This window comes from Rhododendron vialii, chromosome 1a (genome assembly GCF_030253575.1).
Source record: "Rhododendron vialii isolate Sample 1 chromosome 1a, ASM3025357v1".
NCBI classification, from domain to species: domain Eukaryota; kingdom Viridiplantae; phylum Streptophyta; class Magnoliopsida; order Ericales; family Ericaceae; genus Rhododendron; species Rhododendron vialii.
This window is the reverse complement of record NC_080557.1, coordinates 19,869,142-19,941,230: the sequence shown is the minus strand read 5'-3', so window position 1 is coordinate 19,941,230 and position 72,089 is coordinate 19,869,142. Positions and strand designations below refer to the sequence as shown.

The following is a 72,089-nucleotide window of genomic DNA, read 5'->3' as shown; positions in this document are numbered from 1 at the left end:
TTCTAACTGCTCAATTTCATTTATCATCAGCCCTAATCCACGTTCAATTTCAATATTATCAGATATCTCCACCGTTTAAGCCCCCTTCTCTTTCTACACTATTTTGTCCATTTTTTGAAAGTATTTTTCCAGTGCCAACCAAACACCGAAAAATAAAAGTATAAAGTTGTTTTCTGAAAAAAATATTTTACATGAAAAACATTTTATACTGTTAAACATTTTACATCGAAACAAACGGAGCCTAAGAGCCATTTGCACCGGGCCAGGGGCATCGGTTCTGTTTGGTTCAATTTTTGACAGACTTTGCAACCAAATTGGTTCATTCCGTTTGGAAATTTTAAAACCAAAACCGGACCAAACAAGTTCGGTTGTGGTCTGATTTGGTTTCTTTGGTTCTGCCTGGTTTACTCAGTTTATTTTAGGGCTGCTCAAAAAATCCGGTGAACCGCGAAACCGGTCTGGACCAAACCGATCCGTACCTTTTAGATTTTGTCTGTGGATTAATGGTCTGGGCACAGATTGAAAAATTAAAAAACCGTGACTAGCGGTTCGGTTCACGAATTTTCACTACGAAACCGTGGATTAACCGAACCGGACCGTGAGATATTTATTTTATATAAATAATATATATATACACATATATATATGTATTTATATAATTAATAGTTAGGAATGTTAACACTTGTTTCCACCAATTTTAGTATTTTAATGTTAAACTGTTGCCGGTTACCGTGCATTGCATTTGGATGGAAGATACAATTCCACCTCTTTGGTGTTATAGTTATTCCGCTTTGATTTTTTTTTTTTTGTTTGGTTTTATGTTATGTACTATAATGATACAATCTACTACTGTTTAGTTTAAATTCTTTTGAATCTGATTTTTGAAATAGGCCTTTGGTAGTTTATGTAATAAATACTTTCTAATAGTATTAAACTTAATTCTGAGTGTAACCTTATTTCATTTTAGTGTGGGATATTTGCTTGAGCTTTATTTTTGCTAAAATTCGTGGACAAAATCGTAACCGATCCACGAGTTACGGATTGGATTGGAACCGGACCGTAGGACTTTTGGTCCGGACACGGATTTCATTTTGTAAAAACCGTGATTAGCTATTTGGTCCTCGGATTCTTAAAAATTTGAACCGAACCGGACCGCGAGCAGCCCTAGTTTATTTGGTTTGAACTAGACCTGGGTAACAGGTCGTGTTCGTGTCGTGTCAATCGGGTTTGTGTCACAAATCACCCAATCCGAACCCGACCCATTTAGAATTCATGTTTCTTGAGTCATGTCATTTTCGTGTTTCGTATCAGAAATACTCAACCCTAACTCGTTATCTTTGTATCCGGTTCGTGTCGTGTTATCGTGTCAGTTGCCCAACTCTACATAAAATTACAAATATACCATATATTATATATATATATATATATGTTCATGTTAATGGGTGACACAGATTAGTAACTGTGTTGGTCGTGTCAATTTCGTATCTCGCGTGTTCAACTCGAATCCGACCCATTTAGAATTCGTGTTCTCGAGTCGTGTCATTTTCGTGTTTCGTGTTAGAAAGGTTCAACCCTAACCCGCTAATTTCGTGTCCGATTCGTATCGTGTTATCGTGTTTCGTATCCGTTGCCTAGCTCTAGTTTGAACAAAGTCCAACGAGTCTACAAGTATTTAACTATACCATTCCAAAAACTTACTTCCTCAATCCCTTTTTAAATGTCTTGCTTTGTAACTTCAACTTATTAAAAAAATATCATCATTACATCTTTCACATTAATTTTTACCTACACTTTCCTTATTTACCCTCTATGGAGACATCATCATTACACTTTTACTTACTAACTTTTTAAATATAATCCACTTTTATGGACAAAATAAAAAATGCAACAACTTTTACCTATTAACTTTACAAAATATACACTTATTAAGAAACAGCCTAAAATGAAATACTAGACTCTGAAAGAGAAGACGGAGGGAGCACTATTTATCCCGTCCATGGACCTAATAAGATTAGAAAACATACAACTTATTTTATAAAAAAAAAACTCCAAACTGATATTCATTTATTGTTCCCTTATATCCAACATCCATCAATCCAAATTTGAAAAAGACTTTTCCTGGGTAATGAAATTACAAAGTTTACCAGGTAATGAGCTTCAAGGATTACTAGGGTCATGGGTCAGGTTTGGTTTTTTACAATTTTCTTTTAACAAATAACCCAAACCAAAACCAAAACCAAAACGTCTTCAATTTTTTTCAAAAATCAAAACCCAAACTACCAGCTCAAGAAAACCAAACCAAACCAATTTTTTTGATCGGGTGTTTCAATTGGTTTGGTTTGACCAGTTTTTATTTCACTTCTAGACCCGGCAAACTGGGACGAAACCATTAACAAGGGGCAATAAAACCCAGAAAACTTGCAGAGATACTAATAAATATCACAAGATTCCCATTTCTTAAAAGTATCGTCAAATAAAGCAGGCACTAAAATCACCAGGTTCTAAAAACCCAATCACAGTCAAAACGTAAAAGTTCATAATAACCAGAACCAAAAACAAACAGGCATAGATGAGTTGTCGTCTCAAGTCCTAAATCATTTCGAAATGTAAGATCCACAGATGGACGTGGCATTTCACTCGTAGATCCAAGAGTGGGCACTGCTCTGCCACTCTGCGACTCCTTCTGGGAACCACAGTGCAATCTCTTTCCTTGCGCTCTCAACTGAATCGCTCCCATGGATGACATTCCTGTAAGCCCACAAGTAATTGATTAGTTTAAGATAATTTTCCGGTTTCTACAAGACTTCGATTCAAGAATCATAGTTCCCAAGGAATAAAAAAAAAAGGAAAGAAAAAAGAATCATAGTTTATTTGTTGTAGAAGAAGAAAACATAGCCATGTTCTTTATGATGGAAACAATATTGGAACATTTAAGAAATAAAACAAGAATAAAAAGCGGGAAGCTACCTGCCAATCTCAACAGCAAAATCTCCTCGGATGGTTCCGGGAGCAGAGTCAGAAGGGTTTGTGGCTCCAATAATCTTACGACCTGTTGTCACCACATTCTTACCCTCCCAAACCATTGCAACAACGGGACCAGAGATGATGTATTCAACCAGACCCTGGAAGAAGGGCTTTGAAGACAAGTCTGCATAGTGCTTTTCAGCAAAAGATTGCTCCACGGACATGAGCTTCAAACCTATATCCAAAACCAAATGCCAAATTACAAATGGCCTGCAGACCAAAATGACTACAAAAAAAGTCATGAACTTTGTGGATTATGATTTAAATTTATCTTGGATCACAGGGGCACGGGGATCCCCCGGAAGCAGCAAGAATAGCAGCAGACAGGATCACGAATTAATGTTGTGTGCATCACGTATTTTTTGAGGAATTTACCAAGGGAAAGCAAATGATAGAGAAACCAAATAATTTAGTTCGATCATTCACTTCATTATCTCCTTATTTTATTTAACTATTCCTTTTCCCTTAACTATATCCTGCCAAAAAATCTATGACCAAATTCAAGGGAATGTGCATATCAAGTGACTTATCACTGCCAAGTGAGCGACGGATTAATCCACTTCTTATCAAAACAAAACGATCAGCACATAACCAATTAATGGCTCTCGTTTAGCAACTAAGCAAAAAAAAATAAAAATCAGCTCGACGGAATGCCAATTAGGCAATTGAACATTTGTATTGCATACTATTCTTGCAAGTGAAATTTGGCAACTGACAGAATATTTCAAAGTTTTCCCAACAAAAACCATTGTTAATTCCAAATTGATGGGTAAGTGTAACAGAAGCTAGCACATCTTAAAGGTAAAAGAATTACCTTTCAAATAGAAACCCTTCTTCTCAAATCTGCTAATAATCTCACCAACCTGAAACATAGTACCATACCATTTAACAAATGACAAATTTACACACTACATTATGCATATTGACTTGCATGTCATTGGTCTTCAACCTCGTAGTAATTATCGATACCGTAACACATAATGAGATCCACAGAAGGCATAATAAAAGACCCACTCAAACAGTATCCAACAAATTCAAAAGCCAAAATTGGTTGTAAGAAAATGAAATCAAAGAAAAATAAAGCTGCATATTGGGAAACTTCCTGGATTTGTTTTAACATGCAAAACTACAGGATAATAATTCCCGAGAAATAAGACCAATGCCCAATTCAAAAGCAAAAAAAACACTCGCATCGGCTTCAGTAAAGTAGATGATTATACTTCTAGACTGTCCATGCAAATGAAAAACTGTAACTCACGTCCGTGACTTTTTCCCCATAACCCAGAAAATGCAATTAAGTCTCTCGAAATCAACACCCAGAAAAGAGTGCAAGATTATGTCGAGGCTTCCGAACATTAAGAAGAGGACCGTATCAAATTTCAATCGTTTTCACATTCAAATGGTACAACTTCGGCACCGGTCATGCATTCAAGTATACGAAATCTAAAACTGAGATTTGATTTGCAAATTTCATTTCCAAGAGAACGGAAAAGAGAAATAACATATATGGTAACAACTCCTGGCTTCTATTTCCACGAAGATTAACGCAAAACCCAATTGAAATGAGAAGAATAAGGTTTCATTGTTTTCAGCAAAACACGTATCTTTACTAGTGTCTACTTTCCAAAGGAGATGGGAAGGAGTGACGGAGGACTTCCTTGCAGTAGAGAATCGGGAATTAACTTCACATACATTTTCCTGGCAACCAAACAGTAGATCTAAACCATCTTAAGCAGCACCCAAAAAAAAGATCAAAAACAGGTACACTTTAAACAGTGGAAGATCCAGATTTCTCTTCTTTTCCATGAACTTTCTAGGCTTCCAAACGGTACAAACACGGCATGAGTCATGAATTCACGTTTACCAAAAAAGAAAAACTAAAACCCAAAAAATTAAACACCTTTTACGATCCTCCCATAGACTAAAAACAAAGATCTACACATCTAATGCACAAAACAAAGCAAAAAAAAAAGGGATTGCAACCAGAACCCAGAAGCTCAAATACCCTTTCTGTTCTTTAGTAGACTACCACAAAGAATTATCTATAACCAATACCAAGGTGGAGATCTGAGGGATTACCAGGCCTCTTTGGACACCATCAGGCTTGATCATGATGAATGTCTGCTCCATCTTGTTCTCGGATCTACTGCTGCTCACTCTCAGTTGCTTTCAAATGGGAAAGCAGTGTGACAGATGAGAAAGAAGGGGTAAAAGCGAGATGGGGTTTATATATGTGTGGTGGGTGGCTGTGAACCAAAACCCTAGTAACACATGGATTTGCCGGAGGAATATCCGTTCCACACGGCACGAAACATAGCGTAAAGTGGAGAAATCTCAGCCCTTCGTCCAACCATTGAAATGTCTTTAGATGACCAAAAAAAATATACTTCCGTATATACGTGGGGCACTGGGGGCAGGGCTGTAAACGAACCGAATCGAGCCGAACCCTGTTAAGTTCGGCTCGGGTTCGTTAAGGTATGAGTTCGGCTCGAGTTCGATTCAATCCTAAATAACTTGGCTCGAGTTCGGCTCGTTAAAATTTTTCAAGGCTCGGGTTTGGCTCGGTTGGGTTCGTTAAGATACTAGTCTGGCTCGAGTTCGGCTCGGGTTCGATTCGAACTTGAACATCTTGGCTCGAGTTTGGCTCGTTAAACTCAAATGAATCGAGCCGAGCCGAATCTAAGCTCGAATTGAGCTCGTCAAAACTCATGTTTGATTCGGCTCAGCTCATTAAACTTAAGCGAACCCAAACTCTCTCATTGATCGTATAGAATTTGGGAGAAAAATAAGTATTGAATTATATATACAACCTTAAAATTTTTTACATTTACAAATAGACCCCTATTTAATTATTAATGTAACGACCCTGATTTTTGGTAAATAAAAATTTCGTTAAATATTTAAATTTTATTTTAATTACTTGGATTTGCTACTAAAAGTTTCTTTTTAATTTTAATAATCCGTCATAATTAGATTTGAGATTTATAAAATTATATATTTTCACGCCGAGCAATCTAGTCATTTTCTAAAGACAAGTATGCTTGTAGAAGCACTTGTATTCTTTTCTAGTGAGTTAAATAAAATCTTTAAATTATATTTCTTGGCTAGAAATCCTACTTGGCAAGTAGAATTAGTTTCCAACCAATTCGTTAGAAAACCCTAATTACCGTTTCAATCTAGTTACAATTTCCTAATCCTAGATGGACCTTTTTGACCGTCTTTGAGCCTTATGAAACCCTCCGAACCCTATTGAACCATTAGACTATAGGAGTAATCATTTTATTCCTATGTTTAGTCATTTCACTTTACCTAGCATCATTACTCACCCTACCTATTGGATAATAAAGGCAAGGGAAAACTTTAACCTTTGGTCCATAATTGTTAGGGAAAATATTATCCCTTGGACAATAGATTTCCATGACTAGTCATATCAAATTATTACCAATATCCATTTACCCCTTGGTCCATAATTGTTAGGGGAATTTTTGTCCCTTGGTTATTAGACCTTTGACTTGCCAATATGCATGACAAGACAAGTCATACAAAGAATCCCATCATTTTGCTTCCAAAAGAAGCAAGACTAGCCATGCATGCATGCACACCTATGTTCTAGTCTTAAAATCCTAGACTTACTTTTCTAGATTTTCTTGGATGTATATAGATACAAGAGAGAGAGAGAGAGAGAGAGAGAGAGAGAGAGAGAGAGAGAGGCCGGATGGAGAGAGTGGGGTGGAGTGTGTGCATGAGTTTTGATTATTTACACAAGCAACATTTATAGCCTTAAGCCTATTTTTTTGACTACATGCCAACCCATTCTAGTCTTCCAAAGTACAAAGCTAGCCCATGATTATATTCTTTCTTGCAAGCAACCTCCCCATAGACTTGACAAGTCCAAAACCCTTCATGATGACCTAAGATTTGGCCTAAAAATGGAAGTGACAAGTCATGGAAGACTTGGCATGCTTTCAAGCTTGATTGGACATGACAATGGAGCAAATCCATGGGAGGAAGGAGAGAAGGGGGGGCCGGCTATAGAGGAGGGAGGAGGAGCTCAAGTGTTGGCTATAAATAGCACCCCATGCCTTCCATTCAACTCACACCTTCACTTCTTGCTCTCACTTCTCTCTAGAAACCATTTCTGTTTTTCCAGGCAGCCTACTGCCCTTCGTAAATCCTCAATTTTCCCCTGCTTAGGCTAGTTTTTAGAACCAACTCCCTTCGAGAAAGTTGTAGAGCACTTCGAAACCTTCAAGTTAGACCCAAGAACCATCCCAATCGGTGAAAAAATGACAAAGATATTGGCATCCGAAGTTCAGTAAAAATCTCGGATTTCCATTTCCAGACAGCATACTGTCTCTGCCTTTATCACCATTTTTCTCCTACCTAAAGTAGTTTCTAGGATCAACTTCCTTCACGAAAGTTGTAGAGCACTTCGAGAGCTTCAACTTCGACCCAAGAACGATCGTATTCGGCCAAATATTGACCAAGTTACTGCCATCCAAAGTTCGGTCCAGATTTGCAAGTTTCACCGCCCGTAGAAAATCTTCCAACTAGCTTATTCGGCCCCGACTAAGTTTCGGATCAAGGTAGATAAATCTCTACTCATTTTCCCTAGTATAACTTTAGTTATTTTGCTTATGATAAGGCAAGTTAAAGTATTAGGAATAAATAGCAAGCTCGTTTTACAAAATCTTGAAATGACATTACGATCATGTAGATTTTCTCTACTCACTTCCCTAAGTATACGTAGAACCCTAATCCAATAACTCTACGTATAGTATAAAATCTACGTTAGAGAGTAGCATGTTCTTGATTCAAAGTATCAATATCGTAGATAAGATTATCTATTGTTTGGTTTCAAGTAAATAAGCTTATCGTTTAAAATGCATGATTGTCAATAAGTTTATCTCACTAATGGAGGTATGAACATGTTGGATAAATGACTTTGTCTTAAATAAACATATGTTGTATTGAATTTCTCAAAAAGTAAGATATAACGATTTTCGAAAGATAAGATTTTAACGCTTGATTTGAAGTATTCATATTTTGATCTTTTCGAGCATGCTTAGCAATATAGAATTGGATGATCTTGTTAGATTACAATGAATGATTTATGGTTGCGTATGTGAAAAGTCCTACCGCGGAGTCTATGCATGAGAACGAGACACAGAAATCGAGAAAATAGAAACATGACACCTAGGGTGTGGTTAACAAGAAAAATGTGTTTCGAAGGAGGAAATATTTTTGAAACTACATAATGACCGATTTTGATGGCATTATGTGAGATGTGTGTGTGAATGTGTGCCAATGGGAACCCGGGACGGCGGAACCATTGTGAGGATACTCGGGAACCCGGAACGGCGGAACCGAGGTTGGGTGTGTGGCTTGGTTATCCGCGGAGAGGAGCCAATGCAAATGTGTGCCAATGGAAACCCGGTGCGGCGGAACCATTGTGAGGATACTCGGGAACCCGGAACGGCGGAACCGAGGTTGGGTGTGTTAAAAACGGATTTTGAAAATGTTGATTTGGTGATGAAAAGTGAAAATGGAGACACGGTCTACGATGAGTTGCGTAGGAGAAACACAGAAAAAACATGGACACCAACGATACTTGAATAGTGAATGTGGATGTGTGATTGTTACTATTCGTCGTATATGATTTACTGTTTGTAAGTTATGAGTTAGTGGGTAGGGTTTACTCTATTGAGCGTTGTAGCTCACGGTATTGCCTTTTTGGTGACCCTGACATATTATATGGGTGGCGACGCCGGTATAATGTGTCAGATTTCTTAGATGAACAGGATAAGATGTACACCGTGGAAGCTTTTGGAGCAGAGGAGCTTGCTAGGATGGAAGAGCAAGCAGAGTAGTATTAGGAACCCTAGTTTCCTTCCTTGTTGAATAAATGTACCTTTTCCTTATGATGTATTTATGATGTAATAATGAGCCAGACTCTCTTTATTATATAATAAATGCCTCATTTAACGTACCCAAAATTGGGGGCGTTACAACTTGGTATCAAAGCTTTAGGTTCAAAACCCCGGCCATGGGTAGAATGGGTAGAACCATAAGATAGTTGTCCGTTGCACAAATGAGAATTGAGTTTAAGTTTACCGTCTCAAATTGGGTGGAATTCTGTCAAAACAATCTTCGGATTGAAGCAAGGCGCGGAATTGGCAGTACAGCCGAGCTGGGAATTCCCGAACAATTGGATGATGACTTAAATCAAGAATCGAATGTGGAACCTAGAAACTCGAAAAAAAAAAAACATTTTTTTTGGTGTTAGTAAACCTTTGCGGCTCGTTTTTGGATAAATATTTTTCACACCTCTTAAACGACGAGAGCGGAACCTAGCACCGAGTGCCGAGCACAACCCCATTAGGCGCGGCAAACCGCACCCCCCCTAACCTTCAAATTTCAACCTCCAAAATTCAAATTTTAAACTTCAAATTTAAATTTCCAATCTTTCCCTCCACCCACCTTTTCGGCCCCCATATATACCCCACCACCACTTCCATTTCATCATCTCCCTCACCATCATAACTCCTCCAAATCTCCATCCTATCCTATCAAACCGAACCGAACCAAGCCGAGCCATGGCAACCCGACGACGAGGATTTCCGGAAGACGCCATATTCCGAGAAATCGAGCGAGCCAAAATAACCATAACAATCCAAACCTTATGGTTGCAACTCTTCGCCCTCATTATATTTTGTGCGGTAGTCACAATAGGCATGCCACGGTGGTTCGCCGTGAATAACCGTCTCAACACCTTCTGGTACGGGACTCTCGTCGTGGCCGTCGCACTCGCCGCAGTCATAAAGGAGTACGAACGTCAGTTGCGCCAAGCTTACAACGAAAGATGGTAGAGAATCTCGAGGATGGGCGAGACCCGAACCCAACGACGCCATTTAGACATATATTAGGCCGATTGTAATCCTTCAGGATGTAGGATGTTAAGGATTAAGATCGAGTTCAACTTGTATTAGGAATCTTGTTCTTTTTATAGTAGAACTCTATGTTTATGTTTGTAATTCTATGCTTATGTTGTATGATGTTCTTATCTATGAAAAACCTGCTTTACTTTTAAAAGAGTACCGTTGCATACTATGTTATTAAGCTACTTTTGACTTTTGAAAGATAGACCATTTGCAAAAGAAAATTTGTTTTAGTAAAAACCCCTTTCAATTTTCCCTCGTAGATAGTTAATACGCGCCACGGATTTGGATACGATAACGGAGGACCCTTTAAAACGCAAAATAGGTCTAACTAAGCTATTGTAACCATTCTTAGCACTGATCAACCCTAGGCCTAAGCAACCGAAACAATAGCCGAATTCAAATTGCATCCTATTCCATTGCTGCTTTGAAAATTGGTTCGCGTTTCAAAATCTCAATGGTCTTTTCTCACCTTATAGCCCTTTCACTAAGAGTAAGAACCTTGCGATTTCGAGTTACGCGCCGTTTGGAAACTAGATTGTGAATAACTCCCTTCTAACACTAAAAAAAAAAATGGAGGACCACGAGAGCAAGTCAAGATGCCAGCACCAACGGTAAAGCCACCACCGCAAGCAACAAGGGCGACATTGATGCAGAAGTTAAAAGAGCATCCCAACGCAACGTCTGAAGCCAACAAGATTAACCATTATTCCCAAATCTTCCATTCTAACCACTAACACCATGAGATTCCTTAGAATCGTAAACCGACAAAGGAAGGCGAAAAACTGTTCGAGGGCTGCGGACGCTAACCACCTATACCGGACGCAAACCGGGAACACTAAGGTCGAAGAGTTCGTTCAGATCAGGAATGCTCAAAGGGAATGACAATTACTTCCGCCGGTTAAATTTTGATAGGGAGCATATATCAATCGGCTAGTCATATCCGTACCGTCTCCTAACTACATTGCTTCTCTCAAATCTCTAGTTGAAACCAACATATCCTTGTGAAGGAAACCCTCATTGCTTCAAGTAATGAAATCATCCATTTTAACTCTTTACGACACTTATTGACAAGAGTGGCGTAATCCTGGGTATCTTTTGTGACCTAACCTTATTGGCTAGCGATTCAACTCGGTAGCGCCTTCTATGGTGTTACTGATCCTAACCGTTATCACTTGTTGGATAACATTTCCCTATTCCTTGAATTTCTCGTAACTCTTGATATTGACTCTTGAGTTTTGAACCTTGAGAATCATAGCAACCATTATCTGCCGATACAACTTTTTCTAACACTTTCAATAATGATCGGTAATGCCATAACTGAGATTTACTGATTGGTCCATTCAATCATTGATAATTGTTCCACCTCGTCTGTAATCAATAAATTCATATCATCTCTTGATGATATTCAAATCATTTCGGAAAAACTCCTTGTTTCATTCTTATGGTACGATTCTTCAAATTTGTTTGAAACTAATCTCCTTAGGAGATGGGTACCTTTCCTTGAACTAACTAGGTATCATCAATTCCTTATCAAAAGCTTGCGCTACTTGAGGGCAGCTTAACTCAGTCATTCCCGTCCCGACATCTTGGATTATCTTGGATTTATAAAATTTTGTTTTCAAGATAGCCGTACCTCTGAAATTATTGCCAGAAGTTGATGCCGCCCAGGTTTATTTTCCCGTGACTGCATAGGTTCTTTCAATGCCTTTGCTAATAATATCCGAGTTTGTAGAATATAGTAGGACATGCTTGCAGATGTTCGATTTCCCCTGAATGAGGATGGAGTACTTACGCTTTACGAGAATGGAGTGATTCTGCCCAAGCGATCCGTTGTTTCCTAGTTTAGAAATGGGTTTAATATCGTTAGGTGGGAAGCATGTTGATTTGATAGGGACGTGATAAGAAAATGCTTGTGGGATACGAGTCCGCATGATGATTTGGTAGAAGTTTTGCATTTGGCATTGGTATCTACGATGGAAACTTCATCAAAGGCGTACTACGAGGCAAATTGTTCAACGACTGAAGCAACTTCAACCCCGTCTTGTTAAGCAAGTGATGAGGCTTAATTTGATTAACAAAACATGCAGAAGATTGTGAGAGATGCTTGAAACGCTGTCGTCTTACTTCGAGATACTTCTAGGACCTGCCGGAACCTTAGACAGTAGCCATGTGATGCCAGCGTTTTGTGGGTTGCCAGAGTATTCGAATCTTGATTAGATCGCTGATTGGCTTAAAACATACCTATAGGGTCCTTCCTGATTTTGTAGGGGCATTTCTTTCATTCCTTGACATCACCCCTCTCCGTTCAGTCATAAGTTGAAATCCTAATTTTCGAGCCTGATCAACACTGCAAGGGTACCTATACCCATGTAGCGAATTCTATCCTCTTCCAATCAAGAATCTACCCTTGGAATCGGAAGGTTTTCCTAAACTATTTATCACTGCATACCTAGAAACTGAACCCATAGGATCGCTGTTGAACCTGTTATCACTTCAGGAGGAAGAATAGCTGTCAACCTAGTCTATGAAGGTTACGTGATGGAGATATCCTCAAATGACGAAGGTGATCACCTCAATATCACGCTATTGGTGGTGACCTGCTCCTATTTTAAGGGGGATAGACGATGATTCCAAGATCGGTAAACGACGAGATCTGATCCATAGCCACGCACCAATTTCGAGGACGAAATTATTTTAAGGGGGATAGTTTGTAACGACCCTGATTTTTGGTAAATAAAAATTTCGTTAAATATTTAAATTTTATTTTAATTACTTGGATTTGCTACTAAAAGTTTCTTTTTAATTTTAATAATCCGTCATAATTAGATTTGAGATTTATAAAATTATATATTTTCACGCCGAGCAATCTAGTCATTTTCTAAAGACAAGTATGCTTGTAGAAGCACTTGTATTCTTTTCTAGTGAGTTAAATAAAATCTTTAAATTATATTTCTTGGCTAGAAATCCTACTTGGCAAGTAGAATTAGTTTCCAACCAATTCGTTAGAAAACCCTAATTACCGTTTCAATCTAGTTACAATTTCCTAATCCTAGATGGACCTTTTTGACCGTCTTTGAGCCTTATGAAACCCTCCGAACCCTATTGAACCATTAGACTATAGGAGTAATCATTTTATTCCTATGTTTAGTCATTTCACTTTACCTAGCATCATTACTCACCCTACCTATTGGATAATAAAGGCAAGGGAAAACTTTAACCTTTGGTCCATAATTGTTAGGGAAAATATTATCCCTTGGACAATAGATTTCCATGACTAGTCATATCAAATTATTACCAATATCCATTTACCCCTTGGTCCATAATTGTTAGGGGAATTTTTGTCCCTTGGTTATTAGACCTTTGACTTGCCAATATGCATGACAAGACAAGTCATACAAAGAATCCCATCATTTTGCTTCCAAAAGAAGCAAGACTAGCCATGCATGCATGCACACCTATGTTCTAGTCTTAAAATCCTAGACTTACTTTTCTAGATTTTCTTGGATGTATATAGATACAAGAGAGAGAGAGAGAGAGAGAGAGAGAGAGAGAGAGAGAGAGAGAGAGAGGCCGGATGGAGAGAGTGGGGTGGAGTGTGTGCATGAGTTTTGATTATTTACACAAGCAACATTTATAGCCTTAAGCCTATTTTTTTGACTACATGCCAACCCATTCTAGTCTTCCAAAGTACAAAGCTAGCCCATGATTATATTCTTTCTTGCAAGCAACCTCCCCATAGACTTGACAAGTCCAAAACCCTTCATGATGACCTAAGATTTGGCCTAAAAATGGAAGTGACAAGTCATGGAAGACTTGGCATGCTTTCAAGCTTGATTGGACATGACAATGGAGCAAATCCATGGGAGGAAGGAGAGAAGGGGGGGCCGGCTATAGAGGAGGGAGGAGGAGCTCAAGTGTTGGCTATAAATAGCACCCCATGCCTTCCATTCAACTCACACCTTCACTTCTTGCTCTCACTTCTCTCTAGAAACCATTTCTGTTTTTCCAGGCAGCCTACTGCCCTTCGTAAATCCTCAATTTTCCCCTGCTTAGGCTAGTTTTTAGAACCAATTCCCTTCGAGAAAGTTGTAGAGCACTTCGAAACCTTCAAGTTAGACCCAAGAACCATCCCAATCGGTGAAAAAATGACAAAGATATTGGCATCCGAAGTTCAGTAAAAATCTCGGATTTCCATTTCCAGACAGCATACTGTCTCTGCCTTTATCACCATTTTTCTCCTACCTAACGTAGTTTCTAGGATCAACTTCCTTCACGAAAGTTGTAGAGCACTTCGAGAGCTTCAACTTCGACCCAAGAACGATCGTATTCGGCCAAATATTGACCAAGTTACTGCCATCCAAAGTTCGGTCCAGATTTGCAAGTTTCACCGCCCGTAGAAAATCTTCCAACTAGCTTATTCGGCCCCGACTAAGTTTCGGATCAAGGTAGATAAATCTCTACTCATCTTCCCTAGTATAACTTTAGTTATTTTGCTTATGATAAGGCAAGTTAAAGTATTAGGAATAAATAGCAAGCTCGTTTTACAAAATCTTGAAATGACATTACGATCATGTAGATTTTCTCTACTCACTTCCCTAAGTATACGTAGAACCCTAATCCAATAACTCTACGTATAGTATAAAATCTACGTTAGAGAGTAGCATGTTCTTGATTCAAAGTATCAATATCGTAGATAAGATTATCTATTGTTTGGTTTCAAGTAAATAAGCTTATCGTTTAAAATGCATGATTGTCAATAAGTTTATCTCACTAATGGAGGTATGAACATGTTGGATAAATGACTTTGTCTTAAATAAACATATGTTGTATTGAATTTCTCAAAAAGTAAGATATAACGATTTTCGAAAGATAAGATTTTAACGCTTGATTTGAAGTATTCATATTTTGATCTTTTCGAGCATGCTTAGCAATATAGAATTGGATGATCTTGTTAGATTACAATGAATGATTTATGGTTGCGTATGTGAAAAGTCCTACCGCGGAGTCTATGCATGAGAACGAGACACAGAAATCGAGAAAATAGAAACATGACACCTAGGGTGTGGTTAACAAGAAAAATGTGTTTCGAAGGAGGAAATATTTTTGAAACTACATAATGACCGATTTTGATGGCATTATGTGAGATGTGTGTGTGAATGTGTGCCAATGGGAACCCGGGACGGCGGAACCATTGTGAGGATACTCGGGAACCCGAAACGGCGGAACCGAGGTTGGGTGTGTGGCTTGGTTATCCGCGGAGAGGAGCCAATGCAAATGTGTGCCAATGGGAACCCGGTGCGGCGGAACCATTGTGAGGATACTCGGGAACCCGGAACGGCGGAACCGAGGTTGGGTGTGTTAAAAACGGATTTTGAAAATGTTGATTTGGTGATGAAAAGTGAAAATGGAGACACGGTCTACGATGAGTTGCGTAGGAGAAACACAGAAAAAACATGGACACCAACGATACTTGAATAGTGAATGTGGATGTGTGATTGTTACTATTCGTCGTATAGGATTTACTGTTTGTAAGTTATGAGTTAGTGGGTAGGGTTTACTCTATTGAGCGTTGTAGCTCACGGTGTTGCCTTTTTGGTGACCCTGACATATTATATGGGTGGCGACGCCGGTATAATGTGTCAGATTTCTTAGATGAACAGGATAAGATGTACACCGTGGAAGCTTTTGGAGCAGAGGAGCTTGCTAGGATGGAAGAGCAAGCAGAGTAGTATTAGGAACCCTAGTTTCCTTCCTTGTTGAATAAATGTACCTTTTCCTTATGATGTATTTATGATGTAATAATGAGCCAGACTCTCTTTATTATATAATAAATGCCTCATTTAACGTACCCAAAATTGGGGGCGTTACAATTAATTAAATTTAAGTATAGGTTCGCGAACCTAACAGAGCCGAACACCGTTAGGCTCAGGTTCGGCTCATTTACGGAACGAGCCTAGAGTTGAGGTTCAGGTTCAGTTCGTTTAGCAAACAAATCGAACTCGAACGAGCTCTTACCGAACCGAGCCTCGAATAGTTCGCGAATGGCTCAGTTCATTTACAGCCCTAACTGGGGGGAGTGGTTAATATAGAAACACAAGGGTTGAAGTTGGAAAATGTCGGTCCAAAACATATTTTGATAATTAATAAGGCAGCGATAATGTCACGAGAACTTTTTTTAGAGCCACGACATCTTACATTATTTCACAATTCTACCCCTCAGTTGGCAAACAAACAAAACACTCTTCTCTCTCCGTTTCTTTGGCAACCAAATCCTTTCTTCTACCTTTTGTCAATTGGAAATCCTTTTGATTTAAGCCACCATCAAAGGCCAAAACAACGGACCATTGCCAGATCTAACTCTTTCCTCGACAATTGCAAGAGTCCGCTACTCTTTCTTGTCCCACAACAACTGAGCTAACGATGATTGGATGAATTAATCGGTTCAGAGTCCAGGATTTAGAAACGAAAAAACTCTCACAAACATTCGGAAGAGGAGAAAGAACTCACATTGAAAAACTCTCGATTGGAGGATTAGCCGTGTCGGTGGAAATCAAAATCTGATGGATGCAACTTGAGTTCGAAGTCGTTTCGCCCCTTTGGCCCCTCTCTGGGGATTGCGCCCAAATGGAAGAAGAATTAGAGTGAAAGGAAATAAGAAAGAACATGGAGCAGAGGAAGCAAAAGATTGAGAGAACTGGGTTTGCATGGTGTGGTTGAGAGAGAGACTGCATCACTTTGCAGCGAGTAGTTGAGTAGCGAGATACAGTGAAAGAGATCAGGGTAGAATTGTCAAACTGCATCAAAATGTCATGGCCTTAAAACAAAGGCTCGTGGCATTATCGCCACCCAATTAATATTCGTCAAAGACAAATTAATAACAATTGTTAATACTGAAAATATCCTTAACGGGTATTAATTATCAAATACGTCAATGGTCGTCATTTTCCCATAGAAATTACGTATAGTAGAACTTGTCTCCGGTTCTTGTTCCGGCCCTTGGGCTTCAACATGGGCCTCATTGTTACTATTATTTTTTTTTTTCAAACTATAGGATATTATAAAACCTTAAATGTCACACTTTTCCTGTAGATTAGACATATTTTTGAATAACTGGCTGGTTGGTAGATTGTAATTCCGTATCCCCCCCCCCCCCCCCCGCGCTCTCTCTCTCTCTCTCTCTCTCTCTCTCTCTCTCTCTCTCTCTCTCTCTCTCTCTCTCTCTCTCTCTCTCTCTCTAACCCTAAAGAATCTGTCGCCTTACATCTCCTCTTTCCCTTCCCTCCCCCTCAAGGTTTTATGACCAAATGGGTGACAGGAGGGGGGGATTTCTCCCCCTCGTGGGGTTTTTCCATTTTCCCATATTAGATTTCGGAGGTTTTTTCTCCTTTCCCCTTCACCCCATCCTCCTCCCTGAACCACCATCCGCTGCCCCTTCTTCACCTATTTCGCTTTGCAATCCGATGACTTTTGAAGGTAGTGCCTTGTAGATCATGGTCGCCGGAGGCGTGGACCCTGCCGAAGTAGGAAATCTAAGTTAGTGGATGAAGTCTGCTCCCGTATGGCGGACTTCGTCCGATTTCTTTACCGATTTTTCTTTTTTTTGTTATTTCTTTGGTATTCACTGTGTGAGATTTCTCTACTTTTGTGGAGCTTCTATCACCCACATGTGAGTGTTTTTTGTTGTTTTCTACAGTGCTCCGACTATTTGGAGTGATGAGTTTAGTTGGAGTTGGGTATAGTTTTTGAACTGAGTCCTGTCCTGTTTGGTTTCTTGATCCCTTGTTTAGGAATAAAGTTTCCTCTTGATATACTGTTTCTTGGATCTAGAATATCATCTGTTATCGTTTTGACAAAAAAAAGACATATTTTTTTAATGTAGATTAGACATATTTTTTGAATTAAAAGGTTAGTTCTTCTAAAAAAATATTGTTGGTGAAGTAAGAACATCCACAGTGAAATAAACAAAACAAAAGGTTGCTAAAGTTAGCAATATTTGCTTAAAAAAGTGCTCACATTGGAATAACCAAACTTAACAACCTCTTAGCAACTCATCAAATTTTGGCTTTTGAATAATCAAAACTAGCAACTTTTTGCCAATAACCAAATTTAGTGATCTCTACATTTTCTCAATCAAGTACATCCATCATTCTACAAAAAAAATTTCTCTCAACAATATTTTCAAAAAATAATTATAAAAAACTATTCTTACTATTCTTTTCAGAAACTTTTTCTATAAAAAAAAAATGTCTTTATCTGAACATTTTTAAAATTTTTTTTTTATAAAAACAGTTTCTTCAATTTTTTTAAAACTATTTTTGAAAAAAAAATTGTATTTACACAAAATTGTTTTTTTACACATTTTTTTTCATATTTTTTTATCCAACTGTTTTTAACTTAAACTATTTTTTTTCTTCCAAAAACTGTTTAATAAACTGTTTTTTTTTTCAAGAACAAATATTTTTTTGTAAAAACTGTTTTTAACATAAACTAGATTATCAAAAGATTTACGTGAAATGAAGGGAAAAAATTAGAAGAAAACTCAGGAAAGAAAGCAATGGTCCCATTGGTTTTGATTATTAGCAAAAAATAACCAATGTGAGACTTGACATTGCTAACTTTAGTAAACTCTAAATGGATAATTAAAATCTGATGTGACATGTTTTGATTATTCACTTTTGCTTATTCTACTGCGGATGCTCTAATCTCTTCAAATTTGTTTCCTTTTGCAGCGAAATTACCAAAAAAAAAATACCGAAAATCATGGGAATGTGGATAACTATATCCTTTACCAAAATTAGCCAGTAGGATTTAATTGATTCTAAAAAAGTTATGCATTTGAAATTGAGCAATCACACAAATCATGGGATAGGGATAATACTGAATCGGTTAATTAAAGGATTGTGCTAAGATTTCCATTAGTATTGTGTTTTTTTTTTTTTTTTGTCTCATTTTTTTTGTAGAAACCTTTAACCAATGGATGTGTGCTACTTATCATAAACTAAATCTTAATCATTCAATTACAATGCCCTTCAAAAAAAAATTATTCAACTACGATTTGTTTCATGTCAAGTAATTCATGCATCGAATTAAGAAGATAGAATCATTTCCCAACTCAATCTTCCTAAAACCCCACCAACCTATAACTCATCTGCAGTCATGTGCATATATATCATTTATCTTCGCATAGTACTTCTCAATCAGAAAATCCCAATCACTTTTCTATCACCTTTCTACTCCTGTTCTTCTTCTTCAGTTTTATTTAGTATTCAATATGACTCGACTTTATGAGTTGATCAATGTATGATCAACTGATACATCAATCATACCAGAAAATACAAAAATACCTTCCAATGCTAATGATGACCGCTCCTATTTTGTATCAAAATCTTAGTTGACTCCTCGACATATTTAATCGAAGATGAAGACAGTCTCGGCCTTCTGAAACTTACTTTAGAGTACAAAGAGCATGTCAAGTTTATCAGAATCCCGGTTGACGAATTGATACATGAAGGTACGTCGTCCACCATATCTGACTTGCTCTCAACCATGGAAATACCTATAGACGTTCAACTAGACATGTTGGATGCGATCAGCAACTGCGCTCGGTCCATGGCCAAGAATAGTCACAACGTAGGGTCCAAGGTTCTACGTATGATCGTTAGCATAGACGCTACAAACTACGTTGGTGCTGATAATATTCATGTTGATGTTGTTTTGAGGGAGTCGATGGAGGAAACTGTGGGACCAAGGGAATTATTGGCTAGTAAGAAGTCGGTGGAGGCGCCAAAATAGGGGTTTGAAACTACGTCCAGTACTCCACTGGTACTTTAGAGTAAGAGTTATGTTTCATTAGTTTTAGGTTTCTAAGTAGTTTGCACCGAAAAGGTCATTGGTCGCCGAATAAGTACCCAACACCGATTTTGGAAAAGTCGTTGGTCGTTAGCGGTGGTGGCCGGACATGGTAGTGTTGAGGGGATAGTGAGATCATTTTTGAAAGTTGTATCTATTTTCTAAGTGGGGTGGACGACAAGTGTTTTTGCATATTATTGAATGGCTTAAAAGTTTTACTAAGCATCAATATTGGTTTTACTAAGAGCATCCACAATGTAATAATCAAAACTAAAAGGTTGCTAAAGTTAGTAATGTTTGCTCAAAAAAGTGCTCACATTGTAATAATCAAACTTAGCAACCTCTTAGCAACTCATCAAATTTTGACCTTTGAATAACCAAACTTAACAACTTTTATCAATAACCAAAACTCAATAACCAAACCCAATAACCAAATTCAAAACTAAAAAATAAAAAAACACATCACATTAGAATTGTCTCATCGAGACAAATAATTTGGTGTGGTCGGGTGCGTGATTGGAACTCGTTTGCAATTGAACATAGATGCATTGCGTATTGTGGGGTTTTTTTTATAGGGATACAAAAATAACCAATGTAGAGATCAAGTTTATTAGGTTTGATTATGAACTAAATGGATAATCAAATGCTGACGTGGCACATTTTGGTTATCGATTTTGATTATTCCCATTGCGGATGCTCTAAGCACAAATGTGGGTTGCTAGAGACCAAATCTCGAAACTATAACTCTTGAATTATGCAAAATAATTTCCACACTTTTAAATTCGATAAATTCATTCATTTTTGGTATTTAGTGACGAAATTACATGAAAGCCCCTACTTCTTCCACTAAATAAGAGTAGGCTCACCCTTTGGTGTTGAAATGGCTGCCAAGGCTTTTAATTTTTTGCTTGCTACAGTATCAAAAAGCCAACAATGGCAATGCTACTCCACTAGCCCGGTCTCATTTTGGCACAATCTCAAATTCGTTGGATTAAAACTCATCATTTTCATTCAAATTAAAATAGCTTGAACAAAGTGAAAAAATTGATACCATATTTTTGACATCAACAAATGACAATAGGAGGAGTTAGATTTCGCCATAAAAATTTGTTGTATGGGTTTCTCTCCACTTTTTGCTTGTTATATATCTTGCTACTTCCAAATCAAGCTTTTTTTTTATAGAAGATATTAAATAGGCATCCTACCTACTAGACTTATTTAGGTGTTCATCCTAGAGGGTTTAAATACTTATGTTCTCATCCTCAAAATACATTGTTGCCCATTATACCCCTATCAATATATTATTATTTGTGTATAGAATATTATCACTTCCCATATTTATAGGGGTTTATTGTTGTTGGTTCCTTGATCATAGGGATTTCATTTGTCGTTAAAAATTATGCTATGTTATCAGATTCTAGGTCATTCTCATATTGAGATTTTTTTTCTTTTGATAAGTTTACTTCATGAAGATAACTTTTTCGTGTCTTCGACTTCAAAATATTGCGTAAAAAATTCTCCTTTATTCCTCTGACACAGGCATTCATCACTTTTATGGTGGCTTTTAATTTTTTTGGTGCTGCGAATAAGGTAATCTTCCTCTTCCAAAGATCCCATTAGTACAGATGCCGGAGTTAGCAAATGCGAGTGGGATCCAGTGCTACTTCCGCATGTGCCTCTCCGTCGGCGGAATCATTCACAGGCATGGAGGTCCGGCCGGCGGTAGTGCTCCTACACCGCCCACAGTCATGAATGATCGAGGTTCTAAGGTTGAGTCACATCGCTTCCGTCCTCTTAATCGCCACCGTTACTGGATTCCATTGCCGGAATATCAGTTTTAGGTATTATGTTTTTTTATTTTTGTCATGTTTGTGAATTGATGATGTTTTGTTCATCTACCTCAATTGAAACCTGTTGAAAAACCAGTAAGCTTGATTTGGAACGTGTGGAACTATTGTTTTGGAGGCTATGATTGCCTGCAAGTGGAAGGGCAAGTTGCTGAAGGAAAGTCAGATAAACCTGCAAGAAGAGCAAGAACAAAAACGTGGGTATTGAATTTAAGCTTCCGTATTTCAATTTGTGATCTTTGCATTTATTGCAAGGTTATCAACTTGTTTGTTTGATTTGCCTATAAAAGAATGTATTCTGATTATGTAAAAGATATGAGTGGAGTAAGAGAATAAGAGAGTTACAGAGAGAGAGAAATTCCTCCTCCTTGTATGTTATTTTCAAATTGAGTGAGTTCAATATATTATGAGTGTGTTTGTGCAATTCTCTTGTGAGTTTCATACATTATAAGTGTGTGATCAATACTCCTCCACCTAACAAATTGGTATCAGAGCCACAGGCTCTTTCAAAAACTTCTCTTTCAAAAACATACCTTCGGCTGCTATTTTCAAACAGAAATTCAACTCCCTCAAAATCAATTTTTGAGTGCAAAGGCGAGGTCCTTCAGATCACGCCAACGCCACCAAGAACGTGCTCATTTGATCGGCAGTGAAACCACACACGCCGCTCCACGCCACTGCGAAAAAACCAAATCACCAGTTTGACATCACCTGAAAATTTATCTCTCGGAGACGAGCAAATCTGGCAGTGCAATTCTCGCTTCATAGTTGTGGCGAGAAGAACAAGAAGCAAATTGTTTTTTCTTCTTGTGTGAAAGAAATCAAACCCACCACAGATTTCGATTTTATCAAAGAGGGCTATCTTTGAAGTTGATTTCGGTATTCCAAAAGAATCAGACCCACGGCCAGACTTGTCTGATCCCATTTATTACAAACCAAAGAGGTAGTTGTCATTTTCTAAAGAGTAGATGGAAGTCTGATCCCATTTAACTCCCACGAAGCTTTTTTCAAAAAGGCTGGCCCACGAAGGTTTAAGGAGGAGGAAGATAATTCAGTGCAGTTGGAGCACAACTCCAACAAGCCTAATTTCACATTAGGTCCCTGCAATTGCTTTATTTTCAAATTCAGTCCCCAAATTTTGAGATTAGTCCCTGAAATTCAAGTTCGATGGCTAACGGAACATCCCAATCTGTCATTCCAAAGCTCACCAAGGACAATTATGATAATTGGTCCATCCAAATGAGAGCACTACTCGGTGCTCAAGATGTTATGGAGGTGGTAGAAGAAGGTTACGATGATCCTGCCTCAAAAGAAGCTGAAACAACTTTAAAGGAGGAACAGAAGACTACGCTCCGTGCCGAGCGAAAGAAGGATTGCAAAGCCAGGTCCATCATCTACCAAGGACTTGACGAAGCCACATTCGAGATCATCGCTTCCGCCAAAACTTCCAAAGAAATTTGGGAGATGTTGCAGAAGACCTACAGAGGTGCTGACAAAGTAAAGAGGATTCGCCTTCAAACTCTACGAGGTGAATTCGAGTCTTTACGAATGAAATCCTCAGAATCTATTTCTGAGTATTATGCTCGGATTATGGTGGTTTCAAACCAAATGAGGAGAAATGGCGAAGCTCTCACCGACACGAGAGTTATAGAAAAGATCTTGCGATCTTTGGATCGTAGATTCGACTTCATCGTTGTTACGTTAGAAGAACTTAAAGATGTTTCAACCATGTCTATTGAAGAGCTCGTGGGTTCGCTGCAAGCCTACGAACAGAAGTTGCACAGAGATGATGATAGAGCCCCGAAACAAGCTCTACAAATGAAGTTATCCCTCAATGAAGGAAGGTACGAGCAAGGGGGGACATCTCAAAAGGGACGAGGCTATGGTTCCCATGGAAGAGGCTCTGGAAATTCAAGTTCTAGAGGCAAAGGTGGCAGAGGATTCTCCAGAGGAGGGAGTCAAAATCATGCTCCAAGAGGAGGTGGTCGAGGACAACAAAACTATGCTCCAAGAGGAGGTGGATGAGGACAGCAAGGTCATAATCCAAGAGGAGGAGGACAAGGCAGAAGAGGTAGTTACAACAATTGTTCGAACGTTGACAAAAGTAACGTTCAGTGTTACAATTGCGAAAAGTATGGCCACTATAGCAACGAGTGTCGGGGAAGACCAACATCAGATCAAGTTGGCAAAACAACCAACTATGCAGACAAGGAGCCAGCAGGAGGAGATTCAATGAGTCTCATGGCACATAGTCCTACCGAGCAGGAACAAGGTACATGGTTTCTTGATTCTGGAGCCAGTAATCATATGAGCGGCTCAAGGCAGCTTTTTACTGAACTTGATGAAAAGGTTCAGGGAGATATTTCTTTTGGTGACCTCTCTAAAGTACCAATTCGAGGGAGAGGTGATATTATAATCAAAAGGAAGAATGGAGATCATGCATTCATCTCCAATGTCTACTATGTTCCAGATGAAGACTAATATTCTTAGTCTTGGCCAGCTATTGGAAAAAGGCTATCAAATTAGCCAAAAGGATATGCAACTGACGATTGCAGATGCTCAAGGGAAGCTGATAACACAAGTACAAATGGCAAAGAACAGGATGTTTTCGCTAACTGTTCTTCATGACATGCCAAAGTGCCTCAATGTCATTATCAACGACAAAGATTGGATATGGCATCTCAGATATGGACACCTCAACTTTGAAAACTTGAAGCTGTTGGCAAATAAGAAGATGGTAAAGGGCTTACCTCATATTCAACGTCCAAATGAGGTATGCGAAAGCTGCATTCTTGGCAAACAACATCCCAATAACTTTGGAAAGCAAGTTGATTGGAGAGCATCCTTGCCGCTCGAGCTAGTACACACAGATGTCTGTGGTCCGTTGAAGCCAATCTCAAACGGTTAGAACAGATACTTCCTCGCGTTCATCGACGACTATAGCAAAAAGATATGGGTATACTTTCTGAAATTGAAGTTAGAAGTATTTGAAAAGTTCAAAGCTTTTGTTGAGAAAGGAAGCGGCTACCACATCAAGACGTTGCGGTCAGACCAAGGAGGAGAGTACACTGGAGATCAATTTGAGGGATTCCTTAGGCAACAAGGAATTAGACACCAGTGCACACCTGCCTGTACTCCTCAGCTAAACGGTGTAGCTAAGAGGAAGAATCGCACCATTCTCAACATGGCTAGAAACATGTTGAAAGATAAAGACATGCCCAAGAGATTTTGGGCCGAAGCAGTTCAGTGTGCAGTTTATCTACTGAACAGGTGTCCTACGAAGAATATGCAGTTGAAGACACCACAAGAAGCATGGTCCACTCACAAGCCAGGTGTGGGTCATCTTAGAGTGTTTGGTTGTATTGCCTATGCCAAAGTTCCGGAGGCAAACAGAACCAAACTCAAAGACAAAGGAGTTAAGTGTATCCTTGCTGGATATGGTGACAGAACGATGGGATACAGGTTGTATAATCCCATCACTCAGAAGGTGATTTTCAGCAGAGATGTCATTTTCGAGGAAAATGAATCCTGAAGCTGGGGTCAAATAGAAGCTACCAGGAATATGGAGCTAACACTTGAAGATGAAGAATAGGTACAAACCAGAGATGTACCTGGGAGACCAGAAGATCAGCCAGCATCTTCTCGTGGTTTCCCTTCACCACAACGAGGTGAACCATCCTCACTAGTTGAACGAGAAATTTCAGACATGAGGCCCAGAGGAATTCGGAACTTGAATGATCTATATCAAAATACAGATCAGATGGATGCAGATTTTACCATGTTCTGTCTGCAAATCAGTTGTGATCCAGTTAGTTTTGAGGAAGCTAACGGAGAAGACAAATGGAGGAAGGCTATGGATGAAGAGATTCAGTCCATAGAAAAGAACAAGACTTGGGAGCTGACCAGCCTCCCAAAAGGTCACAAAGCAATTGGAGTAAAGTGGATCTACAAAGCTAAGAAGAACGCTCGAGAAGAGGTTCAGCGATACAAGGCAAGACTTATAACGAAAGCCGACAAACAGAGAGAGGGCATAGAATATGGTGAAGTGTTTGCCCCTGTTGCCAGAATGGATACAATTAGGCTAATGTTGCATTAGCTACTCAAAAGAGATGGAAGATCTACCAGTTGGATGTCAAGATAGCATTCCTGAATGGATTTCTAGAAGAAGAAATCTATATTGAGCAGCCACTTGGATATGTGAAGAAAGGTCGTGAAGACAAAGTGTACAAATTGACGAAGGCGCTATACGGGCTGAAGCAAGTGCCTCGTGCATGAAATACCAGAATTGACAAGTACTTCCAGGAGAATGGATTCGAGAAGTGCCCCTACGAACATGCACTCTATAGGAAGAAGGAGACTAATGGAAGCCAGCTGTATGTATGCCTCTACGTTGATGACTTGATTGTTACAGGCAACAATCCAGCCATGTTAGAAGCATTCAAGAAGACGATGTTTCAAGAGTTCAAAATGACGGACATCGGACTTATGGCTCACTTCCTAGGCATTGAAGTGACGCAAAGTGAAGAAGGAATTTTTATCTCCCAAAGCAGGTATGCCACAGAGATACTAAAGAAGTACGGGATGGAGACATGCAATCCAGTGACGACTCCAGTCGACAGTGGACTGGAACTGAAGAAAAGTAATACTGGAAATGTTGATCCAACCTATTTCAAAAGCTTGGTTGGAAGTCTACGATATCTGACCTGTACTAGGCCAGACATACTCTATGGTGTTGGGCTAGTCAGCCGATACATGGAGACACCAGATCAGTCACACTTGTTCGCAGCAAAGCGGATTCTCCGCTACATCAAAGGGACTCATAGTGATGGACTATTCTATTAGTCAGGTGGTGACCTGAATCTTTCTAGTTATTCAGATAGCGATTGGGGAAGAGACTTGGATGAAAGGAAGAGCACAACAGAGTTCGTTTTCTTCATTGGAGATACTGCTTTCACTTGGACATCCAAGAAGCAAGCGATCATGACGTTGTCATCTTGTGAAGCTGAGTATGTTACCGCCAACTCAGCTGTCTGTCATGCTATATGGTTAAGGAATGTGCTGAAGCACTTGGGCTTTCTGCAAAAATTGCCCACAGAGATCTACATCGACAACCGCTCTGCAGTTGCGCTTGCAAAAAACCCGACTCATCACGAAAGAAGCAAGCACATCGATACCCACTGCCACTTCATCAGAGAGCATGTAAAAGCAAAGGAAGTGGAGTTAGTTTCTTGCAGGACATATGATCAAGCAGCTGATATCTTTACAAAGCCCCTCAAACATGAAGCTTTCATAAAAATGAAGACAATGCTTGGAATGAAGAATCTCTGAGAATCAAGCTTAAGGGGGATGTTGAAAAACCAGTAAGCTTGATTTGGAGCGTGTGGAACTATTGTTTTGGAGGCTATGATTGCCTGCAAGTGGAAGAGCAAGTTGCTGAAGGAAAGTCAGATAAACCTGCAAGAAGAGCAAGAACAAAAACGTGGGTATTGAATTTAAGCTTACGTATTTCAATTTGTGATCTTTGCATTTATTGCAAGGTTATCAACTTGTCTATTTGATTTGCCTATAAAAGAATGTATTCTGATTATGTAAAAGATATGAGTGGAGTAAGAGAATAAGAGAGTTACAGAGAAAGAGAGAAATTCCTCCTCCTTGTATGTTATTTTTAGATTGAGTGAGTTCAATATATTGTGAGGGTGTTTGTTCAATTCTCTTGTGAGTTTCATACATTATAAGTGTGTGATCAATACTCCTCCACCTAACAAAACCTACACTTCTCAAAACTTGTCATGTTTTCTTATTTTTGTCATGTTTTTTATTTGATCATGTTTTGTTCATCTACGTCGATCGAATCTACACTTTTCGAAACTGGCCATGTTTTCCAATTTTGTCATGTTTTTTAATTGATCTTGTTTTGTTCATCTACCTCAATTAGGTTTTGCCATGTTTTGTGAATTGATCATGTTTTTCGGCTTACACATTCGTTTTTGTAAGAATCGTATTTTCTTTCAATAAGTCTAAGTACACTACCTCCAACCACTACATCATCCACTACATTTTTTGTAGGGCCCACCTCGGGTTCCAAAAATTACAGAAAAATGTTCTTAAATTTTAAAATAATATATTATGGGACCCTGTAAAAAATCAGCTCCAACAAATATCGATAACAGTTGAACAGTTTCGCCCTACAAATCAAGAAATAATACTTACCGATATCCGTTGGAACTGATTTTTTACAGGGCCCCATAAAATATTATTCTAAAATTTATGAACATTTTTCTGTATTTTTTGGGGATCCAGGATGGGCCCCACAAAAAATGTAGTGCATTGTGTAGTGAATAGATGGTAGTGTATTTTTTATATGATGTAGATGCGCAACACATGCATGTCTGTTTTTAAATTTGTTTGTTTCTAAAAACATATAATTAACACAAAGAAGATTCCAATATAAGCAAATCATTTTCTTATTTTTCAGGATGTCAACATATTTGGATTTTGTGCTTGCCATTTGCCTAAATCAGCTGATTCATGGTAGCTTTTACTTATTCGATCGCAGTTTTTGGTAGCAATTAAGATAGACATATGCAAAATTTGACGACTTATTTTTCGCACATTTTCTGGTTTGATCTTTGTGTTTTATATTTTGTTACTCTCACCGATAATTGAATTACCGAATGAGTTTCCATATTTTAATAAATTTGGCTTACTCATCATTCTTATGTGCAAATTAATAGAAAAATTCAACTCATAAGCAACCCTAAAAATTTAGGTTAGGCTCTTACAAAGTGTTCTGGCCGGAGCAAATTGACGATTATACTATTCTCAAAATGGATGGCAAAAATTTTGAACTAAAAAGCATCAAGTATGGAATTCATTGGTCTAGAAGTACGTAATTGGTCCAAAATCACCGAAGATACCTTCTGTATCCTTCCTATAAAATTGAGGAGTATTCTATTTTCAAAATGGATGGCAAAATTTGAACTAAAAAGCATCAATTATGGAATGAGAAAAGGAACCGTGAATAAGTTGATCTTCAGTGATTTGGATGAGATCAGCAACTGCGCCCGGTCCTCTTTTTAAGTCTGAGCAAAAAAAAGTCTTTCGCCACCAACCCCAATCCCAAAAAAACAAACACTATTCATCTTCTCAAAACCAAAATGCTCTTTCCGTCTTAATTTTTTTGTTCAATTTCAACATACGTGCCCTTCAAAAAATTATTTATATCTCCCAATCTATGGGCCACATACTCACGCCAGCTAAAATGACAAACAACTTGTATGCATTTGTCCTATAGGTCATGTCGGAGGCCAACACATCACCGAATGTTGCATAGTCCATTCGAGACCTTGAATCAGCCCAGAACAATTTATCCAACTGGTTCTCCTCATCGACATCATACTTGTAGAAAAGAAAAAAAAAAAAGATCCTCAACGGCTTTAGAAAAGAAGTACCCCAAAGCACCCTCGGCATCACCGTCTCTAAGCTCTATTCTACGCTTAGCTTGAAAAAGGTTGTGCAATCTTAACGAATGAATCCCACAATCTCTGGACCACCACATTGACGGGACATTAAATCCATGATTGGGCTTGTCTTTACACCCACATCATGCAAAGCCATTGCCAGGGCTTTGTCTGCACCTGTCACAGACCTATGCAACCAAAGGAAAGGAACACAGTGCGATGACGCCAGGTCATGATTGTGTTCCCGGACAAAGTGTCACCACATATTTTCCCATTTCCAGATCATATCGTACGCAAAATAATGCACCACAACCAACTCTAGTTTCTGCCCCTGGCCTTCTCGTTCGTTGTACGCTGGCAAAGTACTTACTTGCCCTTACCCTTTTCCCTTGAACATACCCACTTTCTACTCATTACCACATTGTCCCCACACATTTTTCTTCTGCCTTTCCTTATGCTAAACCCAATTACTCTTGCGTACAAATTGTAAAAAGTATGTGCATCTCCCTCCAAATCAAATTTCATTTTAAAAAAACCTCAGCCTCTGTGAGCAAGCATAAACTGTCGTGGACTTGTGATATCGACCCCTCTACGTGTTCTTCAACTTTAAAATTGATATCTTTCTCTATCGATGGAGATTGTACACGTTCCATCAGACCTACAATATAGCAAATACAGTGGATGAGAAAATGTATAGGGTGCAAAGGTGAGATCCGCAATTGATAGTTCCTAAGTTCAGGTTCAACTTAACAAGAAAAAAAAGCCCATTTAACCTTAATATGTAATCCTAAAATGCAGATCCAAGTTAACAAATTAATTCAGTTGCAATTGCATAATCTCAGCCTAGAGGTTTGGACACACGCCTCAAATAGTTATCATCACAAAATCAACATTGCCTATACCAACCCAAACTATTTTTTATCCTTATCCTTATCTCTAAAAGAAAACTGTCCAAACTTGTTTTGTTTGTTTGACACATTTATAGAATTCGGATACATGTATAATGTTTGTCAAAGAAAATTGTGGATAGCAATAATTCTATACACGAACATAAGAGAAGATGATTTGCTCTTCGGGCCATAAAGGAACTCTATTTTGACCCCACTGAAAACATATAACAGTAATTAAGTCCAAAAAAAACTAACCTTTAACATCAAGAACAATCACTACCATTAATACTTTTGCAAAAAAATAACAGCCTCTACTTACAAAAAATAGAGCAACACTAATTTCCATTGAAATGCCACCCAAGGACAAGTCCCAGCAAAATAAACGCTTTCCAATCTATTGAATCTCTTTTGATTACAAAACACGGGGAATCCGAAAACATGCTTCAAGAAAGTGAGGAACACTTAACTTACTACTGTTATTGTATACAAAATCATAGTGGAAAAAAGCTGGGTAACAAGAATCAGATCAATAGAGGAAAAAAAGCTCACTGTTTGTAACAAACATTGAGCTTTTTGAAAGACTAAATAGTTACCATAAAAGAAACACATCCTAACACATGAAAACTTTCAATTGCATATCCAATGGAAGAACTACATTAGACCCGTTCTACTGATTCTAGAGAGTTAAAACTACACTTGGCCTGCTTCCAAACTCTAAGGCTAGACAAAATTGACTTCATATTATTGGAACTGTCCAGAGGGCTAACCTAATATCTTTGGTGGCAGAAACACACAAATAAAGTTGAAACTTCACATTCTTCCATAGATACAAAATGAATGTTCATCATGCAAACAAACAAATAATTAATTTTTTTCCGTGGCTCCAGACACTTTAACTCCAAAACAATTAACATTCGTTCTTCATCGTCAAGATTGTAAAAGTTCATCAATTTTTTTTTATTTTTTTTAGTTATCAATGTAACAAATCAACTTATAGCAAATCCCACTATCATATATGAAAAACATTTATGTGCAAAGTCGAAAATAAGGAAAGGAGAAACAGTGGGGAAAGGATTATGAGCATACCTGTCTTCTTTTTGCTCCTACATTGAGACTAAGAGGTCCAAGTATAAGTAGGGATGCAGTCCAAGTAGTCCAGGTTTACAGATTGATTTGAGAGTGGAGAGGGAGTTTCCACGTTTGGAACCTGGGGGTGGCACCAGCCGCACCACCCCCACTCCCCATATACATCCGCCCCTGAATTATACATGTATCGACCTGGCTCCATAAGTTATAATTTAAAATTTTGCACCAAAAAGTTGTGTTTCATGATTGTTGAACTATATGTAGTAATCGAGATAATAGCTATCTCTCTATGCCGTGCACCCTATCATGAAAGAAAAAACCTATACAACGCACTAAAAGCAAATGTACTGCATGTGGTACTCTTCTTCTTTTCTTTTCTTTTTTAACGGAAAAGAAAAAATTATAAAAAGCTACATCACCCCTATGATTTGAAATTAGATTACAAAAATACTACATATTGACTTAATTATTTTGAGAACTTCATAAAACTATAATATGTAATTACTATTTTAGTAAATAGTCCTAACAAACCTTCATTCTTATTGCATTAACAGTCATCCTTGCTCTTAAATGAAAACACAAGAAGATTGCCCAAGTCGTCAAAGATAAAAAATACTACTTACAAGTGTTGTTTCAAGTTGACGCTTAATCTTCAATTACAGGGGATCAGAAGGGGAATTGGATGCCACAAACATCCACATGCTGCTTCATAATTCTCATATCAAAAACCACCCTCTCAGTTCCATTATCTTTGATTGCAGGAGATTATAGGAGCTGTGTGATATTCAGGAAGTCCAGCATATATGGCGTGAAGCAAACCACTATCCTAATTTACTTGCTAAGAAGTCGTTTAGTTTGATGCATTTATATTAGGGCAAATTTTCGTAGTCGTCTCTCTAGTTTTACGGTTGTCTCAATTTCGTCCCTCTAGTTTCAATCGTCTCAATTTCGTCCCTGTAGTTTGTTTTACATTCCAAATTGGTAAAATCGTTAACACCGTTAATGAAACTAACGGAAAAATATGATTAAAAAATTAAGTGCAAAAATCTTATTTTTTTGATCATTTTATCCTAGATGGTTGTAATGGATTTTTGACTTTAAGGCCTTTCAATGAGCATCCTAAGAGAGCCCTGAAACTAAATAAGAAGTCTTCGAGTGCTCGTTGAAAGGCCTTAGAGTCAAAATTTTATTACAACCATCTAGGATAAAATGATCAAAAAAATAAAATCTTCGCACCGGTTCAACCGGATTGAAAATTGGAGCACCTAATTTTTTAATCATATTTTTCCGTTAGTTCATTATGATTTTACCCATTTGGAACGTAAAACAAACTACAGAAACGAAATTGAGACAATTGAAACTAGAGGGACGAAATTGAGACAACCGTAAAACTAGAAGGACGACGACGAAAATTTGCCCTTTAGATTATGTAATATTAAGTGCACCTCCTTCTTTCATTTTGCAACAACTTATCAATGATGCTGTAGGAGTTAAACACCCTAGGGCCTATTATGTTTATCTATGATTTGTCATTTATCAAATAATAATAATATACAGTAACAAGATGAACTTACTACGTGAGTGATGGTTTTTGAAAGGAAACCATGGGCCACACATGTTACAGATATGTTTTTTGAAGGTTTTTTTTTTGTTTGGATTTTTTTTATATGAATTGTCGAGCCAAATTGCACGAAAAATAATGCTATCAATGAGTTTGGCCTAAATTAACTTGTCTTAAAGGCAGTCAGTAGTATTTACTTATAGTGATCTTTTTTTTGTATTTTTATCAAATCTTTTGGGACCAATTATTCATCTCGACGAGAGCATTTAAAAACATATAATGATAAGGACCAAAATTTAAAAAATCCATATAAGACAACACTAAAGATAATAAAGACAATTGTTTCAAAAGAAAATTCTTCAATAAACTATTTTTAGCATTTGGTCGTAATTTCGGACTTTTTAAACTCCTCTCATCGAGACTAACTATTAATTTAAAAAAAGTGATGTGAATCTAACAAAACTTCAGAAAGAGATACTCAAGCGTAAAACCACATACTACTAATAATGCGTGACTATACATATCAAGGTAGCTAACTTAAAGAACATCCCACCAAAACAAAATGGAACACCACCACCACTACCTCAACGTCAGATTCACAAGTAGGATCCCACTCCACCCTGATTTGTCATAAGTGAAATCACTCTTACTTGAATTGCCCAAAACAGCTAAATAGTATAGCAGTCAAAAATCCACCATGTACGAAGATCATTTTGATTTCCATTGGCCACATGGTATTATCCAATGCAAAGCCTTTTTCTACCTTGTTTCATTATCCCATTTCCATATTTAACACATTAACATTCGCGATAGTTAAAGAATCATGGGATCCTCACACTAATGACCCTATCATTGCGAAGAATCTGAACATTTTTTACCTCGGAAACCTCGGATCACAAGGCATGCCTTCGTGTTACCACCTGAAAAAAAGATGAGCATGGTCAGATGCCAACATGTGCTAGTTCAATGTAACTTAAACAATTAGAAATCTTGTGCATCTCTGGCCAAATGCAGGATCCATGGTTAGTTTATCAAATTATGTGACAAGGAAAGAGACAATGGATGCATCTCCATTCCCAAGGTGCTGCAAAACCTGTGACAAAGGATAACCATTTCATATTGTGCAATTCAAGATAAAGTTTTGAAATGCTAGTGATGTACCTATGCCGTTGACTGCTAGAGCAGAGATGTAAAGCATCAAGTCAGTGTCAGAGAAGAATGAGTAGCGATGTTCATTTCATGTCAAAGTGCAGCATCAAAGGAATGAAGAACTTGTTCCAATAGCCTTTTTCTATGCATGTCCAGAGGACCCTCTGGTTTGTCAGAGTGGGCAATATTAAGGATGTAAAGCTTCTTAGAAGCCACAAACACAGCTGTAAAGATCCTCTTCATTCCTCCCCTTGTGCTATCAAGTTTGTACTCAAACTCGTACACTTGGAGGCCTCCATTTCCTGATCTCTCTGAAATTCCGATTATGTCAGCATCCTTTGTACTTTCCTGCATATTTAAGAACTCGTGAATATACAGGACAGCTTCAAAGTTGCACGCACATAAATCACTGTCATGTATGTGTATGAAAAGACCTATTTATATAAATAAACTGAAAGAATTATTATTTCTCATTTTGTTTTTCTCTAAGAGAAAAACAGCTGCAGCTTGATGAATCCAAACTGGTGACGGAACATTGAAACATCTGAGCATATCAAACCATTAGCTGAACTTGAGATCTTTCTTCTTCGATCCCAACTTTGATTGCCAGAAGCAAAGGATAAAACATGTGAATAATGGAGCTTGTTAAAGTTCTAGTTGGAGACAGGGAAACTTGTTCTCTCATAATTGCTCCACTTCTTTTTTATCTACCACCTTTCCTCTACACACAAAACCATGGAAAGAAGTCTTTCAAAGAAGTTTTTTTATTCTCCCACATCAAGCGACGCATGCAAAATGAGGTCATTGTTTTGCCAAGCAAAATAAAATAAAATAGGGCGTCGTTTTAGAAGATCATTTGAAAAATAGAGAACATCTGTGAAGCTTTCCACAGAAACTTCAAGAGATACGTGAAGTTAAGTGATTCATTAGTTCCCTTGGTTCTTCTGCTAAACATAAGGCCAGCCAAAGATTACATATGTCATCAAACATTGGGAAGAAACAAAACTTTATCCAATGTTTAAAGATAGAAGATCCATTGGAAATCGTTCCATTCCATTGTTAGGAAAAATGCTTGGGCAGCCATGATCTATTACATATGGGTTGAGAGAAATTGAAGGGTATTATTCAATGGTGCCCAAAGGCCTCCTACTGCAGTTCTACACAAAATGAGTTGTAATGTAAGAATCAAAGGGTCCCAAATAAAAAATGTAAAACCTTCCCCGTTGGTCATGCCTTATGCCAGTCATGGCAAGCGTCTAGTTCCTTTGTTTCTTAGATAGTTTAGTTGCTAGACTGCGTAATTGGAAGGTATGCCTTGTTTTGTATAGTTGCTCTTTCAATGAATTTCTCATTTACCAAAAGCAAAAAAAAATTAAAAAAAGAGGGGAGAAAGGTCGAATGAGGAGTAGTCGCACAAACCTTCTCTTATCACTTGCAATCGGCTTGGGTCGTGGTAGTGTATAGCAATGACTAGCTATCCCTAGCATTTTTGTTAGGGATAACAAAAATGGCCCACAAATTATATGAAAAATGAGACGTAAATAGCTGAACATTGTACACATCAGTCCACTAACTCTCTCCCCGTCACTTGTGCCCCCCTCGGAGACATATTAAGATTCACCATCACTTGCTCCATTCTTCATGATGAGACTGGTTACTAGATGCATCACAATCCACACTATCAGTGACTAAAAACATAGCATAGATTTTACAATGTTTATCGGGCTTAAGGCTGGTAGCAGCATCGCCCTGTTCTTAGTCACTAGCTTATCAGGGAGAGAAAATAATGTTAAATTGCCAAGTTGCAAACGTGTGGGGTTGTGATACTGATCTGGGACCTCGCCTGAGCCTCTGGTTCAGAAAACAGCTATCCTAGCTCTACCATCCTAATCTGCATAGGTCACCCACCGTTACTGGCCGAACCAGTCGGAGTCAACTGGCAAGGATGGTTAAGTAAGTGGTTGCAAGTGGAGAGGAAAGTACAGGCGATTAGAGTTAGAGAGAATGGCGTACCCCTAACGCAGTTAGCGCAGAAGTTAGCGCACAAGTAATATAGAGCTCAAAGACTTGCTCTCCAAGTTAGCACACAAGTTAACTGACGTCACGACTCACGTATAGGCTAACGTGGTTATTACTCACGTGTATGAGCTGTCATTTGTGTCTACCCGTGCCCAAACTCGTGCGGTAACCGTTTCAACGTCAAATATGACGTATTGAGCAAGGCGGTTAGGTGCACAAGGTGAGCTGGCATCTATGGGTTGATCGAGCCACAATGTCCGAACCAGACGGGCTATTGACACTGTTGTGACTCAGTAGTCTGGATTTTCTTATCTGAGCATCGGTAGGACCGAGTCTGTCAATCAAAACCTCATGGTTCGGTTTGAACTGATAGAACGAAGGGTTAAGCCCAATCCTGAGGCCCAACGTTTTGCCCTGACTGAACCATGTTATTTGGCCCACTACACAATGCTTGTGAGAACTATTTTTCTTTAGTCCTTCAATTTTCGTTCGATGATTGACTTAAACCTCTGCCAGCTGGATAGAATAATTGTGGAGTCCCACATTGAGAGTATATGGAAAGTAAATTCCATATATAATGAAAAGCAATGAGCTACTGTATAACTTGATGTTAACCTTTTAAGCCACGTGATTAGGCTAAGAGTTAAGCAGGTTAGCTGGCGCGGGTCGTGACAGTCAGAGCTTGCACCAACCGGAAGTGTGATGCGGATACCGCGAGAAGACATGCTTGGGTAGGCCCGACAAGTGAGGAGCTTGAGACTATGAAACACCGACACTCCAAAGGGGCATCGTGTCCACTTATTAGATACGGGGACATGGCGAGGACACATATTGGACACGCCACGTGGCGTGATAGGGGACACGCCGGGGACACAATTGGGGTTCAAAATGTAAGGGTAATATGAAATTATTCAAAACATTTGGGTTAAACTGTAATTATGCATTTGAAAGAAAATTATACAATTTGTGAAATTATTCATATACAATGGTTCATAAAAAAATTATATATTTACTTTTTATTGATTTATACGCGTGGCGTGTCCTCCGCCGTGTTCTTATCCCCATTTTTTTAGAATTGCCATGTCCCGTATCCGTATCCGTGCTACATAAGCCTGAGGTGTTTGTAGTGCTTGGGCGGGTCCCACATGAGATGAGCCCGAGGTGTTTGTCGTGCTTAAGTGGGTACTTGTCTTTCAACGCTTGGTGGGTGAAAGTGATGGACCTTGGGAGGACGTTGCGGTCCTAAGTGGGGGAGATTGTGGAGTCCCACATCGAGAGTATATGGAAAGTAAATTCCATATATAATGAAACCAGACGAGCTACTATATAACTTGAGGTTAACCTTATGAGCCATGTGGTTAGCTAAGAGTTAAGCAAGAGTTAAGCAGGTCAGCTGGCGCGGATCGTGACAATGATGTTCTCACTTCAATCTCACCAATCTGCACAAGAGCAAAAACAATAGGGCCACCTTGGTCGGTTGATTGACCGGAAATGCCCTCTGACGATCAAATCAGTATTAGGAAGATCAGAAAACAAACTCCAAATGGAACAGTCAATTCTTTCTTTCTTTTATCTTTTTTCACTTACTTGATCTTGAAGTTTCTTCTTCTATTTATACTTTCAGATTTGCTCTCTGAATATATCGACTTTTTCACCTTTCCCGAGGAACCCCCTATTCGTATCTGACTTCGGCGAACTGCATTTAAGCTACGGATGGCTAATGTGGCATTTAAAGTTACTCGGCCCAAACATTGGTCTTCGGACAGTATCTCGGCAATGACGTGGTCTAGCCCTCTGCACTCAATGACTTGTCTCGTCAATGTCTATTCTGGGTAAAAGACCTATGGACCAAAGGTCCCCCTTATTCATTTTTCCTATAAATAAGAGCATTCATCTTCTTGCTTCCTCATTCTTTCCACAAAACATAACCGCCATTTTGATGTGTATAATCTATGAGAAGCCGAAAGAGTAACCATCATGTAAGTTGATATGAAGTAGCAAAATAAAATGGCAGATCATCACACATTTTGACTGTCTTTTGTAAAAGTAAACCACGGGGTCCATGATGATTAATCAGTGGGTAAAAATTGTCCACACAAGGAATGATTCAGCTCTGTTTGTGGCAAACAACAAAGGCCAGCTGGAGTGCTCCTCTGATTTGCCTGCGGTGGGTACTCATTTCAAAATACCCACCAAACAAAAGGCACCCTTTGAGTGCAAAGCCCAAGCAGATACTGAAAATTTCACCAACAGAGGCTCATTTCCTCACCTGAAATTGAGTCTCCTAAGTCCTAACCCTTCCTGATAGCTCTCTATGGCTCCACTCATAAGAATCTCTCGCATATTTTGCTGACATGTCACCCCCTTTACAAATGACCAAACCACTTCACCACCAACTTAGTGTGCCCTTTTATCTTGGGAGTTTACCATAACCCCAAAAGATCCTTGTGTATATTATGAACACAAGCAGATGACAAAAGAATTCCTCTAATGAAACATCTCAAAGGAGGCAGTGTACTAAAGCAGTAAACACCAAGACTGGATTTGTTAGGATATATTACGTATGAATGTATTTCCGAGTCTAGATCTCTTGGTCACTACTTCACCCTCCTGCGTACGTAGATAACCCATATACTCCTGCGTACGTAGATAACCCATATACATGTTCTAGCTAACTGGGAGCAATGCAATATCCACTTCCAAACGTTCTAATAGGAACTGAAGATATTGTTCAATCTGTGACTTTTATCAGTCCTATAGAGGATGGTTGAGGGGAGGAGGGAAGCAATCGATTACCTTGCGCTTTTCAACTTGAATAAGCTTATCTGCAACAAATTGAGGACTCCCAAATTCTTCTAGCTTTGTCAGGCGAACAGGGCTAACAACAATACCTAGATTGTTAGTTGCTTTGTTTGGCTCTTCAAATAGAACAGTAGCACCTGCTTTTTCAACCTATTCCATCCAAAACATTAACCACGTTTAAAACCTTCCGAAACAGAAAGATCTACATAGATATATAGACAAATCAATCAGTCTTGAAAAGATACCATGTGTGGAGAGAGAGAGAGAGAGAGAGACCTTAACCCAAGAAGGGGGTCTGAGGAGAGTGAAGCCCTGTTTTGAATCGGTGTATCTTTCAAGCTCCAAATCTTGAGCCGTTCCTTTAGAAATGCTGCTGGATATGGTTAGGGATAAGGTAACTGCTACAATGGATAGGTTGAGCACCCTTTTCCTCAAACATGTGATTTTGGTGGTGGGATACGTGTTGGGAGATTCATTCGATTCTCTTGTGGGTTTCTAAGCACAAGAAGAAGAGAAGCTTGTTGTCGTCGGTGAAAGCATATTTGGTCCAAATAAGAGTCTGATATTACTAATGTGATGATATTGGTCTAGCTTTGAAGGGACGAAGCAAACGCTAGAAAGAGCCATTACATAAATTAAAATCAACTGGAGGCTGATACTAGCATACTACTCCTACCCATACACAATAGTAGTTATTATCCTTGGTTCACTGGCTTTGTTTAATTGTTTGTCTTCCAAGTTTCAACTGCTTTTAATAACTTATCCCAAAAAACTGCTTTCTAGTTGGCGTTTGGCAAAAATCTATAAGAGCAACTCTAATCTACTCTTCAAATTTTATGTCACATTAGTTTTGTTGTTGACCTACTTGGTATTTTGAATATTTATTCTTGTAGTTTTTATGTTTAGCACTGCAACCCACTCTTCAAATTCTACTAATTTGCTTTATTAAATATTTTTCTCTTTAAATACAAGGGTAAAAGGAGGTGGGCCCTATAATTGAGGCATTTGAGGAGTCATTCTCAATCTTTAATTTCGAAGAGTGAGACGAAATCTTCAATTTTGATAGAGTTGAGTCAGTTGACTGAAGAATGAGTTGGAGGAACAAAATTAACTTTCTGAGGAATGTATGAGGAATGTATAAAAAGTTAAAACTCCTTTTGAGGTAACATTTAGGATGATAGAGTGAGGATCATTGATAAACAAATAAATAAAAATAAAGAACCCCCTACCCGTTACCGCCACCACCCAATCACGGACCACAGCCATATAAAGGTTTCAAATATGATGTGAATATGATTTAACATCAGAGTAAAATCTAAATATGATAATTTTGAAATTTATTGCGAAAAGTTTTGGAAGGATAATTTACTTATTTTAAATACTTGTGGCTTGCCACAACTTCCTCTTCTGGTAAAAGCCAAAAACATATTCTCACCAAGTATTAGTTTTAGGGGTGGTTTTAGATTCATTCTGATTTCGAAAACAAAATCACTACTCCTATCCTACCTTAAAAAGAAATTTGGAGTTTTGATAACACACCCCGCCAGACATTTAGCAGCGGCGAAGTGTGCAACATGGAAACACACGTCCGCTTGGACTCAAAATGACGAACAAAACAATGATGAAATCGAATTACATATTGAATGTTTGCTTTCGGACAGTCGAGACCCTAAATACTAAAGCTTGAACGCATATCGAGTCGCGTTAAATTTAAAAGCAAGTTCGAACAACCTACAATCTAGCCCTGCGCAACTCCTTCACTTTGGATCCTAAGAAATGACGAGGTAAGAAAGGGAGAGCCCTTTCTCACCAAATATCACCATTTTTGGTGAGATTGGATGAGAAAGAGAAAGGGGAATGGCCAATCAAGAAATTCCTTTTTTGTAATTTTCTCTGTATTTCTCATCTAAATGATCAACTCAAATGAGTGATCTCACAAGAAACCAAAACCGTTTCCTTTCTTTTCCATAAAATGGGCTCGAGAGTGGAAAACAATCCCATAAAGAGACTATAAGCCGAACCCAGTTTTCTTTTCCATTTCCTAAACAACCCCATAAACAGAGTATGAAACGCATAAAATTTACCGGAAATTTGAGAGCTTTCGCAATTTGTTCAAGCAAAGCATCCGAAACGCCAAGAAAATCCTTTCCAGGGTCTCTATGGGCAGGGACTCCGAGCTTGTACAGCCTCCAGAACCCCTCAAATTTGTCGGCTTCGTCAATTTGGGTCTTTTGTTTCGATTTGAGCTTCTTCTTTTCAGATGGGTACCGCAAGTTCCCGGTTCTTTGCCTCTTTTTAGCGGACCGGATTGTGAGGAGCTTGGGATGAGAGAGGGGGCATGGAGTGGGGGTTTGAAATGGGAATTTAGGGTTAGGGTTTGGGAAGGAGAGATGGAGAGGGAGGAATTTGGAGGTGATGGACATGGTTGAGGGGAGAGTAGCAGGAGGAGTGTTTCGAGAAATGATAAGGGAGGGAATATGATTTTTTTTTTTTTTTTTTGACGCGGATAATGCCAGGATGGCTTTGTTTAATGCCACGACAAGCAATTCCTGTATGACACTTTTACCCTCCAAGTCTGTTACTCCGTATTTCTCTTTTCCTTGCCACTTTCTACCGTACACCACCATCCCTCTTTTCTCCGATTTCATTTCCAGGTCTCCTCTTCCAAGTGAAGCTGCACAAAAAATTCGGTGAATTGTGAAATCAGTTCAAACCAAATCGATTCGTACCTTTTGGTTTTTTATTCGTGGATTATGTAGGGGGTGAAAACAATTGATACCTTGAACTGATGTTTAAGATAGCAATTGGATTGCAAAACGGCTTCTCGTGCCTCTTGCCCGGAACCTTGGTTTTATGCCTGAACCCTAATCTGCAAAACAGATAAAGGATGAGCGCACCTTTGCCTCTCGTGGCAAAGGCCCTCCGATGCCTAAATTAGTATCACGTTCTAGCAGATGAACACTAATTATCAATAGGTAGAACATGTGTATATAACATATTGCGTACATTTTACCTCTAGGTTTACCTTATATTTATAGATTCATAGATGTTTGCTGCCCAAGTATCCGTGTTACCTTAGGTTTTCTACCTTTTATAGGAAACCCAGGATATCTTAGATTCTCGTTCCCTTATCAGTTCATTACCTTAATCCTTGCAGGACTCTTTTCCATAACAAGCCGAACATCTCATTCCCGTTGGGTATCTTTTCCAGATCCTACATTCTCGGGATCTCATTCCTTAACGGAATACCACTGTCTCTGGACCCTTCCAGAGTGTTTCCTTTACTCCAACATCTGATTGGATTTCTTTCCTTGTTCGATTGTCTCATCGCCGAACAGACTGTCTGGACCAGTCACTTCACATGTAACTAGTCCTTTATCAATTATTTGGACCATTGCCTTCTTAGGAGCTCTCCTTCTGTTCGACCTTCTCATTGCCGAACAAGCTACTTGGACTAGTGACTTCTCATGTCACTGTTCTTTTTATTAGTCTCTTAAACCAATAACTTCTCATGTTAACCGGACCTAGACCCCGTACAACCTTCCTGGACCAATGTCTTCTCATGTCACTGGTCCATATTGCCGAACACTGTATAACACGATGACTCCCCCTTACAACGTGTTCGGGCCCTCCTTGGGCCTGTTCGGAAATATCTCCCTACAGATTAATGATTCAAACATGAATTCAAAAATTACCCTACAGATTAATGATTCAAACATGAATTCAAAAATTAAAAATTCATGAGATACAGATTAATATTAGATTTTTATTTAAAAACCACGAATTATCCAAATCGTGAGATATTTTAAAAAATAATAAAATAATAAAATATATATGTAACATATAGTAAATAATTACAATTTTACACCTATATTTATAAATTATTGAGAAATTTATATAAATGGTCCTCCTAGTTTCATCTGAGTCTCATTTTCGACTTTCAAGTATCAATTACAACTCTTTTGACCTTTAAGTTTGATTTTCGTACCAAATTGGTCCAATTGATAACTACTGTCAGTCAAACTAGACGGAAAAAATCAGATTGATGGTAGTTTGGACATTGCAGTTGGCACCAAGTTGGTCTAATTGATAACGTTTACCCTTAATTTGATTTTTTCCGTCCAATTTGGCTGACAAATGTTATCAATTAGACCAATTTGGTACGAAAACCAAACTTAAAGGTCAAAAAAGTTGCAATTGATACTTGGAGGATGAAAATGAGAATTGGGTAAAACTAGGAGGATCATTTCCATAAATTTTCCTGAATTATCTATAACTATTTGACAATATAGCATATATTAATATAAACTATAAAAAATTGGTCTAGGGTCCACTATAGAGAATTTGTAACTCAGTTACTCCACTTCTAATGTTTGTAACTCCTCTAGTTCACTAATATAATTTAGTAAGGTCTTAAGTCCACTTCTTTTAAAAAAGAAATTAAATCAAGACAAAAATATTCTCCTATATATAAGTTGTCATATGGAGAGAAACCCTAGACCAAAAACAAATCTAGAGCACAGCTTCTCTCTCTCTAGTTGTCATATGGAGAGAAACCCTAAACCAAAAACAAATCTGGAGCACAGCTTCTCTCTCTCTCTCTCTCTCTCTCTCTCTCTCTCGCGCGCGCGCGTTGCCACCGGAGAAAAGTGTGGAGATCAAAACTGACCCCTTTGACCCCTACCCACGTAAACCTCCTTCTCCGACCACTCAGTAGTAAAATGGTTTGACGCAACGCTCTGTCGAATCACTTTGATTCTGCTCCAATGGAAGTTAAGGGCTTCTTATACGACGCCATAAGCCCTCTCTCCCCCTCCACCACCTCCGCCGCCGCATCTCCCTTAGGCCACCCACCTCCACCGCACGTCGATTCTAAGCCTTACGCCATGTTTCTGTGGAGCACAACCTCCACAGATTCACATTTATTTTTGTTTTTTTCTTATCCTAGGGGCTGTTTGTTTTTGCAATATTTTCTTCCTTTTCTTTCCTAGAACAACTGCTAGTTTTTCAACCTATATTGTGTTGCATTTGTTGTTACATAGTATTGGCTTGACTGGAGAATTTGCAAATGAGATTTTTCTGAAAATTATGGATCTTGAATGTGAATGTATTTGAGATGCCAAACAAGGTTGTCTTTGATGTGTGGGATTAGATAGTTTGAACAGTGGCGTAGCTGTTGATTTGAAGTTCTTTGAGTTGGATTTTTGTATCCGCTCTTGTTCCGCTAAGGTTTCTTTAAAATAAGTAATAATACGCTGTGTTTCGCAACGAAATCTCCTTGTCCGCGGTCCAACCCCACTCTCCGACAGCCGTCGCACCTGAATACCTCTCTCTTGACCTAGGTAAGGATGAGACTACGGTTATTTAGACTCTGGTTCGGTCTACGGCTGTGATTCCGGTTAAGGAACCGGAGAGGAGGCTTGAAAACTTTATATGTCTTAGATCTATCTTCGTTTTTGATAACGTACAAAGAACAGATTGGGACATATAAGATTATATGTACATTTTTGTTAATGTATTACCAAACATAAAGCAAGAACACAGATTGTGACATATAAGTTTATATGTGCACTTTTTCAACATGCAGAGAACATATTTGGCATCGTACTAGTTTAGATATATACCTATAATATTATATGTGCTCATGTTGGCAAAAAATACGTTTCAGATATCAATAGATAACCTTATATGTCTTAGATCTATTTTCATTTTTGATAACGTATAGAGGACAGATTAAGACATATAAGATCATATGTGCACTTTTGTTGATGTAGTACCAAACATAAGACAAGAACGCAGATTGAGATAGTAAACGTTATATGTTAAGGTGTGGCAAGTTCAAAAAGGGAAGGGCTCAAAACAGGTAAAAAAAAAAAGAAAGAAATTTTTGTTACACATATAACGTTATATGTTAAGGGGTGGCGGATTCAAAAAAGGAATGGCTCAAAACAAGAATAAAAATTAAAATTAAAATTTTTGTCACACATATAACGTTATATGTTGGCGTTGTGGTGGTGGTGGTGGCGGTGGAGTGGTGGTGGTTGTTACGTGGTTGCAAAAAGATCGAAAAAAAAGAAAATATACATTTTTTGTATTAGCCAAACAAGGCATTTGTTTCTTTTACATAGAGTAGTCTTGTCATCAGAATTATTAGTGGACTAGAGGAGTTAAGAATTTTAAAAGTGGACTAGTGGGGTTAGAAACAAGCTATAACGGATCTCCCAAAAATTCTCCCTAGAAACTATGGGGGGCGGCTATTCGCAACCCTCTATTTTCTCAAATAACCCGTTAAAATTTCCCAACTAATTACAACATGACCCCCAAATGCAAAATGACCAACTTGCCCCAACATCATCTTCCTCCCCTTTCCCCTCAAATTCACCAGCCATGTTTTTTTTTAAAAAAAAGAAAAAAGAAATCGACTGTTGAATCAGTCGATTGGTTCCTCCACACAATCAAAACCCATCCCTCTTTCTTCTTCATCTGCATCCTTTCTCTTTTTCGACTGGTTCCTCCACACAACCAAAAATCATCCCTCTTTCTTCTTCATCTGCATCCTCTCTCTTCTCCTCCCTCTCAAGCTTGTTCATCATTTCAATCTCAATTAAGGAGCAAGAGCCAAATATGACCCAATTCTTGGTTTCGATTTTGAAATTGAAATGAAATCAAATTTTATCAGCAACGATATGATGGGTGAGGAGAATAAAAATGTTGTGAAGAGAAAGAACCCAACTTAATTCGCATGGGAAAAGCCAACTTCGCTTTGAATTTACAAATTTTTTTACCAGTTTTTCAGTGTTTCAGGTTTGAAAAAGTTAAGTAATTTCGGTAGTTAACTACCATAAAACATTACCGTACTCGATAGTTAGTTACTGTAATATATATATATATATATATATATATATATATAAATTCAGCAGTCAAATACTGAAAATATGTATATTAGTTTTGTTATAATCTAGTTTGGCAGTTAATTACCGAATTGTGTATCCATTTTCGACATCTAGTTCCCGAAATTCATACTTATTTTCAAAAGGACTTTTCGTTTACTAGAGTTCATCAGTTAGTTTCCGAATTGTGTATACATTTTCGACATCTAATTACCGAAATTGATACTTTTTTTCAATAGCTAATTACCGAAATGTATATACATAGGACTTTGGTGGCTATGGCGGGCTATGGTGGAGATGGTGGAAGCGTGGACAGAGGGGCGGTAGTGCGGCAGTGGTGGTGCGGCGGTCACTGGATATGGAGGATTTGGGGAGGTAGCTATGGAGGAAGAGAAGAGAAGGGTTTAGTTTTTTTAGGAACGTCGGGCATAGGGCAGAGGAGAAGAGAAGGGTATAATGGAAAAATTATGTGCATTTAATGGGTTATATGAAGAAAATTTGTATTTTAAAATATTGAAAATGGGTTAAGTGAATGAATGGACTAATGGAGAAAATAAAAGGTTGCGAATAGTCGCCTCCTAAACTATTCGTCATGTCTGATTTGTAAAGTGGGAAGACAATAACTTATAGATAAATGATAATGCCACGAGTTGTTTTTCTAGTGCCATGACATTTTAAGTCTATTGACTATTGTACCCTTGTCAGATTACTGTTCTTCCTGGTTAACATTATCATTCCACTCTTTGTCTTCCAATTTCTTTCACAACCCTGCTATCCAGTTGCTCCAATCAACCAAAATTGACAATGGAATCCATCGCCCCTCTCTCTCTCATACATAAACACGGCAAGACTAGTTTTCTCCCTTGAATAATTCTATCTCCTCTATCCTACGGCACTACCCACATTGACATGGTTGATTACTTCGAAAAAAAATTTGATGGCATTTTTGAAGTAAAAGAAAAAGAGTGTGGGTACCTTCTTAAGCATAGGAGAACACACATCAGTCATTCGACCAATTCAATCCTAGCCATTGCAACAACTTATCTTTCGGGGGCCCTAAACCCTTCTGTTTTATATTATAGATATGTATGCCTATATACATTTTTACATATATTTTTTTAGCATAGAATTGTGTATTTACAAGTGATGAAAGTACTTGGTTGATGCAATCCGTGGACAAAATCGAGACCGGACCGTGAGTCGCAGTTCAAATTGGAACCGAACTGTGAGACTTTTGGTCCAAACAGAGATTTCATTTTCGAAAAACCGTGACTTGCGGATTAGGATTGGATTCATAAGAATCCGATTCGATCCGAACCGTGCACAGCCCTACTTTCAACCCATCTCTCTCTCTCTCTCTCTCTCTCTCTCTCTCTCTCTCTCTCTCGTTACAGTTAACCTAAGGCCCCTAGTAAAACAAGGATTCTCACTCTTCTTTTCATCTGCCTCTCCAATCATCCCCAAATCTGGTCCCAACTATATTTCATAAAAGAGCACCTTATCTTTTGCCTTCTTTTGCATCGTCAGTGATAACTGAATCGAGTAACTTTATTTTTTTCTCCCTCTTTGCATCCGTATAGGTACACATGAAAAAAAGTTAAAACGAAAACATAATCAAAATTTGGATGCCATGATGTTTGTTCTGCTCTCCTCCTCTTCCTCTTGGGACACGTACTCCTATATAAATTCTTGAGTATTTCTATTGGGGTAGCTGTAGTAAGTTTTATTGGAGAGAGAGAGAGAGATGGACGTAAAGGGATAGCCATTTGCAAGTGACGGTTATCGGGATTGATGTGTGGCTAAAATTGAAAGAGGATTTGAACTAGATGGGAGAGGAAAGTGGTTAAGTAGGTTTTCTCCAGCAAGTATTTGCCCAAGAACGAGAAAACAAACGAGACACGAGGGTAATATCCTGAAGTTAAATTACATGTCGTGGCATTACAATGAATCATCGTGGCATTAGTGCAAGCCTTCTTTTTTTTGATCTTGAATATGAATTGTTATACGGGTGGCCTTAATGCCATGACTACTTTTGTTGGAGCCATGACACTTTTCTGTTCTTGACAACTTTAACCCTGCTCTCTCTGTTCTCTCTCCTTTCTTCCTCCCCATTTGGAACCTAGATCACAATTAGCGTGCATATTTTTGGAGTTTCACCAATTCAAACCTTGGACATCCTCCCTCCAATCGACCACCACAAATCCACCTCTCCTCAACTCTGCCTCCATTTCAATTTACAGTCCATATTGCTTGAATCCTTAAAACAAAAAGAAAAGTTTTAAACAACGAGTTTTGTTCCACAGATAACTACTGATTTTTCCCCCCACAATTGAAATGCAATCAACGTCATCATTTTGAGATTCGGAATCAAAATCAAATCGGTGACTTCCACCAATGGGTATGATTTTTTCCCCACAAAATTTCGATTATTGCATCATTCCGTAGTGTGAGTATTAAAGCCCAAAGGATATATCGAATAGGGTTGATCCAACTTATCAACAAAGCAACCGGTATTTGTACAAGACGAGGTGGGCTTTTGGCGATTTTCTGTGAGGTATATACCTAGAGAATTCAGGCAAGTTTCTGAGATTGATGAACGGGAGAGTGGTTGATCAGATTTGTCTAATCAAAAAGAGATGGATCGTGGGATTTGTGAAAAAAGATATGTATGGGCATATTTTGATCTATAAATGAGAAGCAAAAAATAAGAGAGAGAGAGAGAGAGAGAGAGAGAGAGAGAGAGAGAGAGAGTGCGCGTGTGTGTGTGTGTGTGTGTTTTTGGGGGGTTAAAGTTGTCAAGAATTGAAAAGTGTCGTGACTTCAACAAAAGTAGTCATGGCATTAGGGTCACCCATTGATATACTGGTAATAATTTATGGGAGATTTTTGAAAGTAATGAGGTGGAAAGATAGATAAAAAAAAAATTATTGAAAATCTTGCTTAGGAGTTTTTAGACCAAAACCGAACAAGGCCAGCCTTTTTCTTTTGATCTTGAATATGAATTGTTATACTGATAATAATTTATGGGAGATTTTTGAAAGTAATGAGGTGGAAAGATAGATAAAGAAAATTTATTGAAGACCTTGCTTAGGAGTTTTTAGACTAGAAACCGAATAAGGCCAATCCGGGCCAAACCAATCTCCCTAGAGATGGCAACCGGAAAAGACGGGGCAGCTTTTGGCATATCCCAACCTGAAAATTATGATAGGGGAATTTAGAGGCCAACCCCAAAAAGTAGGTTCGGACTTAATTTAGTCTTGACAAAAATATTCTTTCTTTATTTTAGTCATTTTTCTTGACTTTTCATACATTTTTACTATTTTGCCTATTCTTCTTAACTTTTTTTGTACATGTTCATTTTTTTATATTTTTAGAATCAACTCCTGATCAATATTATTTCGGACAAAAATACCTTTGTCTATGTGAACTGGCTATGAGGACTGCCAATTCTCATAGCCAGTTAACATAATATTTTGGACAAAAATATCCCCGCCAGTTCACATAGCCTAAGTTAACATATTATTTTGGACAAAAATACCCCTGAACTATGGTTATGAGAACTGAAATTATGAGAGCTATATTTTTAGAATCAATTCCTAAAACATATTATTTCGGACAAAAATACCCTTGGTTATGTGAACTGACTATGAGAACTACCAAGTCTCATAGTCAGTTCTATGAGAACTACTCAGTTCTCATAGAGAATTATCTACGTGAATTGAGTTATGAGAACTGGCTATGTGAACTGCCAATTCTCATAGTCAGTTCTACGAGAACTGTCAATTTTCATAGTCAGTTCTATAAGAATTAGCTATGAGAAGTGACTGTTCTCATAGAGAATTAGTCTTGTGAACTGGTTATGAGAACTGGACTATGTGAACTAAAAAATACACAGTTCACATAGTCTTACCACACACTAAAATACACAGTTCTCATAAAAAATATATAGTTCTCATAAAAAAATACACGATTCTAATAGACAGTTCTCATAAACAATGCACAGTTCTCATAGAAAAATACATAGTTCTCATAGATAGTTCTCATGAACAACACACAGTTCTCATAGAAAAATACACAATTCTCATAGAAAATACACACACGAACAAAAATTGAACAAAAACAAAAAAGGTAATCAAAATCAAATATATAAATGTTCTCGCCGCCATGTCTTAAAAAAGTAATCAAAGTAAAAAAAAAGTAATAGTTCACATAGGAAATATACTAATTTAGAATTGAATTTTTAACTGTCAAGTCTCATAGTCAGTTCTATGAGAACTGGCTATGTGAACTGCCAATTCTTATAGTCAATTCTATGAGAACTGTTAGTTTTCATAGTCAATTCTTTGAGAACAATCAACTAACTTTGTGAACTGGTTATGATAACTGGCTATGTGAATTGAAAAATACATAGTTCACATAGTCTTACCACATACTAATATACGCAGTTCTCATAAAAAATATATAGTTTTCACAGAAAATACACGGTTCTAATAAACAGTTCTCATAGACAATATACTATTTTCATAGAAAAATAAGCAATTCTCATAGAAAAATACATACTTCTCATAGACAGTTCTTATGAATAACACACAAACCTCATAGAAAAATACATAGTTTTCACAGTTCTTCGGCGGCAGCGACGGAGAATTGTTTTGTGTTCAGCTGACACAAAAGAGAGATCAGAAATAGCTTTCTAGGCATTAAATTATCCATAATGTAGTTGGAGTACAACTACTCGGAGCCCAGTGCACATTTTATCATTTTAATACACACCTGTTCTAGGAAATGCAATGACGATCATTAATCCAATTGCAAATATCGTCGCAATCAACACGATAATTGCCCGCCTTGATGATGGAGTACTTCTCATCATAATCGCAGAACAAAAATCACGCACAAAAGCCACCGAAGAGGAATTATGTTTGTTGAACTGAATGCCGCCCTCAAAGGGAACGCTCTCCTCGCCCACAAAAACCACAGAAACGTCGCCGGTACTCACAGAAGGAGGCGCAAGAGATGAGTTGGTGGCCGGACCTCCACCTCTTCCAGTGGCTTCGGCGTTTACAATGGTGAGTGGGTTGTGGAGTTTGTTACTGGATTTAGGGTTAGTTTTGGACAGAAATCTGGTGGTGCGGTGGGAGAAGAGGGAGGAGGAGCAGTGGGGGTGAGTTGAACGGGGAGGAGAGGGAGTAGCAGCTGGCGGTGGGTGGAGAGATGGTAAGGAGAGAAAGAGAGAGAGTATTCTTCCTCTTCATCTCGGATTCAACATCTAGATTGGGGTCAGGGCAAAAATGTCATGACGCATTATAACCGAGCCATCCAGCTTTGGAAAAAAGTTTCAGGGTTGGGATCAAGCCAAACCTGAAAAGGGGGATCGGCCTCTAATTTTCTAATTATGATATGACCCTGACCAGGTAGTTCGTGGGTGCCCCTCCCTACTCCGTTCCGACCCACCCCGTGAAAAAAGAAAAAAATTACTCAAAATTAAAGGCAAAACAAGAAAATCGTTACATATAATGTGTTATATTACTATGATTATGAAAATATGAAGAAAAATAAATAAATTGTTTTTAGTGTAATGAGAAAAATAGTGGAGTATAAATATAATTTTTTAGTTGAATGGTAAAAATATTAGACTAGAACTATAACTTTGCATGTAAAAATATTTCGAGGTGGGTAATACCAACCCGAACCCCATTCGATCCTGATCGAGTCTTTGATACTTTTCCCCGAACTCACCCCAGCACCCAAAAATTTAATGAAAACTCGCTTCGGTTGGGCGGGGCGAATTTTCATTCCTAAATCTCACGACCCACTTATGGGAGCCTCAATAAAGCCAGAGAAAAACTCTATAGAAAATTAGAGGCCAATCCTCCTTTTTAGGTTTAATTTGATCCCAACCCTAATATATTTTATTGAAGCTAAATGGCTCAGTTATGTTGCTTGATTGACTGCTTAGCCAAAAATCTTGCCTTCGAATAAGGTTGAATACCCCAAGTGTAGGGCTAGATCATTGAGAGCATAATAAACCGGTAAGTCTGAGATCGTACCACAGGGAATCAGTAATAGCTTGCTCGGATTGTAGATTTTATGTGATGGATTTCGGCGTTTAAGACGGCCAACTTTCGATTTTGCTTTTAAAGTGAAAATACTAAGACGAAAAGATTAGAAACGAGTTTAATAAGCTAAAAGATGCAAGTCTAGGGATCATCCATCCCGTAACTTAGGCCATTATCGGTTCTCGATTATAACTCAAGCGAAAGTCACGACTGCGCGCTCATGCTCAAAAGATTTAGCTTTAAAGACTGTGTTTAATCAAATGATACGATTTCCTGGAGATGAACTAACTTGTTTGACTAATGAATCGAACACGTAGGAGGACAGAGCTCCAACCATGCCGCACGCCAAGACCACTTGTCGACACGGCATCAAAAGAGTTAACACACCTAGTTTAGACTGAAAATTGCAAGACTAGTTTTATTCCGAAAACCATGCTTTTAAACCTGAGGATTCGAGAACCAAACAACCTAAGTCATTGGGATAGATTAGCCCAAGACTTATCCAAAAAACTACTTCACCATAGCTATAGAACAAAGCTTAGTAGAAAAATGAGACATAAGATTTAACCAATAAAAACGAAAACAAACTTGATTTATATGAAGATCCAACAAGTAGCTACAATATTAATATATGAGAAGCTACAATATTAATATATGAGAATTTAGCAAACAACTAGTACCTTGAAGTGTTCTTGAAGGAAAAGACTAGAAAGCTTGGGCAATAACTATGGAGCTCCCAAAAACTATAAAAGATTGAAAGGCTAATAAAGAACTAGCAAGAAAGAGAGAGTGTTATTTATACAAAGCATCTCTCTCCACCAAAATATCCCAAAAACACCCCCAAAAGTAGTATACTTGTTACTAATGGAAAGTTGAAAAAATAGAAAATATCTGTTGAAAGCCAAAGGTATCGATACCTTTTAACATAGGTATCGATACCTGATGCTTGATGATTCTCTATGGATGACTGGTATCAATACCTCTACCAAGAGGTATTGACACCCTCAGGTCTGGACAGCTTCTAGACCAAAATGGACCAAACGGTATTAATACCTTGATGAATTGGTATAGAACATATACGTAAAATCTGCTGATTTCAGGTTGAACTTCCTTCCTTGCCTTCAACACCTCTCAGGCATCGCCTCTCAACTCGTGGGACTTGGTGGTACAGCGCCACATGGCCTCGGGTGGTCGGTTATCCTCGAGGGCTATCATTGGCATCAAAACACGCCTTATTTGCACGTTTCACCTATAACACTCAACAAAATACCTTACGTGCATTATCAAGTAAAAACGATAACTTAACCGTAAATACGCTACAAACTAGAGGACTATAACACCAAGATTGTACAATATTGGGTGCTCATCATTGACCTTTTTGCCCCAAATGTGAACAAACAAAATAAAACCGCTCTTGCCCCAGATCTCAATAGACGATAGCACCCCCCTCCCTCCTTCTATCTCTCTCTCTCTCTCACACTCTCTCTCTCTCTCTCTGTTGTTTCCACATCCAACATCAATTGCTCTCGCCGGTGATCACCTCCGTCGTTCTGGCGAGAATCCCTCACTTTTCCAGTACGTACAATCATCCCGATTCTCCCAATCTTAAGGCCAAACTCGAACTGAACTCGCAACAGGAATCACACGCATGCGAAAAACGAGGCCGCCGCCATCCTCCGCCACTGTCGGAGCGATCACATACAGTGATGATGGAGTAATTTAGTGTAATTTTATACGCTAATGTGGAGTATTGCAAGATCTAGAGTTTTTTTTTTTGGCATAATTATGTACCATGGCTGAAGTCTTTGTTTGTGTAGACTAGATTAATTGAAAATTTAAACACTGATGATGGAGTATTGCAAGATCACTAGAGTTTTCCTCTGTTGGAAACACAAGATTCTGAAAAAGTCCAAGTCATCAAGAACGATGCCAGCAATGTTAAGAACGTCGTGGAATCGGCGAGAAGAAAGAGAGGCCATAGCTTTTGGTTCACTTTCACGGCGAGAATTCGAGAATGATATTAAAGTTATGCCTTGCTTTGATTCGAAATTGAAGAACATCTACTGCTTTGAAGTGTCAACAATTGTATTATTTTGTAATAATTTTGTGCTCCCATTCGCATCCTCCACGACTCGTCCATTCTCGGTGAGATGGTTAGTACTTGTAGATGTAGATATACAGACACCTCTGTATAACTATATTTGAATATTTACAACTATATTTGATTTTGATTACTTTTTTTTATTTTTGTTCAATTGTTGTTCGTGTGTGTATTTTCTATGAAAATTGTGTATTTTTCTATGAGAATTGTGTATTGTTCATGAGAACTGTCTATTTTTTTATGAGAACTGTGTATTGTCCATGAGAACTGTATATTTTCTGTAAGAACTGTGTATTTTATATAAGAACTATGTATTTTTTATGAGAACCGTATATTATCAATGAGAACTGTTTATGAGAATTGTGTATTTTTCTATGAGAAATGTGTATTATCCATGAGAACTGTCTATGAGAATTATGTATTTTTCAATTCACATAGTCCAGTTTTTATAGTCTGTTCACATAGCATATAGAGAACTGATAGTTCTCAAAGAACTGACTATGGGAATTGGCAGTTCACATAATCAGTTTACATAAATCAGTTCACATAACTAATTCTCATAGAACTGACTATGAGAATTGACAGTTTTCATAGTCAAAAAGTTAGGAATTGATTCTAAAAATATAAATTTTACTAAAAATGGACATGGACACAAAAAGTTAAGAAGAATGTGTGAAATAGTAAAAATGCATGAAAAGTCAAAACAAATAACTGAAATAAAGAAATATTTGTGTCAGGATTATTTGAAGTCCGAATCTAAAAAACGGGGCCGGCCTCTAAATTTCCCAAAACTCTATTTGGCATTGCCTTACAGGAGTTGATAGCACCGAAGAGGTTTCGAACCTGAGAACTTAGGAGGGAAAAAACCTTAAGCCATAGACCTTGATCACTAGGCCAACCACTTGGGGTTTGGTACTAATATTTATCTTCGGTTTCCATTATTTGCACAATTTTTTTCATGTTTTTTATTTATTCAAATAAGAGTGTTTTTTTCTCATTCTTTTTCTCATTTTATGCGGAAAGAGATCCTCTTTGGTCCTCAAGTGGGGTGGCTCAAGTGAAAGAGTGGTACTGGTGTATTATATGACAAAAGAGTACCCACAATATTGAAGGAAAAATTCTATAGAACTACCATAAGACCAACGATACTTTACGGAACAGAATGTTGGCCTATTAAGAAATAACAGGTGACCAAGATGAGTGTAGCGGAAATGAGAATGTTGAGGTGGATGTGTGGTAAGACTAGACACGACATAATTAGAAATGAAACAGTTCGTGAGATGGAATATGTAACACCTATGGAGGAGAAGTTGAAAGAAAATAGGCTAAGGTGGTTTGAGCATCTCTATCTTAGATCTGGAGATGCAGCAGTTAAGAGAGTGGATATGATAGTTTTGGATAGTAACGCTACGGGAAGGGGGAGACCTAAATTGACATTAAATACAGTTTTTTTTTTTGGGGGGGGGGTAAGTTAAAACTTTTATAAAGCAACCAATCAAAGACCAACAAGAGGTCAAAACCTCAGTATAATTAAAGCCTACCTATCCAGCTAGGAAAAGTAAACCAAGAAACAGAGCAATTACATAGGACAGAAAGTCCTAGGACTAAGGTTCCAGGATATAATAAGAAACTGATTTGCATTGCTATGCTTAACATTTATTTATACTAACCTAGTGGAAATTATGTATATAACATTGATAATATTTGCACCCAATCAAATGTTGACACTTGTCGCGATGACATGCCTTCTCAAAAATGATCACTTTTGTTTAGCATATAGTATATAGATTACAATGGTAACACAATATTTTGAGTGATTTCTATTGGTATTTACGCTCAAGTTTTTTATATTTCTTTTTTGTGTTCTTGAATTGCTAAAATAAATTTGAAAACTGATCGAGTGCAATTTTTTTATTGTTCGGATTTTTAAATCTGTTCCGTGCATAACATGTGCTTTATAGAATAGTGCATTTATAAAACCAAAGGGGAGATCAGTGAATTTGACAAAAACTCATGAGGGGTCAGTGTAATTTACCCTTGTGCTTTTTAGATTACCCTAGTTGAAGAAGGAACTAATAATCCACACATAATTACGCAAAACTAATCAAAGCAATTTTTTTTTAAATAAAAAAAAAATCATGCTAAAGCATAAGTGAAAACAAGCCTAAATAGTGTTGGTTTTAGAACATTTGAGTGATAAAGTAGAAAAGGCCCATTTTTAAGGGGTTGTACTGTAGTAATTAATTAATCTAGGAGTATTAAACACCCACCACTCTTTATCTGTCACCTTTATCTCTCTATATCTATAATATTTAAACAAAAATCATTAATAAACACCAACCAACCAAACAAACAGAGTATTAAGCATAAATACCTTTTTCTTTTTTTGGTTGTACTTCGGTGCAAAATCCCTAATTCACTTCTCTTTCCCATGTACAGTAGTATAGTACTCCTAAAAGGAAAAGAGAAGGAAAGACGACGGGGTGCAAAATTCAAAATGCTACTCCCCGTCCCAGCGGTAAATCAGAGCCGCCTAAACCCACCCCCCGGGTGGGCGGGCGTGGGCGGCGGGTTACGAAACACGGCCCACTTTCGGTGGCGGTCAAAGAGTCAAACACTCCCCCTTGTTTCCATGCGCACCCCCGTGCACGATAGCCCTCCCTCTCCCTTACCGGTGGCTCTCTACTTTCTAGATCCCCAAATCAGCCGCAAACCACCACCCCCTTAATAAAAACCCAAAATCAACCCCAATTATTACCATCATGTCACCGCCACATATCTCCCTTCACCCACCGCCACACCACAACCGCCTCCTCTTCTTCTCTCTTCTCTTCTCTCTCTCTCTCTCTCTCTCTTCCTTCCCCCTTCCACTCTCCGCCCCAGAATCTCACCCTTCTAACCCATGTCTGAATCATCGTCACCTCACCAAAACCAGGTGGCCCTGCTGGCCCAGCCCGCGGTCGTCGCCACCGCCGTGTCTTCGCGGCGCCTCCCCCCGCCGTGCTGGTCCCACGACGAGACGGTTGCCCTAATCGACGCGTACCGCGACAAGTGGTACTCCCTCCGGCGAGGAAACCTGAGGGCCAACCACTGGCAGGAGGTGGCCGACGACGTCGCCGCCCGCTGCCCTCCTCCTCTCTCCTCCGAAACCCCCACCAAGACCTCCGTCCAGTGCCGCCACAAGATGGAGAAGCTCCGTAAAAGGTACCGCGCCGAGCTCCAACGGGCCTTATCGTCATCGTCGCGCCACCCTAAAGGCCACCGGTTCAACTCCTCTTGGGTCCACTTCAAGCGCATGGAGTATATGGAGAAGGGCCCCGCTTCCGTTGCCGCTGCGCCGGATCTGAGCCCTGAAGATAACGACGAGGACGACGGCGATGACGACGGTGTTGATGAGGAAGAGGAGTTGTATCAGAGCGTCAGGCGTGGCGGTGGCGTAATTCGTCAGAATCGGAGCGGTGATGGGTCGATTAGTAATGGGTCGGGTGGAAAAGGCGGGTTTCGGATCAGACTTCCGGCCCGCCCGCCCGGCCCCACACCTCAGGCCAAGATTTATAATAATCCTAACACTAACCCTAACCCCAGTTTTGGGTCAACTAGGGTTTTGAGAGATGGGTATGAAGAGAAGTGGGGGTTCGGGAAAAGAAGCGGAGGTGGTGGTGGTGAGGGAGGTGGGAAGAAGAGAGAGGGGGAGCCGGTGGCGGAGATAGTGGGGGCAATTAAGGCGTTGGGGGACGGCTTTGTGAGGATGGAGAGGATGAAGATGGAGATGGCGAGGGAGGTGGAGGCGATGAGGATGGAAATGGAGATGAAGAGGACGGAGATGATTCTGGAGTCGCAGCAGCGGATTGTTGAGGCCTTTGGGAAGGCGTTTTCGGAGAAGAGAAACAAGAAAGTCAAGAGAATGCCTACGCCAGAATCTTGAATTTTGGAGATAGGTGGATTGGGGTTTAACAGGTTCGATTCACACCCAACTAGTAGATGTAGGTTTGGGTAGTTAGATTGTTCATGTTCAGTGCTCTTTTGTTGCCAAATCTGATCTTGTTGTAGCTTGTTTCGGATTATTGTAGGCTTGATTTGGGTTTACTATCAATGGAACTGTTGTGTACGGATGATTTAGTTAAGCATGGGAATAATTCTCTTCTATATTCTGCAGCCTTCTCGATGCTTTTACTTTCTATGGTTTTCGAATGCTTTTAGTTTGTGATGGTTAGTTCGAATTGGAAAAACATAAAAGTTGCTTTTGTTTTTGTGATGCTTTGAATATTTGATGTCAAATGGTAAGTGCAAGTTAGATAGTTAGATTTTTCATGTTTAGTGCTCTATTGGTTTCAGTGTGATCTTGTGGTAGTTTGTTTTGCTGATTGCAGGCTTAACTTGGAACTATTAGTTGATGCCAATGGATGTGTTGTGTTTGTTTTGTAATTTAAGCCTGAAAGTGATGATTCTTTTATTCTCAGCCTCTCTTTTCTTTGCATTCTATGTTTGCCGAAGGCATTTGTTCTGATGGGGTAGTTGTATTTGGGTAAACAGAAAATTTGGACTCGGTTTTGATGGATGAGCATTGAGTTGAAAACATTTAGGATCTATGGACGCAGACACGGTTCAATTCAAATGGTTCAGATGGTGGCAGACTACTTTGCACAAGAAATGAAAGACTTTTGAAATTTGGTTTTACTAGAAATCGTCCCAGCAGGAGGATTTAAGCACTGTAATATATTAGTTTTCGTAACTTTAGGCCAGTATGATCACTGTTACTTGGTCCACCATTCTCTCATATGATCTTTTTCGTTAGTCCAGATGAGTATCACCGTTGTCGAGCTCTTTCAATTGGTTATTTACCCCACTCGGAATGGCTATAGGAATCGGGCAAGAATGACAATTTCCCCATAACAAAAGTATTTCGCCTTTAGGAAGAGGATTTTGTTGCTTCAACCTCTTTTGTCATAGTTGGTAGGACTTGGGATCTACAAAGTGCGGGACACGGACAAGACCTAGACAGGTAGGCACAACATATAACAAAAGGACGCGGGGGCTCTGCTGCCCAGGGGTGGGCAGCAGCCCCTGCCCACACTCACACACACTCACACACGGCACCGTTTCATCAAAGAAAAAAAAAAAACTCTTCCGCTTGCAATCCTACGGAGCAGAAACGTGATTATGAGAGCTTTAGAGTTAAAATTTAATTATGTCTCTTTAGAATAATATGATCAGAATAATAAGATCTTCACGTCAATTCAAACGGATTGAAAATTGGAGCACTTAATTTTTTAATCATATTTTTTAATATATAAATGGTCTAAAAAATTAAGTGTGCTACTTTTTAATACTTTTTAATTCGTTTCAACAAGTACGAATATCTTATTATTCTAATCATATTATTTTAAAGAGATATAATTAACTTTTGTCTATAGGACTCTCATAATCACGTTTCTGATCTACAGGATCCTAAATAAAGAGCAGATACTTAATTATGAGAGACCTAGAGATAAAAATTAATTATATCTCTTTAAAATAATATGATTAGAATAATAAGATATTCGTACTTGTTCAAACGAATTAAAAAGTAGCACACTTAATTTTTTAGACCGTTTATATATTAAAAAATATGATTAAAAAATTAAGTGCTCCAATTTTCAATCCGTTTGAATTGACGTGAAGATCTTATTATTCTGATCATATTATTCTAAAAAGACATAATTAAATTTTAACTCTAAGGCTCTCATAATCACGTTTCTGTTCCATAGGATAGCGAGCCGAAGAGTTTGTTTTTTTTTTCATTTGATGAAACGGTGCCGTGTGTGAGTGTGGGCAGGGGCTGCTGCCCATCTTTGGGCAGCAGAGCCCCCGCGTCCATAACAAAAATTAGGATGTACGCACTACACATTCATTAAGATTAAAGATCCCAAAACGTTAACAGACCAATTCAGGAATTATGCGTCCATGTCAATTTTGAGTTTAGCTAAGCTTTTAAAAAGTATTTTGACCTCCTAATGTGTTGGAAAAGTGTGCCTCGTGTTTTCTTCTACAAAAAGGACAATAAAAAAAGCGGACACATATTTAAGCATGTCCAGATTCCTACACGGATACTTTAGGCTAGTAGACATGTCCATGCTCTTAGCTGAAGGGAGAGAGCAGAAGAAGGAATTGGGAGAGGGTAGAATGGGAGATATTCGCTGAATCGCTGCAATGTTTGCCTTGGCTGAATTTATGGACCCCAAAACATTCAAAACCTCCTCTCTGTCAATCTGCCTCTCATTGAACCCACCCAAAAGCATTCTGCGACTTCTTTGAATATCCAGGCAGTCCCACAAAGTCTTCTTAGGGTTTCAATTGCCTCCATCCAATATTGCCACAGGAGACGTTTGACTACCTCTGTCAGCATCCGGTGATGGAAATTAAGATTTGATAAGATAGGGACTTTGGGCATGAAGCTTTTTATAGGCTATTGAATGTTGTTTAGTATATGCTTTGGGCGTAAACTTTTGGGAGACGCTTGATGAATGTTGTTTAGTATGTGCTTTATAGATAGGTTAGAATGAACAACATTCGTCCATGTTACAGGAACCAAGTATTCAAGTATCTAGGATGCTTGGATTTGAATGAGGTATGAATCTGATACCTGCAACCAGCTTTGGATGCTTGAATTTTCTATTTTTATTTTTAACTATAATATTTGAAGACAAAGAAGTTCACGATAGCTAAATAATGAAATTTCTTACACTTTACATTACCTAAATAACAAAATTTCTTGCACTTGACAATTGATAGAAATAAAATTCTCATAATCTTCCTTAATCAATCTGATTGTGAGTACATTCCTAAATGGTAGCCTAGAATGCAATAGACAAATATTTTCCGTGTCTACATTCATACCGAACTTTTGGACACATATTTCTCTATTCTAGCATACATCCACACCATACTTTTGGTCACATATTTCTCTAGTCTATCATAGGCAGGCATTGTTTGAAATTTCCTAAACATCTGGATCAAATATCGAACAACAAAAGGCCCCGATGCTGTTAGTAAAATGTATTGAAATCTCGCGGATTCACCTGGTGTGACGGCGAAAATTGCAGAACCGTAGGTTACAATCATCGAAATCATGGCCACAAGTATTTCAAACCGAAGAGGGAAAGTAATAGTAAGAGAGAGAATGACTAGGACCGAGGACGAAAGAGCCAAAGTGTTTGAAATCAAGAACACATAGAAGGCATCTTTGTCTGCCGCATAAATTGCCTTTCCTCCCTCTTGCCAAACACCACCTGGCGGAGAAACGCCGGCTTGGAAGGTTACCGCAGCAATTAGGGCGGCAATAATCAGCAGAACATTTCGGGCGTCGCCTGGGGTTTCCCTGTCTTCCTGATGCTGGAAGTACTTGAACCAGTTTTTGGAAGTATTTTCTGTGGAGGCTTCGGTAATCGTCTCGGTAATATAACCGGACCACCATCAACCGAGGCCTCATATTGACATGGGCCTGTGTATATCTTTCTGTTTACTCGCTCGGAGTCAAGTCTCCTGTTTACACTTCGGTTAGTTACCGAGGTGTGCATTCCGTTTGGGACTTTTGGCAGAATGCAGCATAGCAGGAGGGGACCATGAGCGATACGTGGCGAAAAGGATCATCTGCCCATGTGCTTCGTAACCGTCTTATCCCGTGGCGTCATCTATGATGTCACCAAGGGCGGTTACCTAAGCGTGACCTCCACGCACTGGCTTGGAGCCCAAGTTAACCTAGGTCTATAAATACAAAGGGATATTCATCTTTGAGAGGTATGCCATCTTCCCCTAACCCTAGACCTAAAACAACTCTCCTTACATCTAACTTGATCGTCGGAGGGTCACAAGGTTATTCCAGCCTTAGTGACTTGTTGCAGGTTCAGCGGCGGAGGAACGGAGCAGCGGAAGTGAAGTACTAGTTCAGCCGAAGGTCCCTCCTCCTAAATCGAACCCCTACAATTGGCGACTCTGCTGGGGACCTAGCCATCCTTTCAACTTTCACCTCCCCCATCTGCTCTGTTAAAACATCCAGAATCAAACATGGTGGAGATCGACGACGCACATCACGGTGGTACCGCCCACGGGCTCGGTTCCCTCGTGGACCACAGCCTGGCTTCTGGCGGAGCGGCGGCCCATGGGAAGAACCACATATCCATCGGAGTTGGCGCCGGAGCGTCAGCTCCAGACGCAGGCCCATCCTCCGAGCTCCACTCCTACATCCGCCATCTCGAGCGCAAAATCGACGATCTCACGACGGTTGTAGACCGCGACAGACACGTCCGAGACGAGTTGGCGGAAATCAAACACCTCCTCATCTCCCCATCTCATTCCTCCGGGAGCCGCGGCGGAAGAACAAACCGTCGCACCCCCCCACGCAGTCATGAAGCCGGTCACCTGCTAGAGCACAGATCCCGTCTTTCAGTCAAGGATCGTCTTGAGTCACCAAGACCGGTGGACACACGAGCCCCAAAAGAAACATCGCGCAGGGACCGTTCTCGCTCTCCTGCGCAACTTCGAAGAAGGCCATCGGCCTTTGACAGGCTCGGTGGTGGGAGCGTCTCTGCCTCCTCCACCCACTCCGTCCTTGTGGGCAGGACAGGCCGGGAATCTACCCCTAGCCTCACAAGGGCATCCAGGGGAGATGACGGCCTTGTCGAGATCCAGACTAGAGGATACCGGGAGCGCCTGAAGGGCCCCCGAGCCAGAAGTCCCATCGTCTCACACCCCGGCGGCGCAAACAGCAGGAGCCCGGTCACCGAGCGCCTCGAGGCTTCCGCTCGGGATAGCTACCGACATCATCGACAGGAGCGTTTTCCCAGAAAATCGGTTAGTATCGATCCAAAGAGAAAGGAGCACGAACGATTGGACAAACTCGTCCCCAAGAAGCGTACAGCGACTGAGCGTCCAGACGGCCCCGACCGTTCGATCCGACCTCATCGCGATGCGCGACTTGCACGACTCTCGACCTCTCCATTCACAAGAGAGATCGACTCGGTTACCCCCCCCAAAGGATTCTCCCAACCCAAGTTCGCCAAATACGACGGCAAGACCGAGGCGTACACTCATCTGGTCCAGTATAAAACCGTCATGTCTCTGTTTCTTCGGAATGAACCCTCGGACGATGCTTTCCTGTGCAAAGTGTTTCCAGCAAGCCTCGGCAACCTGGGCCTCACCTGGTTCAATCAACTCCCGGCTCGATCAATCTCCTCGTTCGACTCCCTCTGTGACGCCTTCATGGCACGATTCGTAACGAGCAACAAGCACGAGAAAGAGATCGACTCCCTCTTAGCCCTCCGTAAGAGGAACGACGAAACGCTTCGGCAATACGCCGGCCGTTATTGGGAGTTGTTCAATGAGATAGAAGGTTGCGACGGTGTCATCTCTGCCCGAGGATTCAAGCTCGGTCTCACATCCCAGGACGAGCAAGTCTACGACGACCTCGCTCGCCATAAGCCGAACTCTATGAAGGACCTTATGACTCGAATCGAGAACTGGTGTCAGCTCATCGAGTCCAAGGCAGAGAGAGGCATCGGGAAGCCTACAAGTTCAAAAGCGTTGAACACTTCGGTATCCATACCGGCCCCCGCACCTGTCTCAACCTCGAAGAAACAGGTCAACACGATCAAGCAGTCGCCGAGGAGGGGGCCGAAGCCAAGTGACTTCAACGCCGAAAAGACCGTCTTCACCATTCCCATCTACCGGATCATTGATCAAGTGAAGGATTAGCCTTTTTTCTCCTTCCCCAATCAAAAGCTCGGAACCGAAAATGGGAAAATCAAGAATCCCATCGTTCGATGCAGCTACCATAGCGAGCAAGGTCACTTCACCACAGCATGCAAGCCATTCAAGGCCTACTTGGAACAGCTTGTTGCTGGTGGCCACCTCGGAAACTTCATCGATCACGAGAAGACGACGGCTCGGACACAGAGGACCGAATCACATACCGAGGAAGAGGTACAGACAATCAACGTCATACATGGTCCCTTGAACCCCGAAGCCGCTCGAGTCATCCGGGCAGAATTGAATGAAGCCTCCTCCTCCAAGCAGGTCATGCTAGTTGGCCCCGAACCGAAGCGCCCAAGAACCGACGACGGCTCCAAATGGACGATAACGTTTACCGAGAAGGATCTCGACCGCGTCCAACTTCCCCACAACGACGCCCTCGTGGTCACGCTACGCATCGGAAATTTCAATGTCCGTCGCGTCCTCGTAGACCAGGGCAGCTCGGCCGAAGTCATGTACTACTCCCTTTTCAAGGATCTGAACATTCCCGAGACCGACCTCCGTCCTTCCGAAGTTCCCCTTATCGGCTTCAACGGAGCTCCTGTCTGGCCCATCGGTATGATCACTCTTCCTGTCCGTGCCGGCTCGGTAACGCTTGAAATAGACTTTGTGGTGGTCGACGTCCCTGGCCCTTACAACGCCATTGTCGGTCGAACCTGGCTGCATAGGCTTAAAGCGATTGCTTCCACTTATCACCAAGTGGTACGTTTCATCGGCACTAACGGGCACCAGGAAGACCTGTACGGAGACCAGACCGCGGCCAAGCAGTGCTACGTCAACGCTGTCCGAAGCACCAAGCAGACCCCCCGGGTGAATCTCATTGAAGCACCAGAAGCCCCAGTTTTGGAGGACGTCGGCAGATCCCCCGACGACAAAACCGTCGAAGATGTGGCCACAATCCCAATCACCGAGGACGGCTCCCGCTTCTTCCTTGTCAGTTCCTCACTTAGTGACACTGATCGGAACGAGACGGTAGCTTTTCTCAACCGAAACATTGAAGTGTTCGCCTGGACTCCCTACGAGATGCCGGGGCTCGACCCCTCTTTTATCTGCCACGAGCTCAACATCGACAAAGCCAAGCGACCGGTCGTACAGAAGGCACGACGGTCCTCTCCCATTCACTCCGAGGCCGTCATTGAAGAAGTCAACCGACTCCTAAACGCTGGGGCAATCAGAGAGGTCCAGTACCCCAAGTGGTTGGCTAACACCGTCGTAGTCAAGAAGAAAAATGGCAAATGGCGTGTCTGCGTCGACTACTCCAACCTTAACGATGCTTGCCCGAAGGACTTCTTTCCTCTTCCCCGAATCGACCAGCTTGTCGACGCCACCTCTGGCCACGAGCGACTCAGCTTTTTGGATGCGTACCGGGGCTACCACCAGATCGCCATGAGCGAAGGCGATATCGAGAACACCGCCTTCATTACCCCCCACGGGATCTTCGGTTACCTCGTAATGCCCTTCGGTTTGAAAAATGCCGGAGCAACCTTCCAGCGAATGATAACCAAGATGTTCGAGCAATTACTGGGCGACACTATGCTGGCATACATTGACGACATGGTGGTTAAAAGTCTTCGTGCCGGTGATCATCTAACCCACCTTGCCGAAGTCTTCGAGATACTAAAGCGCCACAAACTCCGCCTCAATGCCGAGAAATGCGTCTTCGGCGTCAGCTCCGGCAAATTTCTCGGCCATCTCGTCTCCCGGCGCGGTATTGAGGCCGATCCTTCCCAAATTCAAGCAATTGATCAGCTCTCGGCTCCCCACAACAAGCGCGATGTTCAGCGTCTAACCGGGATGGCTGCTGCTCTGAATCGGTTTATAAGTCGCTCCTCGGACAAATGTCAGCCATTTTTCGCTCTACTAAAGGGCAGCCGACGAAGCTTCAACTGGACAGAAGAATGTGACCGAGCCCTCCAGCGACTAAAGGAGTATCTTTCCACGGCTCCACTCCTCGTCACTCCAAGGGACCAGGAAGACCTGTTCCTCTATCTAGCTGTCTCCCCGCACGCCGTCAGCTCGGTGCTCGTCCGACAGGAGGGTCGGGAGCACCAGCCAATCTACTACTCCAGCAAAACCATGACTCCCGCCGAGACGCGCTACCTCCCCCTGGAGAAGCTCGTGCTCGCCCTAATCTCAGCCTCCCGAAAGCTTGCCCCGTATTTCCAGTCTCATCGCATCATCATCCTGACCGAGTTCCCCCTCAAATCTCTTCTCCGAAAGGCCGATCTCTCCAACCGAATTTCACAATGGGCCGTTGAGATTGCCAATTTCGAAATCCACTTTCAGCCTCGGACAGCAATAAAGGCTCAGGTTCTGGCTGACTTCATCGCAGAGCTTACACCGCCCGACGTATCTGCTTCGGCACCCCCACCGAGCACCGAAGCAGTACTCCAGGCCAACCCTAGCACAGCTTGGCAGCTCTTTCACGGAGATGTATGGAAAATGTACGTCGATGGCGCATCCAACAGCCGAGGCGCAGGTGCGGGCGTCGTTCTTCTCTCACCCTCCGGTGTCTTGCACGAAAGCTCCTTCTCCATCAATTTCCCAGCCTCTAACAACGAGGCCGAATATGAGGCGTTGATCTCCGGACTCAAGACTGCCGAAGCTATTGGCATCGAAGAACTCGTCGTCTACAGCGACTCCCAGTTGGTGGTTAACCAACTCTCTGAAGAATACGAAGCTCGGGATGACCGCATGCGTACCTACCTAAGCGCCGCAGTCCAGCTCATTCAACGCTTTAAAGCAATCAGAGTCGAGCATATTTCAAGGGAACAGAACGCCCACGCCGACGCCCTGGCAGGTCTCGCTTCGGCATTCTCATGCACTGGGCACCGATCCATTTCCTTCAATTCTATTGACAAGCCCAGTTTTGAACTCGAAGACCTACAGAAGGAAGTACTCAACATAGAGCTGGGCCCGAGCTGGATGGATGAAATCGTCCTTTACCTGAGGGAGGACTCCCTGCCCACTGACAAAAAGGAGGCTCACCGACTCCGAAACAAAGCTGCACTCTTCTGGCTCAATCCCAACGGCAAGCTCTACCGAAGATCATTCACCGGGCCGTACTTATTGGTTGCCCACCCACATCAAGTTCCGGGCATTATCGAAGAGCTTCATGCCGGTGACAGCGGTTGTCACTCCGGCGGACGATCGCTCGCCCACCGAGCCCTCACTCAGGGATATTGGTGGCCGACAATGAAGAAGGACTCTGAAGAGTTCGTCAAGCGTTGCAAAAAGTGCCAGATGTTCGCTCCCATTATCCATCAGCCGGCCCGGGACCTGAGCCCTCTCACCAGCCCCTGGCCCTTCTCCCAATGGGGCATGGATATCGTTGGAAAGCTCCCAGTCGCTCCGGGTGGATTCAAGTTCCTTTTAACCGCAACAGATTATTTCTCGAAATGGGTCGAGGCCGAGCCCCTGGTAACCATCGAAGAAACAGACGTCATCCGCTTTGTGTGGCGCAACATCATCTCACACTTCGGTGTGCCGTTCGCCATAATTACTGACAATGGAGGGCAGTTTACAGGACAGAAGTACCGGGCTCTACTTGACGAATACGGTATCAAATGGGACACGTCCACTCCGGCTTACCCCCAGGGCAACGGACAGGCTGAAGCGGCAAACAAAGCAATTTCATCCGGGCTAAAGCGACGACTCGAGTCACGGCGAGGAAAGTGGGCCGAAGAGCTGCCCAGGGTACTCTGGGGCTACCGTACGACGCCTCGGCGATCAACCGGTCGCACACCTTTTTCCTTGGCATTCGGAATGGAGGCGGTCATCCCACTCCAAGTCGGACTCCCAACAATGAGAACAGAAAATTTTGATGAGTCGGTCAACAACACCACCGTTGCTTCGGACCTCGATTTAGCCGAAGAAGAACGGGACAACGCAAGGATAAAGCTCGCTTCATACCAGCAGGAGGTTGCAAAGGGTTACAACCGAAGCGTGCGCCTCCGGTCGTTTAAGCCTGACGATCTCGTTTGGAAAAAGGTGGTGGAGAAGTCCAAAAAGCGAAAGCTAATGCCCAATTGGGAGGGTCCTTACCGAGTTCTCAAGCACCTCGGTTCGGGTAATTACAAATTGGAAAAACTGGATGGTTCCCCCATTGCTAAGTCATGGAACGCCAACAATTTGAAAAAGTTCTACGGATAGTGTTCGGCTACCGAAGCCCGTTTTGTCCTTATTACGTTGCATTTTCTTTTGAGAAAGTTTTGAAGGCAATCTGCTTATGTATTGACAATACCCCGAGTTTTAATGAGAATTCTCTTTGGCACTATTCGTACACTGATTGTTTAAATTACTTATACTTGGTCTATTCTTTCCCGGACCATTTTATACCGACTTCAGGGATATTGTTCTCCCATAGGTGATACCCTCGGAGAAAAATTCCCACCAAGTCGCCCGGACCTCTTCGGTCGTCTAAATTTCTGGTCACTCGCTGTAAGGATACTCGGCCTTTTTCTCCGAGCCCCTAACACCGACCCGTCAGAAATTTCTCTCTGTTCGGACTCGCCGCGTCACTAACCTATGGCAAAAGCCGTACCACTTCGTGACCTCGGCCTACGTCCCTAGCAGTAATACCATCCCGCGTCTGCTCGATAAGCTCATTTCTATTAATAAGCAGGGGCGTGCAATGTCAAAAATTCATTACACGAGTTGATTCTGATTCGATCCCTACCGACCCTCCTACTCGCTGGGGCTTCGGAACGAGTCACCTTTTCTTGATTAATCATCTTTCTTATGCTTGAAAAAACGATTCGGTTAACGCTTCGGTTAAACTTGTTTCTACAAACTTTTCAAGTCCCACCGAAGCAGGGGCATTATAACCTAAGGAGCAAACCAATCAAACAAGCATTTCAAAGAAAAACATTCAAGAAAAGAAGAGCATTCATTCACGAACTATTAACAAAAAGGGGGTACTGCTTCAAGTATTAAACGGTTACAATCTCTGGAACGGCAAACTCCAAATGTCCGGAGTCGTCCAGTAAACCGACCATTCAAGCAAAAGTTAAAATACTTTTTCAGAGCTACGAAATATAAAGTTCCTATGCTTCATCAGGGAACAGGGGCGCTAAGGTCAGCTGGCTCCTCGGTCGCTTGGGGCTCCTGGTTCGGCACCTGCTCGCTTTCCTCCTCCGGTAGCACGAGCTCTTCAGGAGGGGGCTCAGGCACGGTTCGAAGCTCCGAACCCTCTGGCAGAGTAAGCTTGCTTATTAAGGCCTCGTGGCCGTACCGAAGTCCGTCCAAGAACCGATCTCTGAAGAGCTCGGCTTCTATCTCCCGGACCTGCTTCTTATATTCCACTCCGGCAGCATCCCAGCCTTCATCGTAGCCTTTGTTCCTTGCAAACTCGACCTCCCGAGCTCCAGCAGCCCTCAATGTATCAGCATCCTCCTCAGCTTTTTTGGCCCTCCCTTCGGCAAGTACCCGCTCCCGGTCGCACCGCTGAAAGTCGGCTAGGTAGAGGTCACAAGTCTCCCTCGCCACTTTCAGGTCGTCCTCTCTCTGAGCAAGAGTCTTCCTCAGCAGCTCCATCTCCTGCTCTCGTGCCTGGCATTGTTCGTTCACAGCGAGCACCCGAGCGCCGGCCTACCAACACAATTAAAATTGATCAAAATTCCAACAAAACGATCAAAGGAGTAAGAAAAGAAACTTTCAGAAGTAACTTACTTTCAGAAGTGCCTGCGCTATCTCTCCTGTCAGATCCACGGTGCACCCCTCAACAGCCCGGGCATCCTTCGGAAGAATACACGACCGAAGCAGCCCAAACGCCGTCCCAATGTTAGAAGACGCGCTATCGGCGTGATGAATTAGGCGCCCTGAGTAGTGACGAACCTCGGGGGCCCAGGGGACCTCCCTCGCCGGAACACGAGTCCCCTTTTCGGTTCCTCCCCGGCTCTCCACATCTCCCTCATCTCCTCGGGTCCCCGTTTCTTCTATCAAGATCGGCTCCCCGCCCCTTCCTCGTCCGAAGCTTTCCTCCTCGGTCCGAGCCCTCTTCTCCGGAGGCTCCTGAGGAGAAACAGGGATCACCCTCGAGGTTCCAGCCCCCGGCGAGCCTGTCCTGACGCCGGCACCCCGTCCTCGTGGCCTTTGGCGCCGAAGGTTGAGCACTTCTCTTCCACGGCCGCTCATCTCTCCACTAAGTCCCGTCCTTTCTGGGGTCTCCCGGTCGATTTCTTCTCGGATCACGCCTCGGGGACCAGAATCACCAACTTCGTCTTCTGTCGCCCCAGCTCCTCCTCTCCTACCTTCTCCTCTTCCTTGGCTTCTCCTTCGGCCACGTCCTCGTCCCCCTCGAGGAACTCCTTGCTGCCTCGGCTTCTTTTTCAAATAGCCGGTATAAGTCGGTTTGTATCCGAGCAGTTCAGGTGCATACCGACTCGTGATAGGAATGGCGTAAGCAGCTGTTATTTGCGCTCGGTTAGCCCTTGCCCGAAGCTCTGCAACGATTCCCTCGGCTGAAAGATAGAGAATGGAAGAATCAGTATACAATGAGGAAAGAAAAATGTGCAAACATAATAAAGCTAAGAAGATGCTTCTACCGACCAGGAGCCCCGGTTTTGAACTGAACTGTGGTGGCTGTGTCCGCGCTCTCCCCGGGCCCAAACATAAAATTCCCGGTGACCGAAACATAAATACTCGCCCACTCTTCCGAGTCGGGAAGATGGTCGATAAGGAAGGTGTCGTATCCTGTCCTACAGGAGAGGTAGTGACGGTCGCTCTCCCGGTTAACTCCAACGAGGTATACACCGAAGAGCTCCTCGAGTCCGAACGTGAGGTTATATTGTCTCCTCAGTTCTATAATGCTCGTGATGATCCGGTAGGAATTCACCGTCAGCTGAGAAGACGTGAGGGAGAGGGCTCGGAGAACCCTTCGGACAAACTGATGAAGGGGGAATCTAACGCCCCCCTCTGTGATAGCCATCAAGGGGAATATGAGTGCTCCCTCCCGGTGAGGAAGATCCTTGGGATCACTGTTCGGTAAAATGCGAACGTCAACATCATGAGGTACGCTGTATACCCTCTTGAATTCAGCATAAGAAGCCGAGGAGCCGTCAAAGTACTGATTTCGGTATGGGCATGGCCTCATCGCCCTTCTGCGTCCCCGTACCTCCTCGGGGGCATCAGCGAACGGACCCGGACCTTGGTTCGAGGTACTTGGGGCTTCCATCTCTTGAGAGTCAAACGTCGTCGCCTCACGAGGAGCTCTCGAGGGTTCAAATGGTTCAACGCAGTCGATTGGAGTTCGGAAGAATGCCCTCTCCCGAAGTGTCTGGCGAATGTCCTCGGGAATTTCGATAGGAGAAGAACCTGAACTACCGGAACTGTCCGAAGAGAGCTCGATGACCATTCGCTTCTGCCTAACCAAGGAAAGGAATACAAAAACCCGTTAGCTATGTGCTCAGGGAAAAAATCAATGTCTAGCGCTCGGTGCGGAATGGTCATCGCTCCTCGGAGTCCTCGGACAATCGTTTCCTATAAAGGCGTTTCCCTCTCGGAAGAATTTCTAAAAATCAGAAGTCCTTTCCCTTGGGATCAAGGTGAATCTAGGTCTCGGGATGAGTTTTGGCCTCGGGATGAATCTAGGTCTCGGGATGAGTTTAGACCTCGGTAATAGCGTGAACAACGCTGGAGAAGCCCAGCACCGCCTTGAACCAGACGGTGGCGAGCGGTTGCTCAGCCGTAACAAGTGCAAGAAAACGGCGAAAAACTCAAAAACAATGGTCAAAACATGAAGAATAAAGCAAGAAGGTCGATATACCTCAAGTTTGTGCAAGATCTCCCAACCAAAACGATCGAAATCTCGACTGAAAGCTGGAAGAATACGGCGGCGGCGGTTCGACTTCAGAAGCAGAAGAAAGGGTGACGATCTCACCTCTGTCTCTCCTATTTATATTGATAGAGATGGAAAGCTGCGCGGGAAACGAAGCGTCGTGCATTGAGCCGTTAGATCATCGACATGTGTTATCATCGAACGGCTAGTATCAAGGATTCTGCACCGAGGACAGGCGCCGGATATTCGGACCTTAGGCATGTTGACGCGTGTCACCGAAGCGACGTTTCGTACCAATCAACTGGCATGGCACGTGCCGAGGCAGCTTTTTGATTCTGAGATCTCGGCAACAGTTGACACGTGGCTCTTCTCTGGCGCGGGTTGAACGAAATCTACCGAAGCAACTTCACCCTTCGGTTATTCTCTAAAAAAGAAAGATCAAGGCCTGATGTCTCATACGATAGGATCAAGACCCTGAAGCAGAGGTGCAACGCTCCAGGGACTTGAGGGGCTATTGTGGAGGCTTCGGTAATCGTCTCGGTAATATAACCGGACCACCATCAACCGAGGCCTCATATTGACATGGGCCTGTGTATATCTTTCTGTTTACTCGCTCGGAGTCAAGTCTCCTGTTTACACTTCGGTTAGTTACCGAGGTGTGCATTCCGTTTGGGACTTTTGGCAGAATGCAGCATAGCAGGAGGGGACCATGAGCGATACGTGGCGAAAAGGATCATCTGCCCATGTGCTTCGTAACCGTCTTATCCCGTGGCGTCATCTATGATGTCACCAAGGGCGGTTACCTAAGCGTGACCTCCACGCACTGGCTTGGAGCCCAAGTTAACCTA

General features: G+C 40.8%; 3 protein-coding genes and 1 non-coding gene across 7 annotated transcripts; 1 reads left to right on the top strand and 3 right to left on the bottom strand.

Annotated features, from left to right (window-relative positions):
• Nucleotides 1–2,427: 2,427 nt before the first annotated feature.
• Nucleotides 2,428–5,385, bottom strand: LOC131334455 (nucleoside diphosphate kinase 1). Its single transcript, XM_058369476.1, has 4 exons — nt 5,104–5,385; nt 3,839–3,887; nt 2,968–3,199; nt 2,428–2,748 (listed from the first exon to the last, which is right to left on the bottom strand). The coding sequence occupies exons 1-4, from the start codon at nt 5,152–5,154 to the stop codon at nt 2,634–2,636; spliced, it is 447 nt and encodes a 148-aa protein (XP_058225459.1). The 5' UTR covers nt 5,155–5,385; the 3' UTR covers nt 2,428–2,633.
• A 23,421-nt stretch (nt 5,386–28,806) lies between these two features.
• Nucleotides 28,807–41,118, bottom strand: LOC131334420 (psbP domain-containing protein 2, chloroplastic). 4 transcript variants are annotated; one of them, XM_058369438.1, is made up of 7 exons: nt 40,713–41,118; nt 38,905–39,123; nt 38,623–38,778; nt 33,820–34,155; nt 33,537–33,578; nt 30,331–31,268; nt 28,807–29,779 (listed from the first exon to the last, which is right to left on the bottom strand). In XM_058369438.1, the coding sequence occupies exons 1-4, from the start codon at nt 41,049–41,051 to the stop codon at nt 33,901–33,903; spliced, it is 969 nt and encodes a 322-aa protein (XP_058225421.1). In that variant the 5' UTR covers nt 41,052–41,118; the 3' UTR covers nt 28,807–29,779; nt 30,331–31,268; nt 33,537–33,578; nt 33,820–33,900. The 4 variants fall into 4 exon arrangements, with proteins under 4 accessions (XP_058225421.1, XP_058225426.1, XP_058225412.1 ...); XM_058369443.1 differs by having other exon boundaries at nt 31,098–31,268; XM_058369429.1 differs by having other exon boundaries at nt 28,807–31,268.
• Nucleotides 41,119–50,194: 9,076 nt separating this feature from the next.
• LOC131308891 (small nucleolar RNA snoR118) lies at nt 50,195–50,283 on the bottom strand. The gene has a single exon (XR_009194595.1). It is a non-coding gene; the product is annotated as a small nucleolar RNA snoR118 (small nucleolar RNA).
• Nucleotides 50,284–56,103: 5,820 nt separating this feature from the next.
• LOC131334113 (protein FIP2-like) lies at nt 56,104–57,826 on the top strand. Its single transcript, XM_058368994.1, has one exon. The coding sequence runs from the start codon at nt 56,581–56,583 to the stop codon at nt 57,601–57,603; it is 1,023 nt and encodes a 340-aa protein (XP_058224977.1). The 5' UTR covers nt 56,104–56,580; the 3' UTR covers nt 57,604–57,826.
• Nucleotides 57,827–72,089: the final 14,263 nt, after the last annotated feature.

Excerpts from the sequence above, each read along its gene's own strand:
- LOC131334455 (XM_058369476.1), bottom strand. The coding sequence starts at position 5,154 with ATGGAGCAGACATTCATCATGATCAAGCCTGATGGTGTCCAAAGAGGC. Across the intron at positions 3,888-5,103 it reads ATGGTGTCCAAAGAGGCCTG|GTTGGTGAGATTATTAGCAG; the intron begins GTAATCCCTCAG and ends ACTATGTTTCAG. Across the intron at positions 2,749-2,967 it reads TTTGCTGTTGAGATTGGCAG|GAATGTCATCCATGGGAGCG; the intron begins GTAGCTTCCCGC and ends GTGGGCTTACAG.
- LOC131334420 (XM_058369429.1), bottom strand. The coding sequence starts at position 41,051 with ATGTCCATCACCTCCAAATTCCTCCCTCTCCATCTCTCCTTCCCAAAC. Across the intron at positions 39,124-40,712 it reads CGAAAGCTCTCAAATTTCCG|AAACCCACAAGAGAATCGAA; the intron begins GTAAATTTTATG and ends TCTTGTGCTTAG. Across the intron at positions 38,779-38,904 it reads GACCCCCTTCTTGGGTTAAG|GTTGAAAAAGCAGGTGCTAC; the intron begins GTCTCTCTCTCT and ends TGGATGGAATAG.
- LOC131334113 (XM_058368994.1), top strand. The coding sequence starts at position 56,581 with ATGTCTGAATCATCGTCACCTCACCAAAACCAGGTGGCCCTGCTGGCC.